The 60,948-nt window shown below is 38.3% G+C and overlaps 2 protein-coding genes across 2 annotated transcripts; both read right to left on the reverse strand.

Annotated features, from left to right (window-relative positions):
* Positions 1-14,077: 14,077 nt before the first annotated feature.
* Positions 14,078-45,536, reverse strand: LOC142662678 (NACHT, LRR and PYD domains-containing protein 12-like). Its single transcript, XM_075840890.1, is given in 8 exon segments — positions 14,078-14,396; positions 28,442-28,609; positions 28,864-28,950; positions 30,316-31,568; positions 31,571-32,106; positions 36,081-36,122; positions 43,803-43,889; positions 45,212-45,536. Coding segments are annotated over 8 exon segments (2,817 nt in total).
* Positions 45,537-53,801: 8,265 nt separating this feature from the next.
* Positions 53,802-56,840, reverse strand: LOC142662261 (hepcidin-1-like). Its single transcript, XM_075840389.1, has 3 exons — positions 56,698-56,840; positions 55,837-55,899; positions 53,802-54,333 (listed from the first exon to the last, which is right to left on the reverse strand). The coding sequence occupies exons 1-3, from the start codon at positions 56,773-56,775 to the stop codon at positions 54,232-54,234; spliced, it is 243 nt and encodes an 80-aa protein (XP_075696504.1). The 5' UTR covers positions 56,776-56,840; the 3' UTR covers positions 53,802-54,231.
* Positions 56,841-60,948: the final 4,108 nt, after the last annotated feature.

Here is a 60,948-nt window from a genome sequence, read left to right on the forward strand (position 1 = left end):
ATGATATATCTGCTTTAGTATAATGTACATGTATGATATATCTGCTGCAGTATAATGTACATGTATGATATAAGTGCTGCAGTATAATGTACATGTATGATATAAGTGCTGCAGTATAATGTACATGTATGATATAACTGCTGCAGTATAATGTACATGTATGATATATCTGCTGCAGTATAATGTACATGTATGATATATCTGCTGCAGTATAATGTACATGTATGATATATCTGCTGCAGTATAATGTACATGTATGATATAAGTGCTGCAGTATAATGTACATGTATGATATAACTGCTGCAGTATAATGTACATGTATGATATAACTGCTGCAGTATAATGTACATGTATGATATATCTGCTGCAGTATAATGTACATGTATGATATAAGTGCTGCAGTATAATGTACATGTATGATATATCCGCTGCAGTATAATGTACATGTATGATATAAGTACTGCAGTATAATGTACATGTATGATATATCTGCTGCAGTATAATGTACATGTATGATATATCTGCTGTAGTATAATGTACATGTATGATATATCTGCTGCAGTATAATGTACATGTATGATATATCTGCTGTAGTATAATGTACATGTATGATATATCTGCTGCAGTATAATGTACATGTATGATATATCTGCTGCAGTATAATGTACATGTATGATATATCGGCTGCAGTATAATGTACATGTATGATATATCTGCTGCAGTATAATGTACATGTATGATATATCTGCTGTAGTATAATGTACATGTATGATATATCTGCTGCAGTATAATGTACATGTATGATATAAGTGCTGCAGTATAATGTACATGTATGATATAAGTGCTGCAGTATAATGTACATGTATGATATATCTGCTGCAGTATAATGTACATGTATGATATATCTGCTGCAGTATAATGTACATGTATGATATATCTGCTGCAGTATAATGTACATGTATGATATAAGTGCTGCAGTATAATGTACATGTATGATATATCTGCTGCAGTATAATGTACATGTATGATATATCTGCTGCAGTATAATGTACATGTATGATATAACTGCTGCAGTATAATGTACATGTATGATATAACTGCTGCAGTATAATGTACATGTGTGATATATCTGCTGCAGTATAATGTACATGTATGATATAACTGCTGCAGTATAATGTACATGTGTGATATATCTGCTGCAGTATAATGTACATGTATGATATAACTGCTGCAGTATAATGTACATGTATGATATAAGTGCTGCAGTATAATGTACATGTATGATATATCTGCTGCAGTATAATGTACATGTATGATATAAGTGCTGCAGTATAATGTACATGTATGATATATCTGCTGCAGTATAATGTACATGTATGATATATCTGCTGCAGTATAATGTACATGTATGATATAACTGCTGTAGTATAATGTGCATGTATGATATAAGTGCTGCAGTATAATGTACATGTATGATATAACTGCTGTAGTATAATGTACATGTATGATATATCTGCTGCAGTATAATGTACATGTATGATATAACTGCTGTAGTATAATGTGCATGTATGATATATCTGCTGAAGTATGATGTACATGTATGATATAAGTGCTGCAGTATAATGTACATGTATGATATAACTGCTGTAGTATAATGTGCATGTATGATATAAGTGCTGCAGTATAATGTACATGTATGATATAAGTGCTGCAGTATAATGTACATGTATGATATAACTGCTGCAGTATAATGTACATGTATGATATAACTGCTGTAGTATAATGTACATGTATGATATATCTGCTGCAGTATAATGTACATGTATGATATAAGTGCTGCAGTATAATGTACATGTATGATATAAGTGCTGCAGTATAATGTACATGTATGATATATCTGCTGCAGTATAATGTACATGTATGATATATCTGCTGCAGTATAATGTACATGTATGATATATCTGCTGCAGTATAATGTACATGTATGATATATCTGCTGCAGTATAATGTACATGTATGATATAAGTGCTGCAGTATATGTACATGTATGATATAAGTGCTGCAGTATAATGTACATGTATGATATATCTGCTGCAGTATAATGTACATGTATGATATAAGTGCTGCAGTATAATGTACATGTATGATATAACTGCTGTAGTATAATGTACATGTATGATATATCTGCTGCAGTATAATGTACATGTATGATATAACTGCTGCACTATAATGTACATGTATGATATAACTGCTGCAGTATAATGTACATGTATGATATAACTGCTGCAGTATAATGTACATGTATGATATATCTGCTGCAGTATAATGTACATGTATGATATAAGTGCTGCAGTATAATGTACATGTATGATATAAGTGCTGCAGTATAATGTACATGTATGATATAAGTGCTGCAGTATAATGTACATGTATGATATAAGTGCTGCAGTATAATGTACATGTATGATATAAGTGCTGCAGTATAATGTACATGTATGATATAAGTGCTGCAGTATAATGTACATGTATGATATAACTGCTGCAGTATAATGTACATGTATGATATAACTGCTGCAGTATAATGTACATGTATGATATATCTGCTGCAGTATAATGTACATGTATGATATAAGTGCTGCAGTATAATGTACATGTATGATATATCTGCTGCAGTATAATGTACATGTATGATATATCGGCTGCAGTATAATGTACATGTATGATATATCTGCTGCAGTATAATGTACATGTATGATATATCTGCTGTAGTATAATGTACATGTATGATATATCTGCTGCAGTATAATGTACATGTATGATATAAGTGCTGCAGTATAATGTACATGTATGATATAAGTGCTGCAGTATAATGTACATGTATGATATATCTGCTGCAGTATAATGTACATGTATGATATATCTGCTGCAGTATAATGTACATGTATGATATATCTGCTGCAGTATAATGTACATGTATGATATAAGTGCTGCAGTATAATGTACATGTATGATATATCTGCTGCAGTATAATGTACATGTATGATATATCTGCTGCAGTATAATGTACATGTATGATATAACTGCTGCAGTATAATGTACATGTATGATATAACTGCTGCAGTATAATGTACATGTGTGATATATCTGCTGCAGTATAATGTACATGTATGATATAACTGCTGCAGTATAATGTACATGTGTGATATATCTGCTGCAGTATAATGTACATGTATGATATAACTGCTGCAGTATAATGTACATGTATGATATAAGTGCTGCAGTATAATGTACATGTATGATATATCTGCTGCAGTATAATGTACATGTATGATATAAGTGCTGCAGTATAATGTACATGTATGATATATCTGCTGCAGTATAATGTACATGTATGATATATCTGCTGCAGTATAATGTACATGTATGATATAACTGCTGTAGTATAATGTGCATGTATGATATAAGTGCTGCAGTATAATGTACATGTATGATATAACTGCTGTAGTATAATGTACATGTATGATATATCTGCTGCAGTATAATGTACATGTATGATATAACTGCTGTAGTATAATGTGCATGTATGATATATCTGCTGAAGTATGATGTACATGTATGATATAAGTGCTGCAGTATAATGTACATGTATGATATAACTGCTGTAGTATAATGTGCATGTATGATATAAGTGCTGCAGTATAATGTACATGTATGATATAAGTGCTGCAGTATAATGTACATGTATGATATAACTGCTGCAGTATAATGTACATGTATGATATAACTGCTGTAGTATAATGTACATGTATGATATATCTGCTGCAGTATAATGTACATGTATGATATAAGTGCTGCAGTATAATGTACATGTATGATATAAGTGCTGCAGTATAATGTACATGTATGATATATCTGCTGCAGTATAATGTACATGTATGATATATCTGCTGCAGTATAATGTACATGTATGATATATCTGCTGCAGTATAATGTACATGTATGATATATCTGCTGCAGTATAATGTACATGTATGATATAAGTGCTGCAGTATAATGTACATGTATGATATAAGTGCTGCAGTATAATGTACATGTATGATATATCTGCTGCAGTATAATGTACATGTATGATATAAGTGCTGCAGTATAATGTACATGTATGATATAACTGCTGTAGTATAATGTACATGTATGATATATCTGCTGCAGTATAATGTACATGTATGATATAACTGCTGCACTATAATGTACATGTATGATATAACTGCTGCAGTATAATGTACATGTATGATATAACTGCTGCAGTATAATGTACATGTATGATATATCTGCTGCAGTATAATGTACATGTATGATATAAGTGCTGCAGTATAATGTACATGTATGATATAAGTGCTGCAGTATAATGTACATGTATGATATAAGTGCTGCAGTATAATGTACATGTATGATATAAGTGCTGCAGTATAATGTACATGTATGATATAAGTGCTGCAGTATAATGTACATGTATGATATAAGTGCTGCAGTATAATGTACATGTATGATATAACTGCTGCAGTATAATGTACATGTATGATATAACTGCTGCAGTATAATGTACATGTATGATATATCTGCTGCAGTATAATGTACATGTATGATATAAGTGCTGCAGTATAATGTACATGTATGATATATCTGCTGCAGTATAATGTACATGTATGATATAAGTGCTGCAGTATAATGTACATGTATGATATATCTGCTGTAGTATAATGTACATATATGATATAAGTCCTGCAGTATAATGTACATGTATGATATATCTGCTGCAGTATAATGTACATGTATGATATATCTGCTGCAGTATAATGTACATGTATGATATATCTGCTGCACTATAATGTACATGTATGATATAACTGCTGCAGTATAATGTACATGTATGATATATCTGCTGCAGTATAATGTACATGTATGATATATCTGCTGCAGTATAATGTACATGTATGATATAAGTGCTGCAGTATAATGTACATGTATGATATAACTGCTGCAGTATAATGTACATGTATGATATATCTGCTGCAGTATAATGTACATGTATGATATAACTGCTGCAGTATAATGTACATGTATGATATAACTGCTGCAGTATAATGTACATGTATGATATAACTGCTGCAGTATAATGTACATGTATGATATATCTGCTGCAGTATAATGTACATGTATGATATATCTGCTGCAGTATAATGTACATGTATGATATATCTGCTGCACTATAATGTACATGTATGATATAACTGCTGCAGTATAATGTACATGTATGATATATCTGCTGCAGTATAATGTACATGTATGATATAAGTGCTGCAGTATAATGTACATGTATGATATAACTGCTGCAGTATAATGTACATGTATGATATATCTGCTGCAGTATAATGTACATGTATGATATAACTGCTGCAGTATAATGTACATGTATGATATAAGTGCTGCAGTATAATGTACATGTATGATATATCTGCTGCAGTATAATGTACATGTATGATATAAGTGCTGCAGTATAATGTACATGTATGATATAAGTGCTGCAGTATAATGTACATGTATGATATAACTGCTGTAGTATAATGTACATGTATGATATATCTGCTGCAGTATAATGTACATGTATGATATATCTGCTGCAGTATAATGTACATGTATGATATAAGTGCTGCAGTATAATGTACATGTATGATATATCTGCTGCAGTATAATGTACATGTATGATATAAGTGCTGCAGTATAATGTACATGTATGATATAACTGCTGCAGTATAATGTACATGTATGATATAAGTGCTGCAGTATAATGTACATGTATGATATAAGTGCTGCAGTATAATGTACATATATGATATAACTGCTGCAGTATAATGTACATGTATGATATATCTGCTGCAGTATAATGTACATGTATGATATAACTGCTGCAGTATAATATACATGTATGATATAAGTGCTGCAGTATAATGTACATGTATGAAATATCTGCTGCAGTATAATGTACATGTATGATATATCTGCTGCAGTATAATGTACATGTATGATATAACTGCTGCAGTATAATGTACATGTATGATATAAGTGCTGCAGTATAATTTACATGTATGATATAAGTGCTGCAGTATAATATACATGTATGATATATCTGCTGCAGTATAATGTACATGTATGATAAAAGTGCTGCAGTATAATGTACATGTATGATATATCTGCTGCAGTATAATGTACATGTATGATATAAGTGCTGCAGTATAATGTACATGTATGATATTACTGCTGCAGTATAATGTACATGTATGATATAACTGCTGCAGTATAATGTACATGTATGATATATCTGCTGCAGTATAATGTACATGTATGATATATCTGCTGCAGTATAATGTACATGTATGATATAACTGCTGCACTATAATGTACATGTATGATATATCTGCTGCAGTATAATGTACATGTATGATATAACTGCTGCAGTATAATGTACATGTATGATATAAGTGCTGCAGTATAATGTACATGTATGATATAAGTGCTGCAGTATAATGTACATGTATGATATAACTGCTGCACTATAATGTACATGTATGATATAAGTGCTGCAGTATAATGTACATGTATGATATAACTGCTGCAGTATAATGTACATGTATGATATAAGTGCTGCAGTATAATGTACATGTATGATATATCTGCTGCAGTATAATGTACATGTATGATATATCTGCTGCAGTGTAATGTACATGTATGATATAAGTGCTGCAGTATAATGTACATGTATGATATATCTGCTGCACTATAATGCACATGTATGATATAACTGCTGCAGTATAATGTACATGTATGATATATCTGCTGCAGTAAAATGTACATGTATGATATATCTGCTGCAGTATAATGTACATGTATGATATAAGTGCTGCAGTATAATGTACATGTATGATATATCTGCTGCAGTATAATGTACATGTATGATATATCTGCTGCAGTATAATGTACATGTATGATATAACTGCTGCTGTATAATGTACATGTATGATATAACTGCTGCAGTATAATGTACATGTATGATATATCTGCTTCAGTATAATGTACATGTATGATATAACTGCTGCAGTATAATGTACATGTATGATATAACTGCTGCAGTATAATGTACATGTATGATATATCTGCTGCAGTATAATGTACATGTATGATATAAGTGCTGCAGTATAATGTACATGTATGATATATAAGTGCTGCAGTATAATGTACATGTATGATATAAGTGCTGCAGTATAATGTACATGTATGATATAAGTGTTGCAGTATAATGTACATGTATGATATAAGTGCTGCAGTATAATGTACATGTATGATATAAGTGCTGCAGTATAATGTACATGAATGATATAAGTGCTGCAGTATAATGTACATGTATGATATAACTGCTGCAGTATAATGTACATGTATGATATAACTGCTGCAGTATAATGTACATGTATGATATAAGTGCTGCAGTATAATGTACATGTATGATATAACTGCTGCAGTATAATGTACATGTATGATATATCTGCTGCAGTATAATGTACATGTATGATATATCTGCTGCAGTATAATGTACATGTATGATATAACTGCTGCAGTATAATGTACATGTATGATATATCTGCTTCAGTATAATGTACATGTATGATATAACTGCTGCAGTATAATGTACATGTATGATATAACTGCTGCAGTATAATGTACATGTATGATATATCTGCTGCAGTATAATGTACATGTATGATATAAGTGCTGCAGTATAATGTACATGTATGATATATAAGTGCTGCAGTATAATGTACATGTATGATATAAGTGCTGCAGTATAATGTACATGTATGATATAAGTGTTGCAGTATAATGTACATGTATGATATAAGTGCTGCAGTATAATGTACATGTATGATATAAGTGCTGCAGTATAATGTACATGAATGATATAAGTGCTGCAGTATAATGTACATGTATGATATAAGTGCTGCAGTATAATGTACATGTATGATATAAGTGTTGCAGTATAATGTACATGTATGATATATCTGCTGCAGTATAATGTACATGTATGATATAAGTGCTGCAGTATAATGTACATGTATGATATATCTGCTGCAGTATAATGTACATGTATGATATATCTGCTGCAGTATAATGTACATGTATGATATAACTGCTGCAGTATAATGTACATGTATGATATAACTGCTGCAGTATAATGTACATGTATGATATATCTGCTGCAGTATAATGTACATGTATGATATATCTGGTGCAGTATAATGTACATGTATGATATAAGTGCTGCAGTATAATGTACATGTATGATATAAGTGCTGCAGTATAATGTACATGTATGATATAAGTGCTGCAGTATAATGTACATGTATGATATATCTGCTGCAGTATAATATACATGTATGATATATCTGCTGCAGTATAATGTACATGTATGATATAAGTGCTGCAGTATAATGTACATGTATGATATATCTGCTGCAGTATAATGTACATGTATGATATATCTGCTGCAGTATAATGTACATGTATGATATATCTGCTGCAGTATAATGTACATGTGTGATATATCTGCTGCAGTATAATGTACATGTATGATATATCTGCTGCAGTATAATGTACATGTATGATATATCTGCTGCAGTATAATGTACATGTATGATATATCTGCTGCAGTATAATATACATGTTTGATATAACTGCTGCAGTATAATGTACATGTATGATATAAGTGCTGCAGTATAATGTACATGTATGATATATCTGCTGCAGTATAATGTACATGTATGATATATCTGCTGCAGTATAATGTACATGTATGATATAACTGCTGCAGTATAATGTACATGTATGATATAACTGCTGCAGTATAATGTACATGTATGATATATCTGCTGCAGTATAATGTACATGTATGATATATCTGCTGCAGTATAATGTACATGTATGATATAACTGCTGCAGTATAATGTACATGTATGATATAACTGCTGCAGTATAATGTACATGTATGATATAACTGCTGCAGTATAATGTACATGTATGATATATCTGCTGCAGTATAATGTACATGTATGATATAAGTGCTGCAGTATAATGTACATGTATGATATATCTGCTGCAGTATAATGTACATGTATGATATAACTGCTGTAGTATAATGTACATGTATGATATAACTTCTGTAGTATAATGTACATGTATGATATATCTGCTGCAGTATAATGTACATGTATGATATAACTTCTGTAGTATAATGTACATGTATGATATAACTGCTGTAGTATAATGTACATGTATGATATAAGTGCTGCAGTATAATGTACATGTATGATATATCTGCTGCAGTATAATGTACATGTATGATATAAGTGCTGCAGTATAATGTACATGTATGATATATCTGCTGCAGTATAATGTACATGTATGATATAACTGCTGCAGTATAATGTACATGTGTGATATAACTGCTGCAGTATAATGTACATGTATGATATAACTGCTGCAGTATAATGTACATGTATGATATATCTGCTGCAGTATAATATACATGTATGATATATCTGCTGCAGTATAATGTACATGTATGATATATCTGCTGCAGTATAATGTACATGTATGATATAACTGCTGCAGTATAATGTACATGTATGATATATCTGCTGCAGTATAATGTACATGTATGATATAAGTGCTGCAGTATAATGTACATGTATGATATAAGTGCTGCAGTATAATGTACATGTATTATATAAGTGCTGCAGTATAATGTACATGTATGATATAAGTGCTGCAGTATAATGTACATGTATGATATATCTGCTGCAGTATAATGTACATGTATGATATAAGTGCTGCAGTATAATGTACATGTATGATATATCTGCTGCAGTATAATGTACATGTATGATATAAGTGCTGCAGTATAATGTACATGTATGATATATCTGCTACAGTATAATGTACATGTATGATATAACTGCTGCAGTATAATGTACATGTATGATATATCTGCTGCTGTATAATGTACATGTATGATATATCTGCTTCAGTATAATGTACATGTATGAAATAAGTGCTGCAGTATAATGTACATGTATGATATATCTGCTGCTGTATAATGTACATGTATGATATATCTGCTTCAGTATAATGTACATGTATGATATAAGTGCTGCAGTATAATGTACATGTATGATATATCTGCTGCAGTATAATGTACATGTATGATATATCTGCTGCAGTATAATGTACATGTATGATATATCTGCTGCAGTATAATGTACATGTATGATATAAGTGCTGCAGTATAATGTACATGTATGAAATAAGTGCTGCAGTATAATGTACATGTATGATATATCTGCTGCTGTATAATGTACATGTATGATATATCTGCTTCAGTATAATGTACATGTATGATATAAGTGCTGCAGTATAATGTACATGTATGATATATCTGCTGCAGTATAATGTACATGTATGATATATCTGCTGCAGTATAATGTACATGTATGATATATCTGCTGCAGTATGATGTACATGCATGATATAAGTGCTGCAGCATAATGTACATGTATGATATATCTGCTGCAGTATAATGTACATGTATGATATAAGTGCTGCAGTATAATGTACATGTATGATATAAGTGCTGTAGTATAATGTACATGTATGATATAACTGCTGCAGTATAATGTACATGTATGATATATCTGCTGCAGTATAATGTACATGTATGATATAAGTGCTGCAGTATAATGTACATGTATGATATAACTGCTGCAGTATAATGTACATGTATGATATATCTGCTGCAGTATAATGTACATGTATGATATATCTGCTGCAGTATAATGTACATGTATGATATATCTGCTGCAGTATAATGTACATGTATGATATAAGTGCTGCAGTATAATGTACATGTATGATATAAGTGCTGTAGTATAATGTACATGTGATATAAGTGCTGCAGTATAATGTACATGTATGATATAAGTGCTGCAGTATAATGAACATGTGATATAAGTGCTGCAGTATAATGTACATGTATGATATAAGTGCTGCAGTATAATGTACATGTATGATATAACTGCTGCAGTATAATGTACATGTATGATATATCTGCTGCAGTATAATGTACATGTATGATATAAGTGCTGCAGTATAATGTACATGTATGATATAACTGCTGCAGTATAATGTACATGTATGATATATCTGCTGCAGTATAATGTACATGTATGATATATCTGCTGCAGTATAATGTACATGTATGATATATCTGCTGCAGTATAATGTACATGTATGATATATCTGCTTCAGTATAATGTACATGTATGATATAAGTGCTGCAGTATAATGTACATGTATGATATAACTGCTGCAGTATAATGTACATGTATGATATATCTGCTGCAGTATAATGTACATGTATGATATATCTGCTGCAGTATAATGTACATGTATGATATATCTGCTGCAGTATAATGTACATGTATGATATATCTGCTGCTGTATAATGTACATGTATGATATATCTGCTGCTGTATAATGTACATGTATGATATAACTGCTGCAGTATAATGTCCTCTTATATATTTATAAATAAAAAATAAATGTGCTCAAAGGTTCACATAGTCTTTAAAACCTGGTAATAGGCTCTGATTGTTGGAGTGTGGAGAGAAGGGTGGGCCGCTTCTCCATCCTCACAGTCCTGGTTTTGGGTTGTCTAATATAATTAAGAGTCAGGTGTGATGGCCCTTTATAAGAGAACGGTCTCTAAGGCCCATGTACACGACCGTAAAATCGCCCGTAATTACAGGCCCATTCATTTCTATGGCCGACGGACACCTTCCCATATGTCTACCGGAGAGTGTCCTATTTTTTCATTTTATGGACCGTGCTCCTATTCTTTATAATTGGAGCACGGCTCGTAAAAACGGCCGGCTGTATACGGGTCGTAATTACGGGCACGGTTGTGTGCATGAAGCCTTAGCCTGAGGAAAGGAGCCGGTGCTAGGACCCGTTCAGAGTCTCGGTCAGGGTTCCCGTTGCCCTCTACAGTTTCGTTGTGTGCAGCGCTAATCTTGCTGTTACAAATACTGAAACCCTATTATACCCTATTATAGTCAATAGGGTCAGTCAGAATCTGTTTTCAAAGGATGTGGCATAGCTGTCATGACCCCATTATAAATGGTCGGCATGGTGGTAATGTGAACAGAGCCCAACTAAGCACAGTCGTTAAAGGGCTTCTCAGAGACTAAACCATCAATGTTTTATCAGTGGAGGTCCGACCGCCGAGACCCCCCCCCCCAACCGCATAATGAAGGGCCTCGCCCCAGTTCACTTGAGTGCTATGAGCTGCAGTACCAGGCATGACAGCTCATATGGGCAAGCTGTTGTAGGGGACATAGCGGTTACAAGATGGCAGGGGTCGATCTTCTAAGGATAGGCCATCAATGTTTAGTCCTTGAGAACTCGTTTAATGAGGATGCAGTATGTAGTACTGTGATGGAGGCACTTTGACTAGCACTTCAATCGGAACACCAAGGCTCCAGATTTATGTGGACCCTTGGGCAACACAGACTTAGTTGGTCCCCTTAGTAGGACTTAGTGGGCCCCTTTGGGGGGGAATTCACTGCGGCAGTACAATGGGAGAAAAGTTAGGCCCCCAGTTTGTGCCCTCTATAGATAGTGCTAACCCCCTTCCTGTAGATAGCGCCATTTTCGACTCTCTAGCCAGGGGATTCCTCTCCTGGGGGAGCCCCTGACGTCACTGTCCATATATTGACAAAGACGTCAGGGTCTCCCTCTAGAAGCGTCGGCAACACTCTGGCCAAGGATTCTGCTCCAGAAAGAGCCATGACGGCAACGCAAAGAACCCGGCGGCTGAGTGGGCCACGGCACTTGCCCGGGTTCGCCGGGTGCTGACTCTGGTCCTGGCTGGCACTGTCATGTTGATACTGTGGCTGATACTGTAATGGGGCGTCGAAGTTGGCACTGAGGCATCTCAAAATTAGTTGGCAAGCTTGGCAAAGATGGCTTATTCAACAAGTGAAGCTGCACATTGCATGTAGGCGCTTTACTATGCTTCAGTTCGCCCCAAGATCATTCGGTCAGTGCCAACAATACATCAGGTTGTGCCACCTGCCACTTTAAATGTATTTTACTCACCTATTGATGGTTAAACATTCACAAGCTGACACAAATATTGACATTTATTAATTTGGAACATAAAAAAAAAATACAATGAGCGCACATTACACGTTACATTGGTCTTTGGCTATTTTTTATTTTTTTGTGTGTGAATATAAAATATTTGTCCGAAGTTCCCCCTCGATTTTGTCAGAATGTACGGACTATCTCATGTGTCTATAGATGGCCAGACCGTCCCTTACAGCTCCCTATGGAGTAAGAGTAGGCTTCGAACCTGTCCGTCCCTTTATTTCTTCAGGAGATGAGCGGCGCCCTGGTTATCAGGAAGCCCCTTATCTCACAACCATGTTGAAGTAACGCGCCGGTTTAACTGAGCTGAACAGGCATGTTTATAAGGTACAGACAGGTGTTGTGTATGGCCGCTTTATTCTTCTCTGATGAGAAAGGAAGTTGTGATTTTAAATGACAGGAAGCAGAGTTATAATCATCTATAAAGAAGGAACATTTTATCCAATTGTTATTTATGGCCGCTAACCTGGATTCTTATGTCTTATCAGGAGGGAATTACAATACTACAGGTAAATATAAAGGTAGTGGGCAGATACGTCACATATAATACTATTGTCAATGGAAAAAAATACAATTTGGTTATCAATTTTATACATTCGACTACAAAATTCTGATAGTCCAGCAACCAAACAAGTGCGAATCCTGCCGGTCTATTATATACCAGTACATGGAAGTAAATTATTATAATATTCCCTGGGTAACAGATTATTGTTCTGGATTATTTCGATGATTTGTATACAGATCTTTGATAACCTAGAACCTCCCGTTATCTTCCCGTTTCAGAGGATGACTGAAGGATCCGGTGTATCTCCCGTTCCAGCTCTGCTGCTCTTTCTTTTAGGGCAGGCGGCTTTTCTCCAGGATCCTCCTTCCTCAGCTCTGACAATACATTGTGCAAAGCATCAACGTTTTTAACTGACTCCATTTGCTGCGGATTTTCCTTTAGTTCCTGCACCCAGTCCAGATACGCCTGCAGCAGCCCCATGTCACCCATAAAACTACTGAGAATCTTCAGGTCAGGCAAACGTCTCTGCAGCTCTAACAAAACCCCTTTCCCCCTGTCACTCAACTTGTTACCCACAATCCTAAGAAAAAAGGAAAAATGAATTACCTAATCACATCCATATCATTCTTCATAGGGGGCAGTATTATAGTAGTTATATTCTTGTACATAGGGGCAGTATTATAGTAGTTATATTCTTGTATATAGGGGCAGTATTATAGTAGTTATATTCTTGTATATAGCAGGCAGTATTATAGTAGTTATATTCTTGTATATAGGGGCAGTATTATAGTAGTTATATTCTTGTATATAGGGGCAGTATTATAGTAGTTATATTCTTGTATATAGAGGGCAGTATTATAGTAGTTATATTCTTGTATATAGGGGGCAGTATTATAGTAGTTATATTCTTGTATATAGGGGCAGTATTATAGTAGTTATATTCTTGTATATAGGGGGCAGTATTATAGTAGTTATATTCTTGTATATAGGGGGCAGTATTATAGTAGTTATATTCTTGTATATAGGGGCAGTATTATAGTAGTTATATTCTTGTATATAGGGGCAGTATTATAGTAGTTATATTCTTGTATATAGGGGGCAGTATTATAGTAGTTATATTCTTGTATATAGGGGGCAGTATTATAGTAGTTATATTCTTGTATATAGGGGCAGTATTATAGTAGTTCTATTCTTGTATATAGGGGTAGTATTATAGTAGTTATATTCTTGTATATAGGGGCAGTATTATAGTAGTTATATTCTTGTATATAGGGGACAGTATTATAGTAGTTATATTCTTGTATATAGGGAGCAGTATTATAGTAGTTATATTCTTGTATATAGGGGACAGTATTATAGTAGTTATATTCTTGTATATAGGGCAGTATTATAGTAGTTATATTCTTGTATATAGGGAGCAGTATTATAGTAGTTATATTCTTGTATATAAGAGCAGTATTATAGTAGTTATATTCTTGTATATAGGGGACAGTATTATAGTAGTTATATTCTTGTATATAGGGCAGTATTATAGTAGTTATATTCCTATATATAGGAGCAGTATTATAGTAGTTATATTTTTGTATATAGGAGCAGTATTATAGTAGTGATATTCTTGTATATAGGGAGCAGTATTATAGTAGTTATATTCTTGTATATAGGGGCAGTATTATAGTAGATATATTCTTGTATATAGGGGCAGTATTATAGTAGTTATATTCTTGTATATAGGGGGCAGTATTATAGTAGTGATATTCTTGTATATAGGGAGCAGTATTATAGTAGTTATATTCTTGTATACAGGGGGCAGTATTATAGTAGTTATATTCTTGTATATAGGTGCAGTATTATAGTAGTTATATTCCTGTATATAGGGGGCAGTATTATAGTAGTTATATTCTTGTATATAGGGGGCAGTATTATAGTAGTTATATTCTTGTATACAGGGGGCAGTATTATAGTAGTTATATTCTTGTATATAGGTGCAGTATTATAGTAGTTATATTCCTGTATATAGGGGGCAGTATTATAGTAGTTATATTCTTGTATATAGGGGGCAGTATTATAGTCGTTATATTCTTGTATATAGGGGGCAGTATTATAGTAGATATATTCTTGTATACAGGGGGCAGTATTATAGTAGTTATATTCTTGTATATAGGTGCAGTATTATAGTAGTTATATTCCTGTATATAGGGGGCAGTATTATAGTAGTTATATTCTTGTATATAGGGGGCAGTATTATAGTAGTTATATTCTTGTATATAGGGGGCAGTATTATAGTAGTTATATTCTTGTATATAGGGGGCAGTATTATAGTAGTTATATTCTTGTATATAGGGGCAGTATTATAGTAGCCATATTCTTGTATATAGGGAGCAGTATTATAGTAGTTATATTCTTGTACATAGGAGCAGTATTATAGTAGTTATATTCTTGTATATAGGGGGCAGTATTATAGTAGTTATATTCTTGTATATAGGGGGCAGTATTATAGCAGTTATATTCTTATATATAGGGAGCAGTATTATAGTAGTTATAGTCTTGTATATAGGGGGCAGTATTATAGTAGTTATATTCTTGTATATAGGGGCAGTAGTATAGTAGTTATATTCTTGTATATAGAAGCAGTATTATAGTAGTTATATTCTTGTATATAGGGGGCAGTATTATAGTAGTTATATTCTTGTATATAGAGGGCAGTATTATAGTAGTTATATTCTTGTATATATGGAGCAGTATTATAGCAGTTATATTTTTGTATATAGGGGGCAGTATTATAGTAGTTATATTCTTGTATATAGGGGCAGTATTATAGTAGTTATATTCTTGTATATAGGAGCAGTATTATAGTAGTTATATTCTTGTATATAGGGGGCAGTATTATAGTAGTTATATTCTTGTATATAGGGGCAGTATTATAGTAGTTATATTCTTGTATATAGGGGGGCAGTATTATAGTAGTTATATTCTTGTATATAGGGAGCAGTATTATAGTAGTTATATTCTTGTATATAGGGGGCAGTATTATAGTAGTTATATTCTTGTATATAGGGAGCAGTATTATAGTAGTAATATTCTTGTATATAGGGGCAGTATTATAGTAGTTATATTCTTGTATATAGGGGGCAGTATTAGGGCATGACCACACATGGCGGAATTCCTCCGCAACTGTCCGCATCAATGCCGCACAGAATCTGCGTTGCAGATTCTGCAGCGGATCTGCACAAAATGTGCAGTACATTGATGCGGACTAGCTGCTGCAGACTGCAGGAAAAGTGCTTCTCTTCTCCCTATTCAGTGCAGGATAGAGAGAAGGGACAGCACTTTCCCTAGTGAAAGGCAAAGAAATTCATACTTACCGCCCGTTGTCTTGGTGACGCGTCCCTCTTTCGGCATCCGGCCCGACCTCCCTGGATGACGCTCCAGTCCATGTGACCGCTGCAGCCTGTGCTTGGCCTGTGATTGGCTGCAGCCGTCACTTACACTGAAACGTCATCCTGGGAGGCCGGACTGTAGACAGACGCAGGGAGTTCTCGGTAAGTATGAACTTATATTTTTTTTTTACAGATACATGTATATTGAGATCGGTAGTCACTGTCCCGGGTGCAGAAACAGTTACTGCCGATCGCTTAACTCTTTCAGCACCCTGGACAGTGACTATTTACAGACGTCTCCTAGCAACGCTCCCGTCATTACGGGAGCCCCATTGACTTCCTCAGTCTGGCTGTAGACCTAGAAATACATAGGTCCAGCCAGAATGAAGAAATGTCATGGTAGTAAAAACAATACGCTCCGCAGCACACATAAGATCTGCGGACTTCATTGCGGAATTTTGACTCTCCATTGAAGTCAATGGAGAAATTCCGCCATGAGTCCGCAACCAGTCCGCCACTGCTCCGCAACAGACAGAGCATGCTGCGGACACCAAATTCCGCTCCGCAGCCTATGCTCCGCAGCGGAATTGTACGCATCGTGTAAACGAACACTGCTAAATTAAAGTGAAAGTCAATGGAGAAACGGCTCCGCTGCGGATTAACGCTGCGGAGTGTCCGCAGCGGAATTTAAGTGAAATTCCGCTATGTGTGAACCCGCCCTAATAGTAATTATATTCTTGTATACAGGAGCAGTATTATAGTAGTTATATTCTTGTATATAGGGGCAGTATTATAGTAGTTATATTCTTGTATATAGGGGGCAGTATTATAGTAGTTATAGTCTTGTATATAGGGGCAGTATTATAGTAGTTATATTCTTGTATATAGGGAGCAGTATTATAGTAGTTATATTCTTGTATATAGGGGGCAGTATTATAGTAGTTATATTCTTGTATATAGGGGCAGTATTATAGTAGTTATATTCTTGTATATAGGAGCAGTATTATAGTAGTTATATTCTTGTATATAGGGGGCAGTATTATAGTAGTTATATTCTTGTATATAGGGGCAGTATTATAGTAGTTATATTCTTGTATATAGGGGGCAGTATTATAGTAGTTATATTCTTGTATATAGGGAGCAGTATTATAGTAGTTATATTCTTGTATATAGGGGGCAGTATTATAGTAGTTATATTCTTGTATATAGGGAGCAGTATTATAGTAGTAATATTCTTGTATATAGGGGCAGTATTATAGTAGTTATATTCTTGTATATAGGGGGCAGTATTATAGTAATTATATTCTTGTATACAGGAGCAGTATTATAGTAGTTATATTCTTGTATATAGGGGGCAGTATTATAGTCGTTATATTCCTGTATATAGGGGCAGTATTATAGTAGTTACATTACTGTATATAGGGGAAGTATTATAGTAGTTATATTCCTGTATATAGGAGCAGTATTATAGTAGTTATATTCTTGTATATAGGGGTAGTATTATAGTAGTTATATTCTTGTATATAGGGGTAGTATTATAGTAGTTATATTCTTGTATATAGGGGCAGTATTATAGTAGTTATATTCTTGTATATAGGGGCAGTATTATAGTAGTTATATTCTTGTATATAGGGGCAGTATTATAGTAGTTATATTCTTGTCCATAGGAGAGGATAGACGTGTGCTTGTGAGCTCCCTGTTAGGACTATGCATGGCTTCTGACCCAGGTGGAGGGGAGGGGTCCTGGGCTGATGATCCTGGGAAAGCCCAGAGTCTGGAGTTTGACCTGCCGCATGGAGATGGTGGAGGTGATGATCTGGAAATGGTGGCTGGTGAGTCAACTGAATCTCATGATGTTGGTGAATTGTGCACAAAAATGACAAAGAAAAATATCTTTAAAATGGAAATGCAAGTTCGCAAATTGAGAACTGAAATTAACCAAGAGACTGATCCAAAGGCAAAGCTGATGAAATGTGAGTGTCTGGATGTTTGCACACGTGAGCTGGTGATATTGAAAGAGAGATTGCAGAAAGAATCATGCACAGTACCCAAAATAAAGAACTGGGCAATTGAGAACAAAAGGGAGACCAGAGCCCAAACTGTGAAGAGAAAAAATATCATTGCAAAAAAAGACACTGACTATAAGACTGTGTATAATATTGTGGCACAGGGAAACCCTGGAAGATATGAGTGTGCGGTGGCTGGAGGATCACATCTCTCATCATGTGTGGGGTCTGTGCAATCAGCCAACACAAATGCTGCTAAAGCTGCAGAGAAATGTGTGCCAGCTGATGAGGGGTTAACTGCAGTAGACTCTATGTGCAGTACTGATGAAGTGAATGCGAGTGGCACTCCTGGGAGTGAGCAAGAAAGTGCCGCATATACTGACATTGTAAGTGAGACCTCGCTCAGCGCGGTGATTGGCAGTCTGATATCGGATGAACCAGCGCCACAGGTTGAGGTGGACATTGCAGACCCTGTTCTGGAGGTTCAGCCGTCCGCAGTGTCAGTGAATGGAGTGCAGGTTACACAGCGATCAGGAGCAGACACAGGAGGATCTGCAGTACAATCAGCTGAGGAGAGGTCCAGTCCTGACCCACCTGCTGACAGACCTCAGTACAGGAGACTGTTCTCCAGCGTCACAAGACCGACTAACCCCACACCTCAGAGGAGGAACGCGGTCAGAATCAGGTACTCAGGACCAGAGGAAAACCTCCCCTCCAGACTCTACATTGGGAAAGTTTTCTTGAAGGAGTTTATGAAGTTTAAAGCTTCTGAGGTGTTCGCTCTGATCCACGTTCCCTCCAGCTGGAATTATGTCATCAGTTTCAAGCTGCAATATAGTCTAGACTTGTTCTGGAGTATTTATAATGATACAAAGGAGCACGCGATGTGGGAGCATCTACATGTCATCCAGCTGACTAAACCCAGGTAGTCACCGCCACCGTCCTGTTCCAGCCTGAGGTGGTGGCTCTGGCAGATTTGCAGCACTTGTTGAGCAGATATTGTGAGGTGAAGAGACTGCCAACAAAGATCTATGATGAGGAGGAGATCTGGAATGGAGGATATTCTGTCAAGATCCAGCTGGTTCAGCAGAATGGAGTGACCAGACATCTGCCGCACTCCTTCTACCTGGGCTCGGAGAGAGGCGTATGTTACTACCCTGGTCAACCGCGACTGTGCCATAGATGTGGGGGCAGACACCTGGCATTCCAATGTTCCCGTATTAAGTGCTCACTATGTGGTCAGTTTGGGCATGTGAAGGACGAGTGTACAGGACCTGTTTTCTGTAACCTGTGCTTAGGACCTGGACATACATTCCGGGAGTGTACGCATGCAGAACATAATAAAGAGGAGACCTTTAAAGAAGCCATGGAGGAAGAGCAGGAGGATGTCTCCATATGTGTAGATGCAACCCCAGAACCTGGAAGCCCCAGCGATGATGTGAGCCGAAGTACCAGAGACCCTGCTCCAGAGACGAATGTCCCATCTGTGGATGCTGCACAAGTGTCACCAGCCACTGAAAATAGAGGTCATGCTAAAAGTAAAATATCCAGTCACTCTGTCACCAAAACATCTAAACATCTGCCCAACACCAGTAAGGAACCAGCTGATCCAGCCGCAGCGAACAGTAAGGAACCAGCTGATCCAGCCGCAGCGACCAGTAAGGAACCAGCTGATCCAGCCGCAGCGGCCAGTAAAAAACCAGCTGGGCCAGCCGCAGCGACTAGTAAAAAACCAGCTGATCCAGCCGCAGCGACCAGTAAAAAACCAGCTGATCCAGCTGCAGTGACCAGTATGGATGAGGAGGGATTTCAGACGGTTAAAAGGAGAAGTAAAACAGATGATTCTTCTAGGAAAAAAATCACTGCTGCAAAGAAATCACCCGAGTCTCCAGTGCTGGCGATAACTGGGGGATGTTATTGTGCGCTGGGGGAAGATGACCAGGAAGAAGAAGCAGAGATGGAGCAAGTCTCCTCACACAACCCAGATGACGAACCTCAGGATGAAGATGCTGACCCCCCAATGTCCACCAAAAGATGGGGTGTTACAGGACATAGTAGTGGAAGAAGGAAAAAAAGTAGGAAAGACATGTAACCAGGATGAGGCTGAAAATCACCTCCTATTAATGTGAACAGTGTGAAGAATAGGAGCAGGCGGCGGGCGATATTCCAGCGTCTGTCTGACGACAAAACCAATGTCCTCTTTATACAAGAGACTTATCTACCGAGTAATGTCCCTGCAGTCACCACATCTAGTGGGACAGTGAAACTCTCAGCTGCTGTATGGAGACTTCTACCCCGAACTCAGTTTATATCCTAGAGGTTCACTATATGCCATAAATGTGGTGACCGTGTCCCATCTGTGGTGTGCCCGATGCTGCCTGGTCACCAATAAAGAAGAACTCTCCTGTAATACTGTCTAGAATAATATCATGAAAAATAGTTGAAACAATCTATACTGGAGCAATATTCATATATTATGGTTTGTTTAATGATTGTGATGTTAAGAGACATACGTTTATTTTCTTTATCTGTTATGAGTGTATTGCAAAGGTATTGTAATATTTTGTTGCAAGTTTTCAAATAAAAATGATAATTATAGTAGTTATATTCTTGTATATAGGGGGCAGTATTATAGTAGTTATAATCTTGTATATAGGAGCAGTATTATAGTAGTTATATTCTTGTATATAGGAAGCAGTATTATAGTAGTTATATTCTTGTATATAGGGAGCAGTATTATAGTAGTGATATTCTTGTATATAGGGGGCAGTATTATAGTAGTTATATTCTTGTATATAGGGGCGGTATTATAGTAGTTATATTCTTGTATATAGGGGCAGTATTATAGTAGTTATATTCTTGTATATAGGGGCAGTATTATAGTCGTTATATTCTTGTATATAGGAGCAGTATTATAGTAGTGATATTCTTGTATATAGGAGACAGTATTATAGTAGTTATATTCTTGCATATAGGAGCAGTATTGTAGTAGTTATATTCTTGTATATAGGAACAGTATTATAGTAGTTATATTCTTGTATATAGGAGCAGTATTATAGTAGTTATATTCTTGTATATACGAGGCAGTATTATAGTAGTTATATTCTTGTATATAGGGGGCAGTATTATAGTAGTTATATTCTTGTATATAGGGAAGCAGTATTATAGTAGTTATATTCTTGTATATAGGAGCAGTATTATTGTAGTTATATTCTTGTATATAGGGGGCAGTATTATAGTAGTTATATTCTTGTATATAGGGGACAGTATTATAGTAGTTATATTCTTGTATATAGGGGGCAGTATTATAGTAGTTATATTCTTGTATATAGGAGGAGTATTATAGCAGTTATATTCTTGTATATAGGAGGCAGTATTATAGTAGTTATATTCTTGTATATAGGAGGCAGTATTATAGTAGTTATATTCTTGTATATAGAAGCAGTATTATAGTAGTTATATTCTTGTATATAGGGACAGTATTGTAGTAGTTATATTCTTGTATATAGGAGTAGTACTATAGTAGTTATATTCTTGTATATAGGAACAGTATTATAGTAGTTATATTCTTGTATATAGGGATAGTATTATAGTAGTTATATTCTTGTATATAGGAGCAGTATTATAGTAGTTATATTCTTGTATATACGAGGCAGTATTATAGTAGTTATATTCTTGTATATAGGGGGCAGTATTATAGTAGTTATATTCTTGTATATAGGGAAGCAGTATTATAGTAGTTATATTCTTGTATATAGGAGCAGTATTATTGTAGTTATATTCTTGTATATAGAAGCAGTATTATAGTAGTTATATTCTTGTATATAGGGGGCAGTATTATAGTAGTTATATTCTTGTATATAGGGGGCAGTATTATAGTAGTTATATTCTTGTATATAGGGGGCAGTATTATAGTAGTTATATTCTTGTATATAGGGGCGGTATTATAGTAGTTATATTCTTGTATATAGGGGGCAGTATTATAGTAGTTATATTCTTGTATATAGGGGGCAGTATTATAGTAGTTATATTCTTGTATATAGGAGGAGTATTATAGTAGTTATATTCTTGTATATAGGAGGCAGTATTATAGTAGTTATATTCTTGTATATAGGGGCAGTATTATAGTAGTTATATTCTTGTATATATACGGCAGTATTATAGTAGTTATATTCTTGTATATAGGGACAGTATTGTAGTAGTTATATTCTTGTATATAGGAGCAGTACTATAGTATTTATATTCTTGCATATAGGAACAGTATTATAGTAGTTATATTCTTGTATATAGGGATAGTATTATAGTAGTTATATTATTGTATATAGGAGCAGTATTATAGTAGTTATATTCTTGTATATAGGGAGCAGTATTCTAGTAGTTATATTCTTGTATATAGGGAGCAGTATTATAGTAGTTATATTCTTGTATATAGGGGCAGTATTATAGTCGTTATATTCTTGTATATAGGGGCAGTATTATAGTCGTTATATTCTTGTATATAGGAGACAGTATTATAGTAGTTATATTCTTGCATATAGGAGCAGTATTGTAGTAGTTATATTCTTGTATATAGGAACAGTATTATAGTAGTTATATTCTTGTATATAGGGATAGTATTATAGTAGTTATATTCTTGTATATAGGAGCAGTATTATAGTAGTTATATTCTTGTATATACGAGGCAGTATTATAGTAGTTATATTCTTGTATATAGGGGGCAGTATTATAGTAGTTATATTCTTGTATATAGGGAAGCAGTATTATAGTAGTTATATTCTTGTATATAGGAGCAGTATTATTGTAGTTATATTCTTGTATATAGAAGCAGTATTATAGTAGTTATATTCTTGTATATAGGGAAGCAGTATTATAGTAGTTATATTGTTGTATATAGGGGCAGTATTATAGTAGTTATATTATTGTATATAGGGGCAGTATTATAGTAGTTATATTCTTGTATATAGGAGCAGTATTATAGTAGTTATATTCTTGTATATAGGGGCAGTATTATAGTAGTTATAGTCTTGTATATAGGGGGCAGTATTATAGTAGTTAAATTCTTGTATATAGGAGCAGTATTATAGTAGTTATATTCTTGTACATAGGGGGCAGTATTATAGTAGTTATATTCTTGTATATAGGAGCAGTATTATAGTAGTGATATTTTTGTATATAGGAGACAGTATTATAGTAGTTATATTCTTGTATATAGGAGCAGTATTATAGTAGTTATATTCTTGTATATAGGGGGCAGTATTATAGTAGTTATATTCTTGTATATAGGAGCAGTATTATTGTAGTTATATTCTTGTATATAGAAGCAGTATTATAGTAGTTATATTCTTGTATATAGGGAAGCAGTATTATAGTAGTTATATTGTTGTATATAGGAGGAGTATTATAGTAGTTATATTCTTGTATATAGGGGCAGTATTATAGTAGTTATATTCTTGTATATAGGAGGCAGTATTATAGTAGTTATATTCTTGTATATAGGGAGCATTATTATAGTAGTTATATTCTTGTATATAGGGGCAGTATTATAGTAGTTATAGTCTTGTACATAGGAGCAGTATTACAGTAGTTCTATTCTTGTATATAGGAGGCAGTATTATAGTAGTTATATTTTTGTATATAGGGGCAGTATTCTAGTAGTTCTATTCTTATATATAGGAGGCAGTATTATAGTAGTTCTATTCTTGTATATAGGGGCAGTATTATAGTAGTTCTATTCTTTTATATAGGGGCAGTATTATAGTAGTTATATTCTTGTATATAGGGAGCAGTATTATAGTAGTTATATTCTTGTATATAGGGGCAGTATTATAGTAGTTATATTCTTGTATATAGGAGCAGTATTATAGTAGTTATATTATTGTACATAGGGGGCAGTATTATAGTAGTTATATTCTTGTATATAGGGGGCAGTATTATAGTAGTTATATTCTTGTATAGAGGGGGCAGTATTATAGTAGTTATATTCTTGTATATAGGAGCAGTATTATAGTAGTTATATTCTTGTATATAGGGGGCAGTATTATAGTAGTTATATTCTTGTATATAGGAGCAGTATTATAGTAGTTATATTCTTGTATATAGGGGGCAGTATTATAGTAGTTATATTCTTGTATATAGGAGGAGTATTATAGTAGTCATATTCTTGTATATAGGGGGCAGTATTATAGTAGTTATATTCTTGTATATAGGAGCAGTATTATAGTAGATATAGTCTTGTACATAGGAGCAGTATTACAGTAGTTCTATTCTTGTATATAGGAGGCAGTATTATAGTAGTTATATTCTTGTATATAGGGGCAGTATTATAGTAGTTATATTCTTGTATATAGGAGGCAGTATTATAGTAGTTCTCTTCTTGTATATAGGGGCAGTATTATAGTAGTTATATTCTTGTATATAGGGGCAGTATTATAGTAGTTAGATTCTTGTATATAGGGAGCAGTATTATAGTAGTTATATTCTTGTATATAGGGGCAGTATTATAGTAGTTATATTCTTGTATATAGGGGCAGTATTATAGTCATATTCTTGTATATAGGAGCAGTATTATAGTAGTTTTATTCTTGTATATAGGAGCAGTATTATAGTAGTTATATTCTTGTATATAGGGGGTAGTATTATAGTAGTTATATTCTTGTATATAGGAGGAGTATTATAGTAGTTATATTCTTGTATATAGTGGGCAGTATTATAGTAGTTATATTCTTGTATATAGGAGTAGTATTATAGTAGTTATATTCTTGTATATAGGGAGCAGTATTATAGTAGTTATATTCTTGTATATAGGAGCAGTATTATAGTAGTTATATTCTTGTATATAGGAGCAGTATTATAGTAGTTATATTCTTCTATATAGGGGCAGTATTATAGTAGTTATATTCTTGTATATAGGGGCCAGTATTATAGTAGTTATATTCTTGTATATAGGAGCAGTATTATAGTAGTTATATTCTTGTATATAGGGGCAGTATTATAGTAGTTATATTCTTGTATATAGGGGCCAGTATTATAGTAGTTATATTCTTGTATATAGGTAGCAGTATTATAGTAGTTATATTCTTGTATATAGGGGCAGTATTATAGTAGTTATATTCTAGTATGTAGGGGGCAGAATTATAGTAGTTATATTCTTGTACATAGGAGCAGTATTATAGTAGTTATATTCTTGTATATAGGGGCAGTATTATAGTAGTTATATTCTTGTATATAGGAGCAGTATTATAGTAGTGATATTCTTGTATATAGGAGCAGTATTATAGTAGTTATATTCTTGTATATAGGGGGCAGTATTATAGTAGTTATATTCTTGTATATAGGAGGAGTATTATAGTAGTTATATTCTTGTATATAGGGGGCAGTATTATAGTAGTTATATTCTTGTATATAGGAGGAGTATTATAGTAGTTATATTCTTGTATATAGGGGGCAGTATTATAGTAGTTATATTCTTGTATATAGGGGGCAGTATTATAGTAGTTATATTCTTGTATATAGGGGGCAGTATTATAGTAGTTATATTCTTGTATATAAGGGGCAGTATTATAGTAGTTATATTCTTGTATATAGGGGGCAGTATTATAGTAGTTATATTCTTGTATATAGGAGCAGTATTATAGTAGTTATATCCTTGTATATAAGGGGCAGTATTATAGTAGTTATATTCTTGTATATAGGGGCAGTATTATAGTAGTTATATTCTTGTATATAGGGGGCAGTATTATAGTAGTTATATTCCTGTATATATGAGGCAGTATTATAGTAGTTATATTCTTGTATATAGGGGCAGTATTATAGTAGTTATATTCTTGTATATAGGGGGCAGTATTATAGTAGTTATATTCTTGTATATAGGGAGCAGTATTATAGTAGTTATATTCTTGTATATAGGGGGCAGTATTATAGTAGTTATATTCTTGTATATAGGAGGCAGTATTATAGTAGTTATATTCTTGTATATAGGAGCAGTATTATAGTAGTTATATTCTTGTATATAGGGGCAGTATTATAGTAGTTATATTCTTGTATATAGGGGGCAGTATTATAGTAGTTATATTCTTGTATATAGGAGCAGTATTATAGTAGTTATATTCTTGTATATAGGGGCAGTATTATAGTAGTTATATTCTTGTATATAGGGGGCAGTATTATAGTAGTTATATTGTATATAGGGAGCAGTATTATAGTAGTTATATTCTTGTATATAGGGAGCAGTATTATAGTAGTTATATTCTTGTATATAGGAGGCAGTATTATAGTAGTTATATTCTTGTATATAGGAGCAGTATTATAGTAGTTATATTCTTGTATATAGGGGCAGTATTATAGTAGTTATATTCTTGTATATAGGGGGCAGTATTATAGTAGTTATATTCTTGCATATAGGGAGCATTATTATAGTAGTTATATTCTTGTATATAGGGGGGCAGTATTATAGTAGTTATATTCTTGTATATAGGAGCAGTATTATTGTAGTTATATTCTTGTATATAGGGGGCAGTATTATAGTAGTTATATTCTTGTATATAGGGAGCAGTATTATAGTAGTTATATTCTTGTATATAGGAGCAGTCTTATAGTAGTTATATTCTTGTATATAGGAGCAGTATTATAGTAGTTATATTCTTGTATATAGGGGCAGTATTATAGTAGTTATATTCTTGTATATAGGGGGCAGTATTATAGTAGTTATATTCCTGTATATAGGAGGCAGTATTATAGTAGTTATATTCTTGTATATAGGGGGGCAGTATTATAGTAGTTTATATTCTTGTATATAGCGGCAGTATTATAGTAGTTATATTCTTGTATATAGGAGCAGTATTATTGTAGTTATATTCTTGTATATAGGGGGCAGTATTATAGTAGTTATATTCTTGTATATAGGAAGCAGTATTATAGTAGTTATATTCTTGTATATAGGAGCAGTATTATAGTAGTTATATTCTTGTATATAGGAGCAGTATTATAGTAGTTATATTCTTGTATATAGGGGGCAGTATTATAGTAGTTATATCCTTGAACATATAGTGCAGTATTATAGTAGTTATATTCTTGTATATAGGAGGCAGTATTATAGTAGTTATATTCTTGTATATAGGGGGCAGTATTATAGTAGTTATATTCTTGTATATAGGGGCAGTATTATAGTGGTTATATTCTTGTATATAGGGGGCAGTATTATAGTAGTTATATCCTTGAACATATAGTGCAGTGATGTTACTTACGTCAATAGCCGAAGAGTTTTGTTGTTTGCAAGGCAAGGGAGTAAATTGTCCAAACCACTGTCTGTGATCCCGGTGATATCCACATATAGTTCTTCTAGAGTCTGGTTATATTTTAATGCTTCCCAAAGACACTGGACGCCTTCTGAGCCGATGCTGTTACCGCACATTCTGAAACAAGTTATAACCATTTAACTACAATTGACCAGTTCAAAAGCTATTTTGACATTATATGATGCAGAAGTTTTTATATATGCTATATTATTACACTGTCCCCTTCACATGTTCACTCATGTGATTGTCAGTTGAGGACAGGTCTACTAGTCACTGTCACCCAAAACAACAACACAAGACTTTCCTGAAATACTCTGTACTGCTGGGTTAAAACTATCTTGTAAAATAAACATTAGGTAACTAACACTCACAGTAGACTTTTCACTTGACATGTTGGAGATTTGAGCACATCTGCCTCTATTGCTGCTGCTTCTTTGTCCAAAGAGTTATATCTCAGGCTGAAAATAAGGAAAAAGATTAATGGTGTCTACAGGGGCATAGCTAAAGGCTCATGGGCCCTGGTGCAAGAATTCAGCTTGGACACCCCTACCCCTTCCCAACAGCACCAGACCCCTGTGCACAGCCGCCTTGCCCGACAGACCCCATGAATGCCTCCACAGTTTAATGCTCACCATAGCTGCCCCCACACAGTATAATGCCCCCCATAGTTGCCCACACAGTATAATGCCCCATAGATGCCCCCACACAGTATAATGCCCCCATAGCTTCCCCCACACAGTATAATGTCCCCCCATAGTTGCCCACACAGTATATTGCCCCATAGATGCCCCCACACACTATAATGCCCCCATAGCTACCCCACACAGTATAATGCCCCCATAGCTTCCCCCACAGTATATTGCCACCCATAGCTGCCCACACAGTATAATGCCCCCCATAGCTGTCCCATACAGTATAATGCCCCTCATACTGTATAATGCCCCCAATAGCTGTTCCATACAGTATAATGACCCCATACAGTATAATGCCCTCCATAGCTGCCCACACACTATAATGCCCCATACAGTATAAAGCCCCCATAGCTGTCCCATACAGTATAATGCCCCCATACAGTATAATGCCCCACTCATTGACCCATGCAGTATAATGCCCCCCTATGCTGTCCTATACAGTATAATGCCCCATACAGTATAATGCACCCCATAGCTGTCCCATAAAGTGTAATTCCCCCTACAGCTGTCTCATATCGTATAATGCCCCCCATATAGTATAATGCCCCCTCAGCAGCTACCATATGAGCCCCCCCTCCCATACCCAGTATAATGCCCCCATATGTATGTACCTAATAGAAAAATAATAACATAATTACTTACTTACTCTCGAAAAGGTACTGATTCTTCTTGTGGAGATCCAGCTGGTAGAGTCTTTAGAGCAATGCTCCTTGGGGAATTAGTATGCAAAATAACTTTTCTGACAATGTGCAACAACTCTGAAGCAGTGCGATCCACGATCGGGGGTCTTTGGTCTATCTGATAACCTGATTCTTGTTTCAAAACTTTTCAGCGGGTTGGACATTGACTTGCAGGGTAGTCACTTGTAGGTTTTCTTCCTTCTGGAGGAGAGATATTTTCCATTCTTTTCTCCAGGGAGCATTGCCCGAAAGACTCTCTACCAGCTGGATCTCCACATGGATAATCACTACCTTCTAAGAGCTAGTCCACCCTAATGGAATGGACTTCACATGTCTACAGGTGTCAGGTAAGGTTTGGCACCGTCACAAGTCTTGGCCACTTAAAGTTGTGGTCCTTAAAATTATTACATTCTTGAAGGATATCAAAAGAGTGAGAGAACAGAAGACTCACTATAACGTTTGACATCGATGGAGGAGGGGTTGCAGCTGTCGTAGTCCTTGAATTCCAATATTTGTGTAGCCAAGGTTTAGAGTCTTTAGTCTACAAGTAGAGTGTTGTAGGACGTAGCTCAGAGTAGCGCAGTCTGCGGGGTTTAATATCACCTTGAACAGGTCAACCTCATCAATTTCAGGTGCCACCGCTTCCACCACCGCTTCTTTCCTCAGTTCCCTCAGACAGTGGAGAAGGTTGAGGAGCCTCTGGTTCACTTCATATGTAATTTTTCCTTTAAACCAATTTGTTAGAGGAATGAGAATGTCAGGGCTGAAAGAGTCTACTAAGCCACGTAATTTTCCTTCAATCCTAAAGGAGATAAGGCCCATGACAAAGCGAGAGAACATCTGTAGATTCTCCCATTGCTTTGCGGTCATGAGTTTTATAGTGGTGGCAAGGAGCGGACTTTCGACCGGCTCTTCAGGAGAAACTCCAAAACACCAGAGGTCCAGGCATTGTAGTAGCTCCTCTGCAGAAGAACTTATAGAAATAACACAATAGAGGGCTGCAAAAAATTCTTGAATGGTCATATGGAAGAAGGCAAACATCTCCGTGCTACTTGGTCCATCAACATTGACAAAAATTCGGTGAAGGAAGCTGTCGGGTAGTTGACTAGGGTCAAATCCAAATCTTCGTAGGTCATCAGAAGTGAAGATAATTTTGCTTTCCAGCAATGAAATGTAAGCTAGCTTCCCAAGTTGTGAAAGACTGTCCTTCATGTTGGATAGAACAGGCGGACTACAGAGAACAACAGGTTCCTTATCAACCTTCGGAGAATTGTCCCTGAAATGCAAAATGGTACACAGATAACTTCTGTAGACCTCGGTCATTGTCTCTGGTGGCTTCTCAAGACATGACTCTTCTGGTTTGCTTTGGAAAAAAGGACCCAATGCCGTACAGATAATAAAACAATACAGTGGGATGAAGGATAGACCAGACAGAGAATCATTCTTCCTAATATAACGAAAGACTTCTTCAGATATCGTTTTTTGTCTGAAGAACCTGAAACAGTATTCTTCGACTTGTCTTTCCTCAAAGCCAAGAATGACCACTTTACGGTCAAAGGTATCTAGAGGAAGGGATGCCCGGGGTCTGCTGGTCACCACAATAAATGCCCCATTTAACAAAGACCTATTCAAAAGACTGGAAACCAAATCTTTTATTGGTGCTGGATCCGTAAAGTTGGGCACCATGGTTCCTTGACTTATATAGGGTGCTTGAATTCGTCCAATCCATCTAGAAGCACCAACAAATTCTCTGGATTTCGACACAGGGCCTCCGCTATATTCTGCAAGTGGGCATGCTTTTGTTTTATGAGATCAACCAGGCTTATAGGTTCCTTTATGAGGTTTATCTCCCGGAAAGCAAAATGAATAGCACAAGAGACATTGTTGAAGGCCTTCCCAATGGCCCACTCATGCATAATTCTTTGCATTGCATACGTCTTCCCAATTCCAGCTATTCCCGTCATTAACACGGTCTTTGGTCCTTGAGGACTTGGTTCTAGAGGGGATAAGATGTCGGTAAGATTGATTTTTTGATGCTTATTGTGCTCATAGATGCGGGCTCGTCGATTGGCCAGGACAAGATACTCGTGCTGGCCTTGTAACCCTGCTGGGTCCTCATCTGTGATAAAAAGTTCAGTGTATCGGATATCCAGCATCTCACAACAGGAATTAGTGGTCTCCAGTTTTCCTTGGATCTTGACATTTTGTTTCAGTTGGGACGACTTGTGATTTTCCAAATCATCTAAAAAACAAAAAGTTAATTCAGTCTTAAAGGGGTTGTCCAGGATTTGAAAGACATGGCTTCTTTCTTCCAAAAACAGCGCCACACCCGTCTAGTGGTTGTGTCTGGTATGGCAGCTCAGCTCCATTTAAGTGAATAGGGCTGAGCTGCAATACCACACACAACCTGCAAAAGGTGTGGCGCTGTTTTTGAAAGCCATGTTTTTCTAATCCTGAACAAATCCTTTTATCCTTTATAAAGGACTTGGATCTCAATTTAATGTAATATTCTGGGATTGGCGTTATTGAATATTTTGCTCTTTCTTACGGCATAGTGGGTAGGTCCAAAATCTTGTTATAGACACAGTCCATACGGAAATGTATTCTGGTTGTTAAATGTAGTCTCCATTGATTAACCATTTATTTTTCAACCCAAAGCATATTTATTTGTATATCAATTTAAGAATGAATCTCATGTACATTGGTTTATATGGGGTAATAAAATTGAAATACTTTTGCTTGGCTATTTTGGCCAGATTTTATTTCGTCCAGTTTTCTCCATTCACATACAAAGCTGCATTCAAAATACTGATGGTTACCATTGAAAACAGCAGTTTAGCTCCACCCCATTAGCAGACATGTGACTTTCAGGGTTGGCCTTAGGTTGGCTGTTGCCTTGTAAGGGTATGTTCACACACACTATTTACGGAGGTAATTCGGGCGTTTTTGTCCTGAATTACGTCCGAAATAGAGGCTCAATAGCGTCGGCAAACATCTGCCCATTCATTAGAATGGGCTTTAAGATGTTCTGTGCAGACGGTCATTTTTTTTACGCGCCGCTGTCAAAAGGCGGCGCGTAAAAAAGAGGCATGCGTCAAAGAAGTGCCTGTCACTTCTTCAGACGTAAATGGAGCCGTTTTCCATGGACTCCATGGAAAAACAGCTCCAGTTACGTCCGTAATGGACGCAGCGAAAGACGCCTGCACATGCCATTACGGCTGAAATTACGGTGCTGTTTTCTCCTGAAAGCAGCACCGTAATTTCAGCCGTTACGGACGCTGCCGTGTGAACATACCCTTAGGGTACGTTCACACGAGGGCGTCCGTTACGGCTGAAATTACGGGGATGTTTTCAGGAGAAAACATCCCCGTAATATAAGCCGTAACGGCATGTGCAGGCGCTTGAACGCCGCGTCAATTACGGGCGTAATTGGCGCTGCTATTCATTGGAGTCAATGAATAACGGCTCCAATTACGGCCAAAGAAGTGACAGGTCACTTCTTTGACGCGGGCGTCTATTTACGCGCCGTCTTTTGACAGCGGCACGTAAATTACGCCTCGTGTGAACAGACAAACATCAACCCATTGCTTTCAATGGGCAGATGTTTGTCAGCGCTATTGAGGCGCTATTTTCGGATGTAATTAGGGGCAAATTACGGACATTCTGTTCTGCCGCGATTCCGCCTCTGACCTCAGAGAAAGCGCCTTTCTCAGTGTTTTTTGGCCACGGTGCTCAATGGCAGCGACGAAAAACATTGCAAAAATCGCGGAAAGAATTTGCAGGCAGTTCAAAATTTGCCTCAAATTCCTGAAGGAATTTTGAGGCCGATTTTTCTGCCGGCAAAAAAACTGTGTGAACAGGGCCTTATACTGGAAATAACTTTAGAGAGGCGATTAGCAAGTATCTTAGCCATTAATTTGGTATCACAATTAATCAGAGAGAAGGGTCTGTATGATTCGGGGACGAGTGGGTCTTTTCCGGGCTTGAGAATCCGCGTGATCCCGGCCTCGTTCCAGGACGTGGGAGGTATATCCGAATCAAATGCGTAATAAATTATTTGCAGCAGAACCGGGAGTATTGTTTAATCGAACTTTAAATAGAAGTCAAACAGAATTCCGTCCATACCTGGAGATGTGTTGTCAGGGGCCGTCCGTAGCGCCATTCCTAATTCGGTCATTGATATTGGAGCATTGGACCTCTCTTTTTGAGCTGGTGATAACATGGGGGAAAGAAGTGGTATATAAAAACTCTGCACGCGTGAGTTGCGAATAAGTTACTGACTAAGGCCCCACGCACACGGCCGTGCCCGTAATCATAGCCCGCGATTGCGAGGCACAGCTGGCTGCTGACGGCCGCCCGCATTTTCGGGTTGTGCTCCCATACAAAGTATAGGAGCACGGCCCGTAAAATACAAAAAATAGGACAAGCTCCATAATTCCCGGCACGGTTCTATGGCATGGACACCCATCCGTAGCGCTAATAGAACCGAATGGGTCCGTAAAACCACTATCCTCAGCCACCCCCTTCCCATAGGCTCAGGCAATGTGTGGAAGTGCAAGCTCAGGGTGCCCATGCCAACACGGCCAGTGGCGCCTCCATTACTAGCGACAGGTTATGCCCAGTCAACTGAACGCCTCCTCCTAAAACGGTTTACCTTGTCCTATTAGGACATTTAGAGATTAAATTCACCCAAATATGAAGATCACATAGATGAACCCTGTCTTCTCAGACCACCAGCGATCTCCAGAAGTGGCTGCGGCACTTTACAGAGCACCTCCGAGTAGTCCAAAAGGGTTTCCTTCTAAAAATTGGTGGTTGTAAACCAATATAATACAAGGGTAAAATAAGGGCTGATGGAAGAAAGTAGTAACACCTGACTGCAGGCTTTGTTTATAGTCTGTAACCATGGAGACACATAGGTCTGCATAGAAGCTGTATACACAATTTTTGTCTGAAGTAATATTTGGCAGAATTTCCGCTTTTAGGCCAGGGCTACACCGAGACTTTGGCCGCGACACACGGCCAAAGATCACTGTTATTGCAGGGTCATACTGAATGTAATGCAAGGGAACGTGGCCGCGTTGCGAACTACAACTTACTGAGACTGTGATACGTCAGTCGCAAGAAATCTTTCAAGTTTTGATTTCTTGGGACTGTAGTGTCACGGTTGTGGTAACCTGCGGGTCGCAACGCGGTCACATTGTTTAGGAATTTTGGCCGTGTGAATTTTTCTCGCGGCCAAAGTCGCCGTGCCTAAAGCGGAGGGGGGGGGGGTGTTGCTACACCAGGTGAATCCTTGAACATGGGAAAAAATCGAATGAATTGGTTTATGGAACTTTTTATTTGGCAATCACGTTTGTGATCTTGATCTGAGTTAATTAATGGCCACCTGATAAAAACAACAATTTAGATCAATCATTATCCAAACGAGCCCACAGAATGGCTCCACGTGTGTTCAAAACATGCAAACTTCACAGCAACTTCTACAATAAATAATTAATTGATTTTTAATTTAAAAAAAAAGTCTTCCATTGTAATTCCCCTCAGGGAGTCCATTAAGCTCATTCATCACCACCTCATTGGTCAAAACTGTCCTTGTTGCCCATAGCAACCAATCAGAGTTCCGCTTTCATTTTTTAAACTGCACTGGAAAAATGAAAGCTGAGCTCTGATTGGTTGCTGTGGGCAACAAGGACAGTTCTACTGTTAGAACGTTACGATAATTTTTGTGTTCTGTAGTAGCTGTGCAGCACACAAATACAGTGAAACCGTTGCCTAGCAACAGACACAGCCTGAGGCCAGTGACTATATTGGATTTTCGGAGACTGGCATAGTCCTAGACATAATCATGTGACCAGCCCTAGCAACTTAAAAAGAATTGTTAATGGCTCTGGGCACTTTTTCTAACATTTTCTAAAGCTCCAGCGCATCTATAATAATAAAAAAATGTAATTACTTTGCAAATAGACTCGGTTAACAAATATGCTACCGTTTTGTGTACACAGCTCCTATGCAAACCTCTGAGGCTTCATGGTTACAAGCTACCAAAAAAAAACAACCCTTGTACAGTCTGATCCTGCAGTTATGTTACTCCGCATCCTCTTCTGGTAACCTATAGACAGTAAGTAATACAGAGCTCTTCTCTATCCGTTATTTGACGCTCCGCTCTCTGGTATATATTTGACTTTTTTACATAATGGAGAAGGGTCGTCATACCTTCCAACTGCTGATGTTCACTCGGTGCAATGGACGGTAGACCTACAAGAAAATAGGATATTTAGAGGATCTGTTTATAATCAAAAGAACTGGAGATGGTCATAAAGATTTGATTTTATCGTTTTCAATGAGATTAGGGATCAAAAGTGTATGGGGGGGCCTCCAAAAACTACCAATATCTGACGGGAACGTGGATTGAATTGGTTAGATTTTACTTGTCAAATTATTTGGTTCCCAAAAAGATAAGCGGTGCCAGAGATGTTTAGCCGTCTATGGCCCGCTCCCCATTAAGCTTTATAAACAATTTTTGTGGTATTACAATTAGCCCTTACACAGCCAGAAACGAGGCTCTTTTATGTCATTAGTTCTAATATGTCGGTGTCCGGTCCAATGTCACCAGGGCCGCCATCAGAAATTGCTCGGCACCATATAGCAAAAAAATCAGCCCCCCCCCCCCCGACACACACTAGAAAATGTAGGGTGGGAGCAGGCAATGCATTTAAACCAGACCCCCACATTTATTTAGACGACAGACCAGACCCCAAAATTCAGGGCCTAGACCAGAACTCTTATTATTTCAGACCTCAGACCAGGCCCTAAAATTCAGGCCCCATAATTAAACCAGACCCCAAACCATACACCAAAATTAATTCAGACACCATTTCAGACTGCTAAATAAAACCAGACAACACCCCAAAATTAGTCCGGAGCCCTAAATAAATTTGGGCTCAAAACTGGACTCTAAAATGAATTCAGACCCCAAAATTAATTCAGACCAGACCACAAAATTTAGGCCTGAGACTAGACCCCAAAACTTATTAAGACCTCAGAACAGGTCCTAAAATTCAGGTAACAAAATAAAACCAGGCCCCAAACCATACACCAAAATTAATTCAGACCTCATTCCAGACCCCTAAATCAATCCAGACCATATACCAGATCCCATAAAATTAATTCAGACCCCATTCCGGACCCCTAAATATATCCAGACCAAACCCCAAAATTAATCCAGACCTCAGACAAGATTCCTATAATTTCAGGCCCGAGAACAGACCCCAAAATTTGTTAAACTTTTAGCCGGGACCATAACGGCAGTACCAACCATACTGCCTTGATGGTGGCCCTGGATGTTACCATATTGGCTCTGAACAGTGACATTATCACAGTTCGGTTATAGTTAAGGGACCAAAAAAGCAACATGCAGGCAATGGGGCCCCTACGAGAACTGTGGGGCTCCAATATGTGCTGGTTGCTGATGCTTTCTCTGCCCTATTAGCTACTCTATTGGTATGAATTAAAAAGAATGGAAGTGCCAATTGCTTGGGCAACACAAAAATGGCAGCCAGAGTAGTGTCTACTTTTTGAGGTCCCCAAGACATTATTCGTGGGGTCCCACACTGCTGTTTCTTAATGGGGTTGTCCGCTTTGGACAATGCCTAATTGTTACCGTCCCCCTGCTGGAACCCCCAGCGATCAGCTGTAATCTGTGGGGAAACCTGGCAGTAAGTGTTCAGTTTTTCTGCAGCACCACCACAGGACAAATGAAGCATTACACAGTTTCCATCCATATCAATGTTTTGTCTGTGTAATGCAGGACAGGACGGGTCCTCCAGAGCGAGAGACACTCTTTATAATCGCTCTGACCAAGAGATGAGGATCCTGAACAGAGGACCGCCCCCCCATTAACTCAAAATCCCTAATAGGGTGCCTGAAAATGTGGGTTTTTTTTGTTGTTTATTTTAGCTGGACACCCCCTTTGACCGCTGGTACAGATTTTTGTGCAGGAGCTCGCAGGTTTCATCTCGCGGGACGTTCATGCAGTGGTTGATCGATCACCAGGCAGTTATTTAGTTGCAGGAAAATTCCTGAACTCCTTACCCAACCCGAGATAACACGTCTGCAATAAATAGACGCTACGTGAGTTGAATGAGGAAACGCGGTTTACTGGGCGATAGACGGGCGGCTCTTCTTTACTTTCGACATCTATTAAATCTGATGACTCTGACTTTTCAAGATACTCTGAACGCTGGTTTTATGGTCATAATAGTAACTACGAGCGCGCAGCGTACAAGTGGAGTCTATGTAAGGGCCTGCTCTATCTTTATATATGGTGGGTCCCCTTTAAAATGGTGGAAAACGTAGAGAAAAAACCTGTACTAACTCATATCTCCTTCATCCAGTGGTGTAACTATAGAGGTCGCAGCGGTCGCAATTGCGAACAGACCCTGAAGCCCGCGGCCCCCCGCACCACATCAATGAAAAGTTACTATAGTAACTGGGGCCTATGAGGTAGGTAGAATAAACTACACGGACCCCCGTTACTATAGTAACTGACAGTACTTACCGTCCTCGTTCCGGAGCGCAGCGGAGGTCCTGACATCACAGCGGTGTGCGCAGCGCATGACGTCACAACGCTATGCGCTGCGCACAACATCCCGACCCCGGATGGAGTCAGGACCCCCGCTGCGGCCGAAGATGAGGGTAAATTTAATTCCACTGTCTGCTGGAGCTGATAGGTCGGGGTCCGGCTCCTGGACCCACGTCAATCAGCTGTGGTGGGCTTAGATACAGGGTCCAACAAACAGTATCACACACATGCATATGGGCCCTGTATCTAATCCTACCATATGTGTTTGGCTGTGTTCACATCACCGTTGCCCTTCCGTTGAGGGGTTCCCTCTGAGTTTTCGTCAGGTAACCCCCTTGACGGAAAGGCAAACTGAAACCTCAGCTTCCGTTTCCCTCGCCATTGATAAAATTGGTGACGGAAACGTTGCTAACGGTTTGTCCGTTTGTCACCGTTGTGACAGGGTTCCGTTGTTGTTGACGCAAACAATAGCGCAGTCGACTGCGCTATCGATTCCGTCAAAACAATGGAATCTAGTCCTATCCATAGCTATAGAGTCGTAGTGCTATAGATCTGCTATCTCCTATATACACACACATTTTTTTGGGTGGGGACATATGTATTGGGTCTATTTCCCCTGACGTTTCAAGTCCTTAGTGACGCCCCCGGTTGCTGGTTTTGCACCGTTGGGTCACTTTGGAGATCCAGCGATGCAGCTGAAAGCTGCGGGCCGTCGGCCATGAGAAGTTTGGGGGGCCCGAGAAGAATCTTTGCATCGGGGCCCATGAGCCTTTAGCTCCGCCCCTGCCTTCATCACATAGTTACGGACATGGTACCAACCGCAGCTTACTTGTTTTTAGCAATGTCCTAAAAAATGCCGCAGTTTGTAAGATGGGTTTTTATTATAATAACGCAGCAGCAAAGGTCAATACGTGTGAACATTTCCTAATAGCGACAAAGACACAGACCGAAGTGAGCAAAACCTTTTATTTAAAATATATTCCGACACAAACAGCGCTAAAATAATAGACTGACCAGTTACAATGATGATGTATTAGGTAATATGAACGTTTATTACATGCTGTATGAATACATGATTTAAGGGGGTTGTCCAGGTACCACAGGATAGGTCATCAGTATATGATCGGTGGCGGTCCGACACCCAGACCCCGCACCGCTCAGCTGCTCCGGCTGCCTCCAGGAACCAGATGTCCGTGCCGGAATAGGAGGAGAGTTTCTGTTCTGCGGCACGACCGCTATGCAGTGGTCGGTGCCATCTGTTTCCGGCCCCGAATACAGCACAACATCCGGAGCAGCTGATCGGCGCAGGGTCCGGGTGTGGGACCCCCACCGATCATTTACTGATAACCTATCCTGTGGATAGGTCATCAGTTGTCCGTGCCTGGACAACCCCTTTGAAAAAAAAAATCCAGTTCCTAATATGATAGAAATATTTGAGGTAAGTAGGTAGGTAGATATGAGGTAGGTAGACAAATATTAGATTGATATGAGGTAGGTAGTTAGATATTAGACAGATATAGATGAGAGATATAGACAGGGAGATATTAGACAGATAGATAGACATGCGGTAGATTAAAGGGGTTATCTTATGAAGCCAACGAGCCACACATTTCCCCTGCAGTGGGCAGTACCATTATATTCCGGCCACGAATAGACCATGCATGGACTCATCGATGCGCACATAAAGGGGGGTCCCCCACTTGGCATAGGGCATATGGACCGGGGTGGTCGAGGGGAGACATCCCCTTTGATATTGCATTAAAAGATTTAGAAAACCAGGATCCGATTACTGTCAAGCCTCCCTGTGGTTGATTTAAGTAATCTGGTAGAGATTGGTTGCTAGGGATCTGCTGCCTGACAACCCAGGCAGTGTGTTCATAGCAACCAAGCTCGAATAACTTATAAATTCATCTCACAGGATTCCCCTCTCACAATTAATTGAGGGGTTCTCCAGTTTTATATACGCTATACCGATATTCTGAGTTAATATATGAGGGGGGGTCCTCTGTTCAAGATCCTTATCTCATAAAGCGTCTATCGCTCTGGAAGACCTGACCTGTTCCACATTACACAGACAACACATGTATGTGAATGGATATTGTGTAATGCTTCATTTCCCCTGTGGTGGCGCTGCTAAGAAATTGAACACTTACTACCAGGTTTTCCCATAGATAATAGCTGATCGCTGGGGATTCCAGCAGGAGGACACTTGGTGATCAGCTTATTATCAAGGGACCCTGCTAACAAGGAGGGATTGTCCAAAGTGGAGAACCGCTAGGGATTGTCTGGTTTAGAAAACCTATTTTCAAATACCTTATTAGGGGATTTTGAAAGAATATAACCCATTCAGGACCCTCATCTGTTAGTCAGAGCAGAGATCAGTCATGTAGAGCATCTTTTGCTTTGGAGGACCCGTCACGACCGCGCATTACATATAGTCCATTCATTTCAGTGGACACTGTGTAATGCTTCATTTCCCCTGTGGTGGTGCTGCAGGATAATTGAACACTCGCTAAAGGTTTCCCTTAAAGAATAGAGCTGATCGCCGAGGGTCACAGCAGCAGGACATGTGATCAGCTTATAGTTGGGGGGACCCATCCAACAACAAAAAATTGTCTAGAGAGGACAACCCCTTTTTAACTTTTGTATAACCATGAATGATGGCAGGGTGAATCGTTTTTGCTGGCTCAGTTCATGTAGTGAAATTTTCTTTGTAGATTGTCAGCTCTGTGGACCAGTTTTATGCTTTGTTCTGTCGTTTCCTATCAGCTGCAGCAGTTTTTGTAGTATTTTTGCAGTGCGGCCGGGGTCAGATTCTGTTGGCGGGTCAGGTTGTCCTTGTTGATGGCGTTGGTGCCATTCCTGTTAATTGGAAGCACCAGCAGTCAGTCGTCTACACCAATTACAATGATTATATCCACATGGTATCGGAGTAAAAATGGCGCACGCGGTTTACATATGAAGCGCAAATTCGCACGTTTTTGGTCATGCCAACAAAAAGAACCCTGACTGCCATGACAAAAGCATGAAAGACGTAACCTCCGGAGGCTGTATGAAAGCGCTCCACATATATGCGCCATTTTCTACTCCACATCTGGTCTGCGCCAAAAATAACGGGTCACCCTTTGTCTGCTGATTGGCTGATATGAATTGCCCACAATGCCCTTCTTTACTACTGTGCCACGTGCTGTCACATAAATGAGTGATACCAATAATAGGTATATATTAGGGAAATACTATACATGCAATTGTTTAACAAATAGTTGTAGATCTACTAAAGAAGAACCCATACTTTAAAGGGATTGTCCAGTTTTTAGAACCCATTTCCATAGACCCTTGTAAAGAATTCTGAGATAATAGAGGAGAGTCCTGTGTTCAGGATCCTCATAAGAGTGGAGAGCGGTTATATAGAGCGTCTCTCTCTTTGGAGGACCTGTCCTGTCCTGTACTACACAGAAAACACATTGATATGAATGGACACGGTGTAATGCATAATTTCTCCTGTGGTGGTGCTGCAGGGAAACTGAACACTTACTGGCAGGATTCCCCACAGATTACAGCTGATCGCTGGAGGTCCCATCAGTTTGTGATCAGTTTATTGTCAATGGACCCATGAGAGACTTAAAATAGACTAATTATTGTATAATGAACACGTTATTAAAGTTCTAATATACTTTGTGTTTCAATTCTTCACCATTCCCAAGATCTCTGCTTCCCATCAGTGAATGGAAACTTTTTGGTTTACATCCAGAAGATTTAAACCAGCCCTGGCCTAGTCCTGCTCACACAGCTGAGAAATATAGGCAGTCTGGACAATCATCTATGAGCTAAATCGTCTGCACTCCAGACTGATACATTTGACCTGCAGTGATACATTGTAACAAACTAGCAGCACATGAGAGATTTGGGCTTCTGGTGTATTTAGCTCACAAAGGATTGTCTAGACTGGATTCAAATGTAAAATACCCTCAGCTGTGAGAAGTATTAGGTTTGCACACGTTTTTGTTTTTTAACCCCTTCCCGCCGCAGCCATTTTTCATATTTCAGTTTTTTCCTCCCCCGCCTTCCAAAAGCCATAAAGTTTTTATTTTTCCATCTATATAGTCCTATCAGGGCTTGATTTTTGCGGGGCGAGTGGTAGTATTTTGTGGCGCCATTTAATATGCCATATAATGTACTAGGAAATGGGAAAAAAACTGCGATTCCTCCATGGTTTTTTGCAATTCGTTTTTACGGAATTCACTGTGCAATTAAAACAACATGTTCACTTTATTCTGCGGGTCAATACGATTACGGCGATTCCGAATATATATAGAGTTTTTTCTGTATTTTACTACTTTTACAAGTGAAAACCGAAGTGTAAAAAATAAAATTTATTTTGTGTCGCCAAATTCTGAGAGCCATAGTTTTCCGTTGATTAGGTGGTATGAGGGCTTATTTTTTGCGCTATAAGCTTTCGTTTTTAATAATACCATTTTGGGGTACATGCGGCGGTTTGATCACTTTTACAAGTAAAAAACGAAGTTTAAAAAAATAAATTTATTTTGTGTCGCCAAATTCCGAGATCCATAACTTTTTTATTTTTCCGTCGATTAAGTGGTATGAGGGCTTATTTTTTGCGGGATAAACTGTAGTTTTTAATGATACAATTTTAAAGTACATGCGACGCTTTGATCACTTTTTATTCCATTTTTTTTTGGGAGATGAGGTGACCAAAAATTAGCGATTCTGGTGTCCACATTATTCTTCTTTTTTACGGCGTTCACCGTGCAGGTTAAATAATGATATATTGTAATAGTTCAGACTTTTAAGGACGCGGCGATACCAATTATGTTTATTTATTTATTTTTTTACAATGCTCTAGGGGGAAAATGGGAAAAAGGTTTTTTGTTTTTTTTTAACTTTTAATATTTTTATCTTTTTTTATATTAAAAAAATCCTTTATTTTACAAATTTGTACTTTTTTTTATTAGTCCCCCAATAGGACTTCAACCAGCGATCGTTGGATTGCTTGCATTGCGGGGGGCGCGATAAGCTGCTAGAGGGGGTCATCCCCCTCTTTCTAACAATTTAATTGCAACAGTCGCTATTAACCGCGGCATTCAACGGGTTAAACTAGCGGGATCAAGCTCATTACTGTGAAGTGTCGGCTTTAACATACAGAAGACACCCGCATCGTATGGAGCGGGTTCACTCCGTACTTCCCCTACCCGGCTATGATGTATGGATACGTCAAATGTCGGGAAGGGGTTAATATCAGTCAGTGCAGCAGTTAGATACAGTATGTATCTAAGCCTGCTTTATCTATGTGTTGGTCATCGGCGGGTGCAGGATACGGATAACCAGTGACTTGCCTCCTTTCTCCAGGTTGTACGTCTTTACTCTTCTGATTCTACTTTTCATCTTAGACCAGGTGGACTTTTTCTCTGGTTTCTCCAGATCTGCAATGACAGAGTTGCGATGAGACCACCGCAGATTTCTTAATGAATACGCAGACAAGATAATGATATTAGACGTCCTATTACTCTTGAATTCGTGGACAGAAATCATGAACCCACAAAGTGGTAGCCTAATAGTCAGAGGGGCAAGGTGAAGCTACGGTGGGCCCCAATACAAAACCTATAACCGGAGCGCCCACCCATCAGGTTCCCACTATACTGGTCTCCCCATGAGGGTGATATAGGCTCTTTTGGGCCCCCTTAGTGGCTAGGACTGACTGCCACCCCCCCTGCACCTCCTTTATTTACATGATACTTATAATATATGACTCCCCTCCCTCCAAGATCCTTCTTGACTAAGAATATATCTTCATCCCAACTTTCCTCCTACGAGATTCCTTCTATCTCAATCTGATCAGCAATAGGGAAGGAGGGGGGTTTTGAGATAGATAACTTAATCTTCAGGCAATAATGTACAGAGGAAGGATGGGGAGGGGTCTGCGGACTAACAAAAATAATTAAAATGGGCTCCTGCCTTCTGGGTCTGAGCTGGAATCCCCACCGGTTCTCTAAAAAGGGACCTTTGTTGCCATTTTGGAACATACATAAGGTGGGAATTCCCCTTTAAAGTGAACCTTTAGTGACTCTCAAGGAGCCAAAAGATTAACTCCTCCCTCCAGACTCCTATAGTCCAGGACATATCTCCTTCTTAGGGTATGTGCACACACACTAATTACGTCCGTAATGGACGGACGTATTTCGGCCGCAAGTACCGGACCGAACACAGTGCAGGGAGCCGGGCTCCTAGCATCATACTTATGTACGATGCTAGGAGTCCCTGCCTCGCTGCAGGACAACTGTCCCGTACTGTATTCATGTTTTCAGTACGGGACAGTTGTCCTGCAGCGAGGTAGGGACTCCTAGCATCGTACATAAGTATGATGATAGGAGCCCGGCTCCCTGCACTGAGTTCGGTCCGGTACTTGCGGCCGAAATACGTCCGTCAATTACGGACGTAATTAGTGTGTGTGCACATACCCTTAGGAGTCTAGGTTGGAGGGAAGTGTTTTTTTTTTACTCATTTGGACCAATCAGTTGAGGGGCTTCATAGAGAAGAGGGACATGTATAGTAAGATATTTCGCTACCTCCTTATGGGCCTTTTGGCAGGCCATTTAGTGGACCCGCATGTGCCCACTTGTTCACTAGGACATCTGTAAATTGTAGTCCAGCTTATGTCAGGTTCCCTTTAACCTCCATATCCTGTATACGTGTCCTCGTGGTGGAGTAAGGGTTGACTGCATCATCTTTGTGGGTACAAACTTACCAATGGCCCCAGTGGGCTGCTTGTAGTAAATCGGAAACGTGTTTCTTAGCCAGACACGGAGCTCAGGATTGTAATGTTCTTGGACCTGCTGGAGAACACAGAGGAACGTCCGGCAGCTGTTCTCGTTCTTCAGCATGATTTCCAGTAGGGAGTTGACCTGATTGCCCTCTGGTCTCTTCTCCAGAAGAGTAAAATAGGTCTCCTGGGATAAGGCCCCAGCATCGTGAAGCCATCTTAGGAGCACGGTCGGGTTCTTCACCAGCCACTCAGCCAATTTTGGTTTACAAGCCTGGACTTTAGAGAGACATTCGGACTTTCCCGACATCTAGAACCTCGAGAGAAGAACAGCTAAATATCAGCCGGGCAGAGATGGAAAATAACATTCAGTTAACCTATAGGACGGATGTCTTCTTCTAACTTTTCGTGGCTCCCATACGATTCCTACAGCCCCCACAGCTACTAATGTATCAGGCTAATTAGTTGAATCCTCCAAGATCCAAATTGTTGTTGATACTTAAAGCGCCCCACCTGTCCACAGAATGTATGTTATCGTGCCGCATGCGTCATTCAGCCCCAGCAGACCTGCTCAGAAGAGAGCAGGCCTGCATGGCACCAGGCTGGCGCAGGAATGGAATCAGGTGAGTATATAAAGTTGTGGTTTTTTTCTCTTATAAGTGTGAGTGGCATTATCTACAGGGGGCTATATGTGGGGCACTATCTTCAGGGGGGCTATGTGTGGGGCACTATATACAGGGGGCTGTATTTGTGTCACTGTCTACAGAGGGAACTGTCTACAGGGGGCTCTATTTGGGGCTCTAACGTCAGGGGGCACTATGGGGGGCACTCTCTACAGGGGACACTGTGTGTGTGGGACACAGTGTATGTTGCTGTTATAATCAGGGACACAGAGTATGGCGCTATTAGAATTAGAGATGCAGTGTATGGCACTATTATATTTAGGGGCATAGTGTGTGGCACCATGAGAATTTTATCTTTGTTTATAGGTGTAGAAATGTTTGAAAAGTTGGAAGCTGAACACATCTGAGTGGCAAATTGCAGAAATGGGCTGTGCCGGTAGAAGTAATCATAGAGGTCTGGACCGGATGGAGAAGAAAAGAGAAAAATAACTAGAATATGAGATGTCCCCTGTGAGTCACTTAATGTAAATGTTTATTCTGACTCTAATCAGCACTGTAGTCACTGTATAATCTGCAGCGAGATGATGAGTGGTATGATTGTTTTTTTGTGTGAAACCGCAGCTCCCAGCATATCCTTACCATTCTTCAGGCCATGCTGGGAGCTGTAGTTTTACACTAAATTGAGCTGTATTTGTGCTGGTGCTGTATATATGCACTGAGCTTGGTTCTGGTGCTGTATTTATGTACTGAGCTTTGTTCTGGTGCTGTATATATGTAATGAGCTTGGTTCTGGTGCTGTATTTATGTAATGAGCTTCGTTCTGGTGCTGTATTTATGTACTGAGCTTGGTTCTGGTGTTGTATATATGTACCGTTCTCGGTTCTGGTGCTGTATATATGTATTGAGCTTGGTTCTGGAGCCGTATATGTCAGAGCTTGGTTCTGATGCTGTAATCATATATGATATATTTATAATAACAAAATTGCAGGGCAGATGGAATTGTTTTCAATTCATTGTATATTTAATGGGAACCTGTCAGGTAGTTTTAACCCCTTGAACCGCCAGCATGCAGTAATATATGACCTGACAATATTTCCAAGCATTCCCCTGTATGTTTTTTTTCAGATGCATCAAAATCTATAAATTCAACTCTTAAAACGGCGCACACTATAAACTAATTACTCATTGAAGGGTCATGGGGCGGTGCCGCTATCCTGAAGAGTCACATAGTGCTGCCTCCAAACCCACCGTTCCATGCTTGATTGACATCCCCCTGGCTGTTATACATCACCATACATACCTCGCAACTTTCAAGTAACGCAAAGAGGGACAAGTTTTTCTTTTTAAGCCACACCTCTAAACCCACCCAATCCCCGCCCATACACACCCGGCTCAGCCCACACAGTATCATGCTCCTATAGTGCCTCCCACACATTGTAATGTCCCCATAGCTGCCCGCATACTTTATACTGCCTCCTTAGCTGCCCCTAGTGCCAGTGCCCACATACATAGTGCCCATGTAGTTAGTGCCACACCCCCTTAAAGATATAAATTCCCCCATACAGCACAATGCCCTCATAGCTGCCCCATACAGTATAATGCCCACTCAGATGCCCCAATACACTATAATGCCCCCTTAACTGCCACCATACAATATAATTCCCTCTTAGCTACCACCATACACTATAATGCCCCACAGCTGCCCTTACAGTATAATGGCCCTTTAACTTCCCCATACAGCATAATGCCCCCTCAGCTGCCACCATACAGTATAATGCCCACAAAGCTGCCCCTAGTGCCAGTGCCCACGTAGATATTGTCACCCCACCTGTAGATAGCGCTACGCCCCCTGTAGCCATTGGGACCAGCTCAAGGGGCGGAATCCCCAGCCAGAGCATCGTCGCTTAAAGTAGTGCTTTGTCTGGGGAATCCTCAGTACTAATGCTGAAGCAGGAAGCTGACGGTTCCCTGCTTCTGCATTGGCTTCAACTGTATCTGCGTCCTGAGGACTGAGATACAGTTGACACCGGGAGTCCAGGACATACCATCGGCCGCCCGGGAGAGCGGGACACCGCTTGAAATCTGGGACAGTCCCGCTGAATCCAGGATGGTTGGGAGGTATGCATCACTAGCAGCCTCCTCCAACTTTTTGGGATGCGCCATTGCCTTGTACTACCTGGGCACGCACCGTGCAGAGAGGTGTATTCTGCCCGGCTTCATCGCTGCACCACGCATGCCAGGGGAGTACAAGGCAACGGCGCATCCGCAACAGTTGGAGGAGGCTGCTAGTGATGTAGAACAGCCAGGGGGTTGTCAATCAAGTTGTGGGGGGGGCACCATTTCAATTTTCGCCTCAGGCAGCAGAAAAGCGAGAATCGGCCCTGGATGTAGTTATAGGGGGTGCAGAGCAGCGGCGTAGGTAGGGGACAGGCGGGGCATGTGCCCAGGGTGAAACTTAGAGGGGGGCGCCAGCGCTACCCCCTCCTGCACTATAATTGTACCAGTGTCTATAGGATACAGGTACAATTAGAAGCAATGAAAGGCCGGGTGCGTTCCGTGCCCGGCCATTCAGCGCCTCTCCACGAGTGAAGCGGCGCGATACTTTGTGCCACTTGCGTCATTGAAATGCGCTGATTGACAGGGAAAGTCATTCTGCCCAGCCAATCAGTGGCAGCCCCTTTCATAGACGCTGCGTTCAACCCCAGGAGACCTGTGCAGAAGAGAGCAGGTCTCCATGGCTGCCAGACGGGATTAAGGTGAGTTTAAGTAGTTTGTTATTTTATTGTAATAAAAAAGTGTGTGGCTTTATCTACGGGGGGGGGGGGGGCTATATCTACAGGTGGGCTGACAATGGAGCACTATATACAGAGGTGGGCTATATCTACAGGGGGGCTATATACAGGGGTGGGCTATCTGTGGACCACTATATACAGGGGTGGGCTATATCTACAGGGGGCTATATACGGGGGTGGGCTATTTGTGTAGCACTATATACAGGTGTGGACTATATGTGGAGCACTTTATACAGGGGTGGACTATATGTGGAGCACTATATACAGGTGTGGGCTATATACAGGTGTGGGCTATATACAGGGGTGGGCTATCTGTGGAGCACTATAGGGGGAGCTATTTGCGGGACACTATATACAGGGGTGGGCTATATGGGGGCACTATCTACAGGGGACTCTATGTGGGGCACTATCTACAGGGTGCTTTATGGCAGACGCTATCTACAGGGGGCACAGTGTGTGTGTGTGTGTGTGGGGGGGACATGGTGTATGGTGCTATTATAATTAGAGGTGCAGTGTATGGCGCTATTATATTTAGGCACGTAGTGTGTGGTATAATGATAACTTTATATTTATTTATAGGTGCAGAAATGTTGGAAAAGTGAGAAGCTGAAGACATGTGAGCGGCAAACTGCAGAAATGGTCTGTGACCGGGAGAAGTCATCATAGAGGTGTGGACCGGGTGGAGAAAAAGAACTAGAATTTGAGACGTCACCGGTGAGTCACTTAATGTAAATGTTTATTCTGCCTCTAATCAGCACTGTAGTCACTGTATGATCTGCAGCGAGATGATGGGTGGTATGATTATGATATGATTTTTTTTTTTGTGAAACAGCAACTCCCAGCCTATCCTTACCATTGTTCGGGCCATGCTGGGAGCTGGAAACAATTTAGTGCAAACCTATACGGCAGGGGTTGCACTAAATTGAGCTGTATTTGTGCTGGTGCTGTATATATGTAATGAGCTTTGTTCTGGTGCTGTATATATGTAATGAGCTTTGTTCTGGTGCTGTATATATGTAATGAGTTTGGTTCTGGTGCTGTATATATGTAATGAGCTTTGTTCTGGTGCTGTATATATGTAATGAGCTTTGTTCTGGTGCTGTATATATGTAATGAGCTTTGTTCTGGTGCTGTATATATGTAATGAGCTTTGTTCTGGTGCTGTATATATGTACTGAGCTTGGTTCCGGTGTTGTGTATAGAACTATATTGCTTGTAAAATGTACAAATGTTTTTATGTTCGAGTTACATAAAAAGAAATTGTAAAAGAAATGACACGTCATTGATTGGTAGAGGAAATAAACATGGCGAGGCGAAGAAGATGTCGGGAAAGAGGTTGGGGGGGGGCGCCAAACAGAATCTTTGCCCCGGGTGCTGGAGAACCTAGCTACGCCTCTGTGCAGAGGTTGCCGTTGCACCTGGGTCTGAGGGTCCCAGGAGCTTCAAATTACACATTGGATTGCATTAATTGGGGTCTTTCTATCAGAATTTTTTGGGAGATGGGGTTCCGAGTGCAATGGGGCGAAGCTTACAGGTGTCCCTCAATTTCGGATACAAATATTAGTAAATGCGAAGGATGATTTAGTGCGTTTTTTCATTTTAGCTCGTCTTACGCACACCAAAATCCTCGCAATAAAAAGCACGTTTATAGCATCCAGTTGACTTCAATAGGAAGACGCGCCGTGAGTGTGTACGTAATTACGCATCGCATAAAAAAGCATCGTGTCCAATCACAGCACTCTCTTTTCACGCTGAATTTTACCATTCAAATCAATAGGCTTTAAATTGTTGCCAAAATTAGGCAATTTTGAGTGTCCTTAAATGCGTAAACGTGCGAAATACACAACGCGTGCTCTTAGGCCTGTACGTTTTTTAATAACACACCCCAAAAAGTACAAATATTTAAAAATCTGCATAAAAACCGCACTAAAAAATATGGAAAATTCAAAAAAGCGTCAAAACAGCATAAAAAAATGGTGCGTTTTTTTTACGTAGATTACGCATGGGATTTTTCCTGCCTACACGACTCCATGTGAACACAACCTAACAGATATAACAGACTTACATCTTAACGGGTCCTATAGTCTGTATATGAGTACTACAACTCCCTGTAGCTGGCAAAACATATTTGGAGTTGTATTTTCCCAATAAATCGAGAGCCACAGTTAAATTGTGTTTCAATTCCTCACCATTTCCATGATCTCTGCTTGCTGTCAGTGAATGGAACCATGAAGTCGCTGAAAACCATCCTAACCTAGACCCGCTCACACAGCTCAGAGGTTGTACCTGAGAAAATTGTGCTGCTGTGTTTAGGGGATAGCCTACACTAGGGGGGAACTGGGATTGCCCCCTCCCCTGAAATAAGTCTACTGCTTGTGGAGGGGTCCACTACCTGCCTGCCCTATCCAGTACAAAGATGTGTAGGAGGAATTCCTGTGATGTTACCCTATAGACAGCCTATAGAGACGGAATAGCGGAGAATACAATGGCGCAATCATCGTCCACGTTCATTCTACCAAATACCGTACACCTGCGGCTGAGCCCATGAAATTGCCCCATAATATCTATTCATAGACGGCGTGCAGATAAAGGAACATAGAAAAGGAATATGAGTAATAGGAAGACCCCAATAAGTAATGAGACCCACCGTGTCCCGGCCTCAGAGGTAGGTCCACTATGGCGGAGCTGTGTCTCTGCTCACGTCTCCATTCACTATAATAAAATATAAGAATAATAAAGCTTTTACCCTGCGGATGAATCATTAACCGTCTGGAGATGAATGACACGGCTGCACCCACTCCGACTTTAACCTGCTGAATCATAGCAGATATATATATATATATCCATGGCAGATAGAAATCTTTGGCCGCAAGACATTCATCTCAGGGACTCTAGAAAGACAGAAGTCTGTGTATATTCCTCCTGCTCTCCCGGATTGTCGGGGAATCTATTGAAATAGAGGAGATCTCCCCTTATTAGCGGAGCAGGGAAGTCTCTTGTAAAGGCTGTCAGTTGCCACTAGGGGGAGCTTTCTACATATTTATATATTACTCCCATTGTTTCTAATGGCAGCTGTATAAATCTATATGCAGTGAGCTCCCCCTTGTGGCGACTGCAAGAGGCAGGAATTATATAACTGAATTTATGGGAAGCACTTTCATCAGGGGGCACTCTGCTTTTACTGTTTATGTTAAACACTCTACTAGCACAGTTTAGTGAGGGCACTCTGCTGGCACAGTTTAGTGGGGGCACTCTGCTGGTACAGTTTAGTGGGGGCACTCTGCTGGTACAGTTTAGTGGGGGCACTCTGCTGGTACAGTTTAGTGAGGGCACCCTGCTGGCACAGTTTAGTGGGGGCACTCTGCTGGCACAGTTTAGTGGGGCCACTGCTGGCACAGTTTAGTGGGGCACATTGCTGGTACAGTTTAGTGGGGGCACTGCTGGCACCATTTACTGGGGGCACTCTGCTGGCACAGATTAGTGGGGGCACTCTGCTGGCACAGTTTAGTGGGGGCACTCTGCTGGAACTGTTTCTCAGGGGGCATACTTTTGCCACTGTTAACTGGGGCACTCTGCTGGCATTATTTATTGGGGACACTTTGCTTGCACTGTTTATGGTGACACTCTTTAACTTTCCACTATGTGGAGGACCCTATTATAATAATGCTGCAGGGACTGTCACCTTCCTGTAGATGGCGCTCTTGCATTCATAGTAGCTCCTGCATTCCTTGGCAGTCAGTAAGAGGAGAGGTCAGGACTGATGGTCCTTGTTTTATCACAGGTTACGACTTCTGTCATTATTGGATTTTACAACACACAGGTGTGTCCTGAAATGTTCCCCTCGGGGGCCAGAGCAGCATACGTCTGGGGGAATATATTAGAGAATTTCATTATCATGTCTGACCCTAGCGGGACAATTGCCATTCACGAGGATCTTGAGAATAAGGCGGCCCCCTAGTCACTTGCAGTAACCTGGTTTTTGCAGTAGGGGGCACTAAGGGTCAATGGTTGCAGTCATGCCCAAAAACCCCTTTGCTACATGAAGACAGCGGTGCTGAGAATGTGGCCCCTGGTGGAGAGCTTGTATTGGGGCCCAGCTCCATCTGTGGGGCCAGGACATCCCTATAAATAAAATTGGCGCTTCTTTCCATCTGAAATCCTTTGTTGACTGATCCCATCTGCGATATCTCGGGTGATTGAACCTTTAGTGACACATTTGACGGGGACCGGATGGTTGCGCTGGCACAAGCAGCTTCACAAGTGCCAACAAAAAGCTTCTCACAGGCAGGGAACCGCTGCTCAGCATTCCTCTTCATGAGACTACAACTCCCAGCATTTCTTCCCATCCTTATGGATGGGGTTGTAATTACACAGGCTGTTGGGCGTTTGCAACAAAATAAAGCAAATCGATACATGTGGAAGTACAAATCCCAGCGTGTGTCAACCATTAGACCGGACGGCGGGTGTGGTAGTCCGGCTTACAGAGACACGATTACTCTGCAGCTATTAATAAGACGTCCATGTACTCGGGGCTTCCGCTCCTTCACTTTGGGGATGGAAAGACAATTCGGTACCAGAAAAAATATATATATCAATGCACCACAAACTTTCCCCCATACTTTACCCTTCCTTTTTCCTCTAATTGATACTTATTTGTAAGTGGTGTACACTTCTGGTATTTTTCTGGAATATACTACAAGAATATTAACTTGGGAAGTGAAGCAGTTGGGGATCAGGCCCCAGATATAGCGGGGTGCAGGGTGTTCATCCAGAGCTCCAAACTTCTAGATCAACCATTATGATCCGAGGTCGGGAAGAAGGAAATGTGTTGACATCACATACCCATACATATATCCCATATACCTTCACCCGGTCCGTTTTTATCTGTGAAGGGCCCCGTGGGAAAATAGGACATGTCCTATATTTGTCCGTTTTCATGGATCCCTCCATAGACTGAAGTCTATGAGGGATCTGTGAAAATGTGTCCCGGACGGTTGCGACTCAGTGCATGAATATAATGCCAGAACTGCAGTAAAGACTGACACACAGGAAAATCTGGAGGTGAGAGGGAACAGGGGGGCAATGTGACTGCTGGGGGTAAGAGTGAAGGGGAACTATTCCGATTTCTGAGTTTGTATTAATAATACGCAAGCAAAAAAGTATAAGAAACGTCACTTTATTATATATACAAAAAATATAATAATACAGAAAGTCACTACTATATACAGACCTATAAATAGAGAGACAAGTGGAGGGCTATAGGGTGAATATAGTGTTAACCCCTTATATGCCATGGCCCTCTGATCTTTTTTTGTGCATTATAAAACATTTGCGGGAGCAGGTTTAGCAGAGCTGACTTTGTCATAAACCGTTTTTTTGGCGCATCACAATAACCGACTCCCTGCCGTGCTGTGCAAGAATAGACACAATGTGACATCATCAGTAGTTCTGCCAGATGACAAACTCAGCACTACTGCAGTTACACGCTGAGCTCTGCTATGTCTATACAACAACAGCTTCTCTTTAGGATGCCAGGATTTCATCTTGTCTTGTGATTTGAGGGTCCTGGTCACTTCTGGGGGAGACTGATCTATGTCAGGCAGCAGTACCCGCACCCTTTGTTTTTGCAGCATTTGCAGCAGTACGTACAGGTGGACAGTCCAATGTGGCGCTTATTCCGGACATGAGACTCCTGCAAGGAATAAAAATATTTTATCTTTTACAAAATTGAGGAGTGCACGATTAATATGTAATTATCTATCTATCTATCTATCTATCTATCTCATATCTATCTATCTATCTATCTATCTATCTATCTATCTATCTATCTATCTATCTATCTATCTATCTATCTATCTATCTATCTATCTATCTATCTATCTATCTATCTATCTATCTCATATCTATCTATCTATCTATCTATCTATCTATCTCATATCTATCTATCTATCTATCTATCTATCTCATATCTATCTATCTATCTATCTATCTATCTATCTATCTATCTATCTATCTATCTATCTATCTATCTATCTATCTATCTATCTATCTATCTATCTATCTATCTATCACTTTCTCTCTCTAATGTATCTTTCTATATCTCTCTAATTTCTCTCTCTCTCTCGCACTCTCTCTAATATATCTGTCGATCTCTCTCTCTAATGTATCTCTCTTGTATCTATCTCTCTTTCTCTTGCTCTCTCTAATGTATCTCTCTATCTATCTTTCTCTCTAATGTATCTATCTATCTATCTATCTATCTATCTATCTATCTATCTATCTATCTATCTATCTATCTATCTATCCTTCTCTCTCTCTCTCTAATGTATTTCTCTATTTCTTTCTCTCTCTATCTCTCTAATGTATCTCTCTCGCTATCCCTTTCTCTCTCTTATCTCTCTCTCTAATGTATCCCTATCTCTTTCTTTCTCTAATGTATCTCTCTCGTATCTCCCTCTCTCTTTCTCTAATGTATCTCTCTCTAATGCATCTCTCTCTCTAATATCTATCTATCTCGCTCTCTCTAATGTATCTCTCTCACTCTCTCTAATGTATCTCTCTATCTATCTCTCTAATGTATCTCTCTCGTATTTCCCTCTGTCTTTCTCGCTCTCTCTTTCTCTAATGTATCTCTCTCATATCTCCCTCTCTTTCTCTCTCTAATGTATCACTCCCTAATGTATCTCTCTATCTGTCTCCCGAATGTATGTATCTCTCTAATGTATCTCTCTAATGTATCTCTCTCTCTATCCTTGACTCCCTTGTGCTGCGTTTGGGTAACAGATCCATACGAGCATTAGTCCCATTTAATGGAACTAATCCTCATATTTTCTATGCGCAATCTGTGGAAATAAGTGGCATTCTTCTTATTTCCGTGGCTGATTTTTTCTGTGTTGCTGACAAAAATATGTGCGGAAAGTTTCTGTAGCTTGTGAATTTGGATGCAGGAAACCTTCTTACATGCAAGGTATGCGGATTGTCTTCGGAGCCTGTTTATCTATCTGTCTACATCTTTCTATACATCTAGGGCTCACCTATGGTTGCTACTGGAATTCTATATAGGATTCTTGCCCCACGAACCATGCTGCCCCAGACAAGAGCCTAGATTGTCTCAAACTCCTAGACATACAAATACAATTTATAAGAATGAAACCTGTAATAAGCCGTCACTACTACATTGGTGTAAGAGACTCACCTGTATACCGGACTCCTCTGTCTGGCCCTGTGTGAGATGATCTGCAGAGTTCATTATCTCATTCTGAAATGGAAAGAAATATAAAGTCATATTTAAAAAAAAAATGCAGCAGATGTAGCAGAGTTGAGTTTCTCATTTAACGTTTGCTGAAATCACAACATGTCAGCTACGGTTTTACATGAAGTCAAATCATCTCAAAGCTAGACAGTGTCAACGTTTACAAGTAGAACCTACAGTAAAACATGCGTGGAGATTTCATTGCACTTAAAGGGCAGCTCCATTTTGACACTACTGTGCCTAACTTTATAGAGAATGTGTTAATGAACAATTTACTGATATTGATATATATATATATATAATCAATAATGTTGTACTAGGTCAGTGGAGCTAAAGGACAACTCTGAAAGGGACGCCTCCACTTAAAGGACTGTTCCACTTTGAAAATCACTTTGTTTAAGCATATACAGACAGGTTTAAATAACAACTTACTAATATACATTAATTACCAAAAAAGCTTCTTTTGGTCGCTGGAGCTATTTAAAAATTAGTAAAATGTCATAAACCTGGGATTTTCTGTTGTTACAACTTTAAGTCATTACTGTGGTCAAGGGAAGCATTTTAATTAATGAAAGTATATTAATAAATTGTTACTTAAGCCAGTCTCTATTGGTTTAGGCAAAAAAAAATCCCAAAGTGGAACTGCCCTTTAAATGGAGGAGCCCTTTAAGAGAAGCCACCCTTTAGCTCCAGGGACAAAAAAAAAGAACATTATTGGTAAATACAGTATATTCAGACTAAGATTAGGGTTACGTGGGTTTAAAATGTAGATGCCCTTTAAATTCAGTGTTGCAGATGACTTACCCCTCTTACAGTGGCACTAAGGCTCTGGTGGATGAGCACGGAGAGGACGAGGATCAGGCAGACAGTGAGGGACTTCATGCTTTCTGTGTTTTCTGAGATATGGTGGGTCTGTGTGTTCAGCAGGTGAGGTCAGTCTCTGATGCTGCTCCACCTGCAGGGACAGAGCTGTATTTATGGGCAGTGTCCAGCCCAGAGGTCAAACAAGAGGTCACGTCTCTGATAATACCTGGCGCCTTCTATTTGTTTGTTTATTTCTGTACTGGAAAGGTAGATTTCCACATTTTCTACGCTGATTTTGGGGCATTTCACATTTTCTTTACGGTTAATGGAGAACAAAGATTGGGAAATTCTAGGGGGTATTTATCAACACATAGTCATTGCTAGGAAGGGGTCACCTCAGTCATACTGCAGGGAAATAACACCAATATAATTATATAACAGCAATAATAATTGGAAATTAAAGGCAACGTCCATTATCTGACACCACATAATAAAATTATTCCCTATTTCAATCAATATCGCCTCCGATATGCTATTATTACTAAATCTGACAACCAGACATCATGGAGCCCCAGAGCATAAGGTATTCTCCTTCCAGAGTAAAAATATACTATATATATATATATATATATATATATATATATATATATATATATATATATATAAAATCCACCCATAGAAGCAGTATTATACTATTTATATTCTTGTATATAGGAGCAGTATTATAGTAGTTATATTCTTGTATATAGTGGCAGTATTATAGTAGTTATATTCTTGTATATAGGGGCAGTGTTATAGTAGTTATATTCTTGTATATAGGAGCAGTATTATAGTAGTTATATTCTTGTATATAAGGGCAGTATTATAGTAGATATATTCTTGTATAAAGGGGCAGTATTCTAGTCGTTCTATTCTTGTATATAGGGGTCAGTATTATAGTAGTTATATTCTTGTATATAGGGGCAGTATTATAGTAGTTATATTCTTGTATATAGGAGCAGTATTATAGTAGTTATATTCTTGTATATAGGGGCAGTATTATAGTAGTTATATTCTTGTATATAGGGGCAGTATTATAGTAGTTATATTCTTGTATATAGGAGCAGTATTATAGTAGTTATATTCTTGTATATAGGGGCAGTATTATAGTAGTTATATTCTTGTATATAGGAGCAGTATTATAGTAGTTATATTCTTGTATATAGAGGGCAGTATTATAGTAGTTATATTCTTGTATATAGGAGCAGTATTATAGTAGTTATATTCTTGTATATAGAGGGCAGTATTATAGTAGTTATATTCTTGTATATAGGGGCAGTATTATAGTAGTTATATTCTTGTATATAGGAGGCAGTATTATAGTAGTTATATTCTTGTATATAGGGAGCAGTATTATAGTAGTTATATTCTTGTATATAGGGGGCAGTATTATAGTAGTTATATTCTTGTATATAGGGGCAGTATTATAGTAGTTATATTCTTGTATATAGGGGCAGTATTATAGTAGTTATATTCTTGTATATAGGGGCAGTATTATAGTAGTTATATTCTTGTATATAGGAGGCAGTATAATAGTAGTTATATTCTTGTATATAGGGAGCAGTATTATAGTAGTTATATTCTTGTATATAGGAGCAGTATTATAGTAGTTATATTCTTGTATATAGAGGCAGTATTATAGTAGTTATATTCTTGTATATAGGGGCAGTATTATAGTAGTTATATTCTTGTATATAGGAGGCAGTATTATAGTAGTTATATTCTTGTATATAGGAGCAGTATTATAGTAGTTATATTATTGTATATAGGAGCAGTATTATAGTAGTTATATTCTTGTATATAGGAGCAGTATTATAGTAGTTATATTCTTGTATATAGGGGCAGTATTATAGTAGTTATATTCTTGTATATAGGAGCAGTATTATAGTAGTTATATTCTTGTATATAGGGGGCAGTATTATAGTAATTATATTCTTGTATATAGGGAGCAGTATTATAGTAGTTATATTCTTGTATATAGGAGCAGTATTATAGTAGTTATATTCTTGTATATAGGAGCAGTATTATAGTAGTTATATTCTTGTATATAGGGGCAGTATTATAGTAGTTATATTCTTGTATATAGGAGCAGTATTATAGTAGTTATATTCTTGTATATAGGGGCAGTATTATAATAGTTATATTCTTGTATAGAGGGGCAGTATTATAGTAGTTATATTCTTGTATATAGGAGCAATATTATAGTAGTTATATTCTCGTATATAGAGGGCAGTATTATAGTAGTTATATTCTTGTATATAGAAGCAGTATTATAGTAGTTATATTCTTGTATATAGAGGCAGTATTATAGTAGTTATATTCTTGTATATAGAGGCAGTATTATAGTAGTTATATTCTTGTATAAAGGAGCAGTATTATAGTAGTTATATTCTTGTATATAGAGGCAGTATTATAGTAGTTATATTCTTGTATATAGGGGGCAGTATTATAGTAGTTATATTCTTGTATATAGGGGGCAGTATTATAGTAGTTATATTCTTGTATATAGGAGGCAGTATTATAGTAGTTATATTCTTGTATATAGGGGACAGTATTATAGTAGTTATATTCTTGTATATAGGGAGCAGTATTATAGTAGTTATATTCTTGTATATAGAGGCAGTATTATAGTAGTTATATTCTTGTATATAGGGGGCAGGATTATAGTAGTTATATTCTTGTATATAGGGGCAGTATTATAGTAGTTATATTCTTGTATATAGGGGCAGTATTATAGTAGTTGTATTCTTGTCTATAGGGGCAGTATTATAGTAGTTATATTCTTGTATATAGAGGGCAGTATTATAGTAGTTATATTCTTGTATATAGAGGGCAGTATTATAGTAGTTATATTCTTGTATATAGAGGGCAGTATTATAGTAGTTATATTCTTGTATATAGGGGCAGTATCATAGTAGTTATATTCTTGTATATAGGAGCAGTATTATAGTAGTTATATTCTTGTATATAGGAGAAGTATTATAGTAGTTATATTCTTGTATATAGGGGCAGTACTATAGTAGTTATATTCTTGTATATAGGGGCAGTATTATAGTAGTTATATTCTTGTATATAGGGGCAGTATTATAGTAGTTATATTTTTGTATATAGGAGACAGTATTATAGTAGTTATATTCTTGTATATAGGGGGCAGTATTATAGTAGTTATATTCTTGTTTATAGGGGCAGTGTTTTAGTAGTTATATTCTTGTTTATAGGGGCAGTGTTATAGTAGTTATATTCTTGTATATAGGGACAGTATTATAGTAGTTATATTTTTGTATATAGGAGACAGTATTATAGTAGTTATATTCTTGTATATATGGGCAGTATTATATAGTAGTTATATTCTTGTATATAGAAGCAGTATTATAGTAGTTATATTCTTGTATATAGAGGCAGTATTATAGTAGTTATATTCTTGTATATAGAGGCAGTATTATAGTAGTTATATTCTTGTATAAAGGAGCAGTATTATAGTAGTTATATTCTTGTATATAGAGGCAGTATTATAGTAGTTATATTCTTGTATATAGGGGGCAGTATTATAGTAGTTATATTCTTGTATATAGGGGGCAGTATTATAGTAGTTATATTCTTGTATATAGGAGGCAGTATTATAGTAGTTATATTCTTGTATATAGGGGACAGTATTATAGTAGTTATATTCTTGTATATAGGGAGCAGTATTATAGTAGTTATATTCTTGTATATAGAGGCAGTATTATAGTAGTTATATTCTTGTATATAGGGGGCAGGATTATAGTAGTTATATTCTTGTATATAGGGGCAGTATTATAGTAGTTATATTCTTGTATATAGGGGCAGTATTATAGTAGTTATATTCTTGTATATATGGGGCAGTATTATAGTAGTTATATTCTTGTATATATGGGCAGTATTATAGTAGTTGTATTCTTGTCTATAGGGGCAGTATTATAGTAGTTATATTCTTGTATATAGAGGGCAGTATTATAGTAGTTATATTCTTGTATATAGAGGGCAGTATTATAGTAGTTATATTCTTGTATATAGAGGGCAGTATTATAGTAGTTATATTCTTGTATATAGGGGCAGTATCATAGTAGTTATATTCTTGTATATAGGAGCAGTATTATAGTAGTTATATTCTTGTATATAGGAGAAGTATTATAGTAGTTATATTCTTGTATATAGGGGCAGTACTATAGTAGTTATATTCTTGTATATAGG

The sequence above is a fragment of the Rhinoderma darwinii genome, chromosome 10 (genome assembly GCF_050947455.1).
Source record: "Rhinoderma darwinii isolate aRhiDar2 chromosome 10, aRhiDar2.hap1, whole genome shotgun sequence".
Classification (NCBI taxonomy): domain Eukaryota; kingdom Metazoa; phylum Chordata; class Amphibia; order Anura; family Rhinodermatidae; genus Rhinoderma; species Rhinoderma darwinii.

Bases quoted from the DNA above. Each gene is read 5' to 3' on its own strand.
- LOC142662261 (XM_075840389.1), bottom strand. From the start codon at position 56,775: ATGAAGTCCCTCACTGTCTGCCTGATCCTCGTCCTCTCCGTGCTCATC. The intron at 55,900-56,697 runs GTAAGTCATCTG...TTTCCATTTCAG, and splicing joins TTAGTGCCACTGTAAGAGGG to AATGAGATAATGAACTCTGC. The intron at 54,334-55,836 runs GTGAGTCTCTTA...TATTCCTTGCAG, and splicing joins CAGAGGAGTCCGGTATACAG to GAGTCTCATGTCCGGAATAA.